General features: G+C 45.4%; 1 protein-coding gene across 1 annotated transcript; it reads left to right on the top strand.

Annotated features, from left to right (window-relative positions):
• The first annotated feature begins 745 nt into the window (after positions 1-745).
• On the top strand, positions 746-51,408 carry LOC117365102 (transforming growth factor beta-2 proprotein-like). The gene is made up of 7 exons (XM_033955060.1): positions 746-2,078; positions 4,142-4,305; positions 20,788-20,920; positions 23,333-23,443; positions 26,304-26,469; positions 38,938-39,091; positions 50,910-51,408. The coding sequence occupies exons 1-7, from the start codon at positions 1,736-1,738 to the stop codon at positions 51,066-51,068; spliced, it is 1,230 nt and encodes a 409-aa protein (XP_033810951.1). The 5' UTR covers positions 746-1,735; the 3' UTR covers positions 51,069-51,408.
• The last annotated feature ends 9,540 nt before the right edge of the window (positions 51,409-60,948 follow it).

Genomic DNA, 60,948 nt, shown 5'->3' with positions numbered 1-60,948 from the left:
GCACCCCACCAATCCTCCCACCATGAAATCTGACATACCTCCGAGGCCTCCAAAAGCAGCAGTAGCAGCACTGAACGGGCTGCTTCGCGACTTGCCCCACTAGGGGTTCCCTCTACTACATCACCAATGATGTCATCAGTGATGCGGCAGAGGGAAGCCCCCGACAGGGACGGCCACGAAGCAGCCCATTCAGAGCACTGCCACAACTGCTGTTTTAGTAGGCCTCGGAGGTATGTCAGGTCTCACCAGGGTGGGGGTCGCTGAATCGGTGAGTCCAATTTTCTCGGACAACGAATCAATTCACCAAAGTGAATCGGTGAGTCAATTTCAATCGGCGAATCTGGCAGCACTAGTAGAGACTGGTTCTAATTGAACTGGAAGCCCAAAGGAGCAGGAAGAAATCAGACCCGTGGCTGTGCAGATAAACCCAAGTGCATATATAGTATAAATAAGTGTGTACCTAAGATGATCAGTATAGTGCATGTGTGTGTTTGTAGGCATCTATCATGATCTATAGAGTGTATGTGTGTGAGAGTGAGGACCTGTAGAGTATGTATATAATTTGTGTGTGTGTGTGCCTATGATGACCTGTAAAATATACTGTGTGTGTGTTTTGGCTTGGTAGGAGTTAGAGCTGAATGCTTGCTCTGTAAGTGAATGAGTTTCAGGAAGGGGAGGAGAGAGGTGGAGGAGGGAAGAGATTTTCACAACTTCTCCCACAGCACAACCCCTGCTGCTGATAATCTGAAATCCAGAAAAAGTTATAAACTAATCTGAACTCCCCCCTCATCTGCATCGACCAAAGCACCCAGACTCCAAGCTACTCTCTGCAGCACCAAGAGAACCAGATGCCATCCTGCTCCCTGCAGCATCAAAAAAACTTGACTCCATCCTGCTCCCTTGTAGCACAAGAGAACCAGACTCCCTCCTGTTCCCTCCAGCACCAAGAAATCTTTGACTCCATCCTGCCCTCTGCACTGCAGCACAAGAGACTGTTTCCACCCTGCTCCCCCGCAGCACCAAGAAACCTTGAATCCATCCTGCTCCCTTGGCTGCAGCACAAGAGAACCAGACTTTCTCCTGTACCCTGCAGCACCAAGAAGCATTGATTCCATCTTGCTCCCCTGCAGCTGAGTTTCAGTCTCACTCAAACACTTTTGAAGGGGCCCTGAAGCTGGGTTTTGTTACATTCTGAAACAATGCAATCTGCAGTTTAAGGCTCTTGTGAAACCTGTCCAAGACTCCTTTTCCCATAAGGGAGCGAAAACAAATGAATGTTTGTGTGATTTTCCCGAGCTGCAATTCTAGGAAGGGAGAGTCCATTGCCAGTCAAATATTCTGAGTTTGGGGTCTAGGTGTGGAAAGATGGAAGGTCTGGGTGGGCAGCCCTGAAGCCCTTAGGCTTGGATGTAACCCCTGTTGCTGTCACTAGAGGATCGGAGGTGGGGGTGGGGGGTGGAGGGTTGCTGATCACACAGCCTGGAGCTCTGGCGTCTGCAGGGAGAAGGAGGAATACAGGTATGTCTCTGTCTGTTGCCACACGTCTCCTGCAGCAACCCAGGCTTCTGTCTCCACTCTCTGCTCCTACTCATTGACCAGCCTCTGAGAAAACGCTGCCTCCCTCCCAAAAAAAGAGATCTGGCTTTTCCCCCTGGAGAAAAAGCTCCATCCTACTCAGGGACTTTCTGATGAGTTTTGGAGTGCTTCTTCTTGCTGTGGAAATCCTCTCTCTGCCATGCACGTCCTTCTCTTGTGTATCTCCTTCCTGGAGCTGGCCAGGGAGCTGCTGGCGTTGTCTACTTGCCAGCCTTTTAACCTGGAGGACTTCAAGGCTAAGCGCATCGAGGCGGTGAGGGGCCAGATCCTCAGCAAGCTGCGGTTCATGGACCCTCCCGAGGAGACAGTGGCGCCCGCCGAGGTGCCCCCTGAAGTCATGCTCTTGTACAACAGCACCAAGGAGCTGCTGAAGGAGCGGGCGAAAGAGCTGGCGTCGCTGTGCGAGCCCGGGAGCAGTGAGGAGGATTACTATGCCAAAGAGGTGCAGAAGATTGACATGCTGCAATACAGCGAAAGAGAGAGTAAGAAGCCGTGTGTGTGTGTGACAGAGTCTGAAACAATAACGCGTGACAGCAAGGAGAAGTGTGTGTATGACAGTAACGGTGCGTGAGAACAAGAAGAGTATTTGACAAGAAGAAGGAGCATTGTGTGTGTGTGAGAGAGGAAAGAACAGTGTGAATCTCGGTGCAGCATGCAGATGTTACGGTAAGGGGAAGTGTGTTGCAGATGTTACAGTATATGTGTGTGTGTGATGTTACAGTGTGTGTGTGTGTGATGTGATAGTGGATAAGACAATGAAGCCGTCGGCACAGTGCGCAGCGGCCACTAAGAAAGCGAATAGAATGCTAGGTATAATCAAGAAGGGTATTATAACCAGAACGAAAGAAGTTATCCTGCCGTTGTATCGAGCGATGGTGCGCCATCATCAGGAGTAGTGCGTCCAATATTGGTCACCGTACCTAAAGAAGGATATGGCGATACTCGAGAGGGTTCAGAAAAGAGCGACACGTTTGATAAAAGGTATGGAAAGCATTTCATACACTGAAAGACTGGAGAAACTGGGGCTCTTTTCTCTGGAGAAGCAGAGACTCAGAGGGGATATGATAGAGACTTACAAGATCACGAAGGGCATAGAAAAAGTGGAGAGGGACAGATTCTTCACACTTTCGAAAACTATAAGAACTAGAGGGCATTCGGAAAAATTAAAAGGGGACAGATTCAGAACCAATGCTAGGAAGTTCTTCTTCACCCAACGGGTGGTGGACACCTGGAATGCGCTTCCAGAGGGCGTGATAGGACAGGGTACGGTATTGAAATTCAAGAAGGGATTGAACAATTTTCTGAAGGAAAAGGGTATAGAAGGGTATAGATAGAGGGTTACATACAGGTTCTGGACCTGATGGGCTGCTGCGTGAGTGGACTGCTGGGCATGATGGACCTCTGGTCTGACCCAGCAGAGGCACTGCTTATGTTCTTATATGTGTGACGTATGTGTGAGTGTGTGTGTCTGTGTGTCAGAAGCAGCATGAAGGTGTTATGGTAAGGAGAAGAGAGAGAGAGAATGTGTGACAATAAAATTATCAGTAAAAATAAATGTTTGTGGGACCGTAATAAATGCGCTATGTGACTGACACACACGTGTTTGTGTGTGTGTTTTGTGACAGTAAGGAGTAGTATATGTGAGCATGTATGTGACAGTACCAGTTAGGGCTTCTAGCTGGCCCAAATTTGCAAGAGGGACTGATCCAGTCCTGGTTTTACTCCACTGTATACTTGTAATCCTGCTTTTCTTAGGAATGTCAAGTCGAGTGTGTGTCTTTGTGGATGTGAATGTAACAAGCAGTGTGCGCATGTGTATGTGAGAGACATTAAGGAGCAGCATATGTGTGTGACAGTAGCAAGAGGAATGGCTGACAGTGCGAAGCAACGTGTGTGTATGACAGTACTAAACAGATCGTGTAACATAAGCAGAAGCGGTATATGCATATATGATGGCAGCAAGCGCAAGAAGACCCAAGTTTCCACAGGAAATGAAGAGCGGATCCAAACGAAGCTGTGGAAGCTCAATGTTCTCGGACTTGGAGATGATTTTATTTGAAATTTTCTTGATAAAAACACACAAAGCAAGAGAAACTGCTGTATAACTTAATCCATATGTCTTTTAGAAGGACCCAACATGGGCCGTGTTTCGGCTAAACACGCCTTCCTCAGGGATCCAAGCTGGAGCCAACCAGTTCTTAAGACGTGGAAAACAAGTAATAAAAATCCCAGTCCATAAAATTGCTGAGCGCAAAGTGCAGTTGGGTCCTTCTAAAAGACTTATGGATTGCACTTGCACAGCAGTTTCTATTGCTTTGTGTGTTTTTATCAAGAAAATTTCGAATAAAATCATCTCCAAGTTCCGAGAACATTGAGTTTCCACAGCTTCCTTTGTTTGGATCTGCATATGTGATGGCAACAAGCAGAATGTGTGACAGTAAGCATTGTGTGTGTGACCGTCACAAGTACGAGGTTTATGTGTGCCTGTATTGTACATGGTCTGTGTGACTTCCTCACCTCTGCCCTGCTCTCCCTTACATCCTAGATGTTATTTCTACAAGCTCACATAGTTCCTTCTTCCGCATCCTGCGTTTTGATGTCTCATCTTTGGAGAGGAATTCCAGTAATATGGTGAAGGCTGAACTCCGAATCTTCAAGGTTCCCAACCCAACATCTAGGGTGACAGAGCAAAGAGTAGAGCTTTACCAGGTAATGGACCTCAGGGGGATCAAAGACATGGGCACCCTTTCTCAACTGTTGATCAGAGGCCAACCAGGACTAGAGAATCTCTTCCAGTCCCTGATTTACTTGCTACTGTGCTAGTGGTATAGCCCCCGGGGAGGGGGAGGGGCTTGGGGGCCCAGGCCCCCTCCAGAACTGAAGCATTCCTTTACATTTGCTGGTAAGGATGCTGAAGCCCATTATCCCAATAAATACAGTGCCTGAGCTGCTCCCCTCCTCCTTGCGCTGCTTCCTTAATGTAGACGTCAGTGGTGTGCCTTCAGCAACTGACTTCTGCATTAAGGAAGCAGCATTGAGAAGCAAGACAGTGACTTAGACGCTTTGTTTATTTGGCCTGCCTCCCAGTAAAGGTATGTATAATGCATGGGCGGGGGTTGAAGAGGAGGATGATAAAGGAAGGCATTGCCCCCCTGAGCACCCCTAAAATTAGAGGGCTGGCTATGCCTCAGCTACTAACACTCTCAAAAACACACATAATACCCCTACACCCACAGCACCCTCCAAGATCTGCCATTACAGACACACTGGCCAAGATCAAGTTCAGTTTGTGTACCTGACCACAGGTACCCTACAGCACCCTCCATTGCTATAACTCTGGGATAACATAACCAGTGAGCTTCCCCCATCTCTGTCAGCACTTCTATATCATCCCTAGAGCCTCTCCTCAGTGACGTAGTAAGGGGGGGGGGGCAGTCCACCCCGAACGCCATGTTGGTGGGGGCGCCGGAACCCCTCTTCCTCTCTGCTCCACTTTTTCCCACTCCTCCCCCCTCGACACGCGCGTGCCCCTTCCCTTCCCCCTTCACCGCCGCGAGCAACAACTTTAATGTGCTCCTCGCGACTGCATCGTGTCTCCCGCTGATGTCACTTCCCAGTGCTGCGCATAGGTTGAAGTTCTTGTTGCTCATGGTGGTGAACAGCTAGAAGCATGGGGGTAGGGACGAGGGTTGCTTCTGCAGCAGGGGGGATCAGAGAAGGAGTGGGGGTGGGGGGACATGAGGGGGGAGGGTGTTACCATCCCGGGCATCTCTCACCTTCACTAAACCACTGCGTCTCCTGCTGGTAGGACCTAGGACTTCAGACCTGTGAACTACACTACACGCAACAGAAAGGGTGAAATCAATGACAGAGGACTTAAAAAAAGACTTATAAGTATGGTTAAGGGTTTGCAAAATGAGCTTTGATGTTAAAACATGTGCAACAGGGACATGAAAATCCTTTTGCCACAATATAAGTCAGAACAACAAGAATTAGAAATTGTCAAATGAGAGACCAGTGGCGTACCTAGGGTATGTGGCACCCGGGGCCCATCATTTTTTGACACCCCCCCCCCCCCCCTCATGTAAAATTTTTTTTTTATTTTTTTTTTGCAATAACCATGAAATGGAATAAATGGTCAGAATAGAAACAGGCAGTGAAAATTTTCTTTTTTTTTTTTTTTTTTTTTTCCAAAGTATTTTTATTGAGAATGGCAAAAGGTCCAAACAAGCAACCATGGTCTGTACAGAAACTTATACATTATCAAAAAGAACACAGAATGAGAGTAACAGCAACAACAAGCATGAACAAGCCTCTCCCAAGAGAAAATTGCCAATGAGAGGCATAGCAATACACAACAAAAGGCCAAAACTTGGGGCAAGCAAACAAATCCCACCCCAGAACCCACAAGAATAATAAGCCGGACTAGACCCTCAGCCATATTTTATAATGAAAAAAACCCCCACAAGCAACAACACCCAGACCGCTCACCAGACACACCAATCCGCACAACAAGCACCCAAGAAACACCCAGCCACCACCCAGACAAAACTACCAGACACACCTACCCCACCAAGCCCAGACCCAACCCCCCCCTCCCCAGAGAGTGCAAGCGCAAAGTGGACCGTGAAAAGGGCAGCTGCAGAAGTGGAAAGCCCCAGATAAGTAGGTTAGCTAAAGAAAGCCCACAGATAGAAGAAATCAGGATAACAGAAGTTCCAACAAATGCTCCCACAGAAAATTTTCTTTTATTGAACCTCATTTATGTAACCATTATTCCAAACATAACATAACATAAATTATGTCTGAATTGTCATGACATCAGAAGTACATATGGAGTAGTTGCAGGTGATGCTTGGGACAGTTCTGATTATGTTAGTTTGGTTTTATGTGTTTTTTTAATAGAAGGGTTTTTATTTCTTTTTTTAAGGTTTTGTAGTTTGTGGTCGAGGTCAATAGGTTGTAGAGTTGGGGGTCAAGTGTTGCAGCTCGAATGGCTAGGAGGTTGTCGAACAGTTTTTTTCTTTTGACGTTTTTGGTTGGAGGGTGTGTGAATGGTGCGTGAGTTCTCCTATGTCTGTTTGAAGTGGATTGAATTATTTAGCTGAAGAAATTAGTTACCCCCCCCCCATTCCACACACATTAATTCTCTTCCATTTTTGTTCCCATTATAAAAAAACACTGATAAGTTCCCAGGAAAAAAATACATTAAAATAAGAAGTGAAAACAAAGGCCCCTACAGATGAGAACATAACATAAGAATAGCCTAACTGGGTCACACCAATGGTCCATCATGCCCAGTAGCCCATTCTCATGGTAGCCAATAGTGCTGCCCGATTCAGAGAAAAATATTTCATTCGATCCGATTCACCCTGTTGAATCGATTTTTCGATTAGATTCACTGTTAATGACACCGCTTTTTAAGTTTAAACAAAGTATAACAATAAATTTCACAACAACAATAAATTTCACAAAGTACTTAAAAAAAAAAAAATCACATTTTTCCATTAAAGCAGTTCTGGAGACATTTGCTTGAACAGTCTTTTTTCCCAGTCCATAAGCAAGCAATATGAAAAAGATTTCCTTAATTATCTACTCAAACATTTTTGCTATTTACTTTCATTGTACCTATACTATTATTCAGTAGAAAAAATGGACTTAACTGTGCAGGAAATGAATCTCCTCATACACCCACCATATAGTGCAAAAATGTGCAAAGGTCTGTTTTTTTCTTTCGATCACTACATAGCCTAATGCCACACAAGCAGCGCTGTTACAAACATATTCTGAAGGTCAATGCTAAGGTTGACAAAGTTTCCTTCCTTGGACCAGAAGGAGATACTGACAAACCACTGGAAGAGATTCTAAAACAACTACCCAGAAATAACACCCAAAGACCCACTCAGTGTGTGAACCAGTTGAGTGGAGTGGACTAACTGGGGGTGGAAATGGGCCCAGAGTTTGCTCAGCAGAATTTCCCAGACTACCTCTTCCTCTCAACACACTGACATGCTACCACCACCACCAACACTAGGAACACCTCACCGAGTATGCCAGCAATGCTTATAAACTTTATAAAACACATTATTATATTTTCTTATAAAGCATATATTTTAACTGAACTCAGCCTTGCCATTCACAAAAATAGAAAAGTTCCCATTTCAAGCTGTCTCATGTACACTTTTCAAATCTAACATATTGTAATCACAAAACAGAAAATAAAATTATTTTTTCTACCTTTTGTTCTCTGATCAATATTCAAATCTTGTTGGTCCCAGGCTCTTGTTGTCTTGCTTGCCAGGGTCTCCTTTCTCCGTGCTAACCATCCGTCTGCCATCTCTGTTCTCCCCTTCCGTTTCCCTTCCCTCTCCCGGAGATCTGGCATCTTTCCTTTTTTTTGTCTCCATCCACAGATTCACCTTTTCTCAACTCCCCACCACCCCAGGATCCACCATCTCTCCCTTTCTGTTCCCAACTATCCTCCTATCCAGTATCTCTATCCCCCCTCCACACCATCCCCTGTTTCCAAGTTCTCTCCCTTTCTGTTCCTTCCCTCCCTAAATCCCATTATGCACCATCTCTCTCCCACTCCTCTGTTTTTAGACCCATTATTTCTAACCCCCAAAGTCTGGCATATGCATGTATCTTTGAACCCCCCCTTCCCTCTCTCCCTCTGTGTACTTTTACACCAGGACCCCCCTCCCCCGAAGGTCTGTCCCCCCTCCGAAGGGCTACACCCCACCCCTGAAGACCTGCACCCCCCGAAGGACTTTACCTCCCACCCGAAGGTCTGTCCCCCTCTGAAGGCCTGTCCCACCCCCTTGTAGGCCTGTCCCCCCTTTAAGGCCTGCCTGCCTGCCTTTCCCCCCCTTGAAGGCCTGTCTCCCCCTTGAAGGCCTGCACCCCCCTTGAAGGCCTGCACCCCCCTTGAAGGCCTGCACCCCCCCTTGAAGGCCTGTCCCCCCCCTTGTAGGCCTGTCCCCCCCTTGAAGGCCTGTCCCACCCCCTTGTAGGCCTGTCCCCCCTTTAAGGCCTGCCTGCCTGCCTTTCCCCCCCTTGAAGGCCTGTCTCCCCCTTGAAGGCCTGCACCCCCCTTGAAGGCCTGCACCCCCCCTTGAAGGCCTGTCCCCCCCCCTTGTAGGCCTGTCCCCTCCCTTGTAGGCCTGTCCCCCCCCCTTGTAGGCCTGTCCCCCCCTTGAAGGCCTGCACTCCCTTGAAGGTCTGCACCCCCCCGAAGGCCTGTCCCCCCCTTGAAGGCCTGTCCCACCCCCTTGTAGGCCTGTCCCCCCTTTAAGGCCTGCCTGCCTGCCTTTCCCTCCCTTGAAGGCCTGTCTCCCCCTTGAAGGCCTGCACCCCCCTTGAAGGCCTGTCCCCCCCCTTGTAGGCCTGTCCCCCCCCCTTGTAGGCCTGTCCCCCCCCCCTTGTAGGCCTGTCCCCCCCTTGAAGGCCTGCCTGCCTTTCCCCCCTTGAAGGCCTGCACCCCCTTGAAGGTCTGCACCCCCCCAAAGGCCTACACCCCCCCCCGAAGGTCTGCACCCCCCTGAAGGCCTGCCTGCCCCCCTTGAAGGCCTGCACCCCTTGAATGTCTGCACCCCCCCCCCCGAAGGCCTGTCCCCCCTTGAAGGCCTGCCTGCCTGCCTGTCACCCCCTCCCCCTTGAAAGCCTGCTTGCCTGCCCGCCCGCCCCACCCTGAAGGCCTGATGCCCCGACCCACCCCGAAGGACCGCTCGCCCCCCTGGCCTCCCCGCACCACCTATGAACAGCCGCAGCAGGATCGCGAAGTCAGCGTCGGGTACCAGCCCTAAGGGGGTGTTCCCGGCCTTGCCGTTCAGTCCCCCGCCACCCCCGAAGGACCGCTCGCCCCCCTGGCCTCCCCGCACCACCTATGAACAGCCGCAGCAGGATCGCGAAGTCAGCGTCAGCGATCCCTGCTGCTTCCTGCGCCACGGTCCCGCCCCTCCTCTGACGTCAGAGGAGGGGCGGGATCGCGTCGTAGGAAGCAGCGCAGGGATGCTGACGCTGACTTCGCGATCCTGCTGCGGCTGTTCATAGGTGGTGCGGGGAGGCCAGGGGGGCGAGCGATCCTTCGGGGGTGGCGGGGGACTGAACGGCAAGGCCGGGAACACCCCCTTAGGGCTGGTACCCGGGGCGGCCCGCCCCCCCCGCCCCCCCCTAGGTACGCCACTGTGAGAGACAGATGTAAGGGTGATCATCACAGACGATCATCTCAGCCAGTCCATGTGATAAAGCAACAGGTGTAACACTAACAGTATGTGGTTAAATAGAAATACACTTCTCCCTCCTTATTCGCAGTTTCAGCATTCGCAGTTTCGATTATTCACGGTTTTTAGCTTGCTGGCTCCTCCCCCCAAATTACATCAACTTACATAGAGAAATTGCTGATTCCAAGCGTTTACAGAGAAAATCGGTGATTCCCAGCACTTTGTTCACCGTGTTTTCCCTCTCCTTCAGGAACAGGCCAGGTCTCCCACCATGTTATTCGCGGTTTCACCATATTCACAATGGTTTTTTATAGAAAACAGCGAATAACATATGAAAAAGTTATTTGCAGTTTTTCTGTATTTGTGGTTCTGTTAATCCCCTATCACAGCGAATACGGAGGGAGAAGTGTATTGTCAGTGGACACAATACGGCCATGTTGCCTTGTATAAGTCACTAGTGATACTTCATCTTAAGTACTGTGCTCAGTTCTGGACATTCAGAGCAAGGAAGCGGTTCTTAGAGGCTATATTGTCTTATTTACAGTAGGACTCTGGTGGTTCTTCACCTTGTGTATTGTGCTTAGATCTGGATATTCAGAGAACTGGAAGCAGTTCCGAGATGGCCATGTTGACTTCTATACAGTAGGACTCTGGTGTATCTTCACCTCGTGTATTGTGCTTAGATCTGGATATTCAGAGAATTGGAAGCAGGTCCGAGATAGCCATGTGACTTCTATACAGTAGGACTCTGGTGTATCTGCACCTCGTGTAATGTGCTTAGATCTGGATATTCAGAGAACTGGAAGCAGTTCCGAGATGGCCATGTTGACTTCTATACAGTAGGACTCTGGTGTATCTTCACCTCGTGTATTGTGCTTAGATCTGGATATTCAGAGAATTGGAAGCAGGTCCGAGATAGCCATGTGACTTCTATACAGTAGGACTCTGGTGTATCTGCACCTCGTGTAATGTGCTTAGATCTGGATATTCAGAGAACTGGAAGCAGTTCCGAGATGGCCATGTTGACTTCTATACAGTAGGACTCTGGTGTATCTTCACCTCGTGTATTGTGCTTAGATCTGGATATTCAGAGAATTGGAAGCAGGTCCGAGATAGCCATGTGACTTCTATACAGTAGGACTCTGGTGTATCTGCACCTCGTGTAATGTGCTTAGATCTGGATATTCAGAGAACTGGAAGCAGTTCCGAGATGGCCATGTTGACTTCTATACAGTAGGACTCTGGTGTATCTTCACCTCGTGTATTGTGCTTAGATCTGGATATTCAGAGAATTGGAAGCAGGTCCGAGATAGCCATGTGACTTCTATACAGTAGGACTCTGGTGTATCTGCACCTCGTGTAATGTGCTTAGATCTGGATATTCAGAGAACTGGAAGCAGTTCCGAGATGGCCATGTTGACTTCTATACAGTAGGACTCTGGTGTATCTTCACCTCGTGTATTGTGCTTAGATCTGGATATTCAGAGAATTGGAAGCAGGTCCGAGATAGCCATGTGACTTCTATACAGTAGGACTCTGGTGTATCTGCACCTCGTGTAATGTGCTTAGATCTGGATATTCAGAGAACTGGAAGCAGTTCCGAGATGGCCATGTTGACTTCTATACAGTAGGACTCTGGTGGCACTTCACCTCAAGTACTGAGCTCAGTTCTGGACATCAAGAGGATGGAAGTAGTTCAGAGAAGGGCTACTAAAATGATTCAAGACCTGCAACAGAAACCTACATTGAAAAGCTTGAAACACTCACAATTTACAATTTGAAAGGAAGAAACAAAAGAGGAGAGGTCATGGAGATAGGATAGAAACATTCAAATATTTGACAGTCTTCCAAAAATCATAAGAAGAGAACATTTCCTAAAGAAAGGATTTTAAGGAGTTATAATATAAGTTCAAAGAAAGAAGGTTTAAAGAAAGAATTTAAAAAAACACTTCTTTTCTGAGAGGACAGTTAATGTTTGGAATAACTATGAGGGTGGTTTGAAAAGTTTGGTGAAAAAGTAAGTTAAACAACGTAGTCTCCATCAAAGGCTATACACTTAGTCCAGCGAGTTCCTCTATTTTTTTTTTTTTGGTATCATAGGAAATATAGCTTATGAAAAAACAAAACTGTAGTGCAGTTTTTAGCCCCAGCCACAGCAGTAACAACTCCGATGCTCATATAAATTCTATAAGTGTAGGAGCAGTTACCACCTTGGCTGGTGCTAAAAACTGTGCTATGGTTTTGTTAAAGGGTGAGGGGTAAGTGTATAGCCCTCGATGGAGACCATGTTGGTTAACTTGTCTTTTTACCAAACGTTTTAAACATATGAACATAAGAATTGCCACTGCTGGGTCAGACCATTGGTCCATCATGCCCAGCAGTCCGCTCACGCGGTGGCTCTTAGGTCAAAAACCAGTGCCCTAATTGAGTCTAGCCTTACCTGCGTACGTTCTGGTTCAGCAGGAACTTGTCTAACTTTGTCTTGAATCCCTGGAGGGTGTTTTCCCCTACAACAGACTCTGGAAGAGCGTTCCAGTTTTCCACCACTCTCTGGGTGAAGAAGAACTTCCTTACGTTTGTATGGAATCTATCCCCTTTTAACTTTAGAGAGTGCCCTCTCGTTCTCTCTACCTTGGAGAGGGTGAACAACCTGTCTCTATCTATTAAGTCTATTCCCTTCATTATGTTGCGCGTGGGCTCTCCCTCTGGCTCTGACATCACTTCCTAGGCACTGGTCCACAAAGTGACATCAGAAGAAGACCCAATGCAGGCATAGCAGCAGGTTGGGGGTTGCTGCTCACACCAGGAATGTTACAGAAGTACGAGGGAAGGGAAGCAGCGTGCCTGTGCGGCAGGAGTGGGGTGGGGAAGGAACAGGGGAGCAGAGAGGACGGGTGCCATGCCCCTACGAACACCGCACCCAGGGCTGACCGCTCCTCCTTACTACACCACTGGGTACTATTGAATAAGTCAACAGAGATCTTAAAGGTTGTGCATTTAGGAACCACCATTGATAGTTTTGATATCTGTTTTCAGGTCTGGGCTAAGAGTATCTGATGTCAGCCATGCACTGCCCCCTTTCCTTCCCACCCTCAGGTAGCTCTGCCACTCCTTACCGTGTAAACCAGTGGTCTCAAACTCACGGCCCGGAGGCCACATGCGGCCCACCAGGTATTATTTTGAGGCCCTCGGTATGTTTATCATAATCACAAAAGTAAAATAAAACAGTTTTTTGATCATATGTCTCTTTAGCTATAAATGACAATATTATTATTAGGACTTAGCCAAAAGATTTATAAACTATAAAGAGTTTTACCTCATGCAAAATTATCATCTCTTTAATAAGACATTAACTATTTTTTCTGAGGCCCTCCAAGTACCTACAAATCCAAAATGTGGCCCTGCAAAGGGTTTGAGTTTGAGACCACTGCTCTAAATATATAAAATACAGATTTTCTTTTTTTTAACCTTCCCCTCAGCCCCTATCACCACATCCAACAACTCTTCTTCTCTCCCCAATCTCTGACCACCAAAGGGTTTGAATTTGAGACCACTGGTGTAAACCATAAGTAATGTCTAAGTCCAATTTTGGATATTTTGAGGAAAATGTCCATTTCCAATCCCACAAGACGTCTATCTGTTTTTGTTTTTTTTTAAATTTAAATGGCCCAGCTAGATGTTTTATCCAGTTAGACGTCTATCTTTTTTTTTTTTTTTTTCAAAAATAGCATAGCTAGATGTTTTCTTCAGCTAGACATCTCTTTTTTTTTTTTGCCATTATAAAAAAAGTCTAAGCCATTTGCTTGTAGGAGGGGCCAGCATTTTTAATGGAGTGGCCACACAGACATGCCTGCAGAGCAGTGGGGTACTCTAGGGGGCACTGCTGTAAACTTCACATTAAGGGTGCCAGGTAACACATCTCACCATAACCCCTGTACATTATATGGTGAGCTCTCCAAAACTCCTGCAAAACCTACTGTACCCACCTGTATACCACCCCAATAGCCTCACGGGAGTATGTGGTGCAGGAGTTAAAGCTATAGCTTCAGCATCCTGAGGCTGTGGGTTCAAGCCCACGCTGCTCCCCCCCTTGCACCAGATACATTAGATAGAGTGAGAAGAAAAAATGCTTGAGGACCTGAATAAAATTCATGTAAACTGTTCTGAGCTCCTTGGGGAGAATGGTATAGAAAATTGAACAAATAAATATATGCTTGCAGGTGTCAATCTATATGGCATTACAGTGGGTTTTGGAGGGCTCACACTTTCCATCCAAAGTGTACTAGTATATGGGCCTGGCTCCCCTTCTTTGCAGTCCACTAGGCCATAGTATCCGCAGCTGTCATAGAGATAGATATGTACTGGGTTTCATGCAGATATTTAGGGGATGGGATGGGGTCAATGACCACTGGGGGAGTGTGAGGGGGCCATGTTTTCATCCCTCCAGTGGTCATCTGGTCAGTTTGGGTACCCTTATTGGCTCTTATTTGTTTTAAAAACAGGTCTAGCCCAAAACGTCCAAATTGTGCCCTGGACATTTTATAAAATGTTTGATTATCGCTGCACAAATGTCCAAGTGCTAAACCCGCTCTAATCCTGCCTGAAACACACCTCTGACATGCTTCCTTAAGATTTAGATGCACTGGAGACAAAACAACCAGAAGTCTAGAAAGTCAGTTTCAAAATTGCCCACTTGGACGCTTTGACTAGTAAGACGTCCAAGTGCCATCTATCTTTTTTGAAAATGAACCCCAATGTCTCATAGTCCAGTATCTCCCCTTACTCTCCCTACCCCCTACGTCCCTGGATGGTTACCATCTCCCCCCCCCCCCCCGACCTTCAGTGACCATTTTTTATCTTCCCTGCATCCTCCACCCACCAGATGGCTAGAATTTCCCTTTCCTGGACCCTTCTGTGTCTGTTGCTTCTGCCACACTACCAGTCTGCCTCTACCCTGCATAAGTGTGAGTACTGCCAGTGCTCTGCTCAGACTTCACCTGTAAAATACACACCATGTAAGCTATGAGGCTCATAATCAAAATGTAAACATGTCTAAACACCTGCCCAAGTCAGCCCTTGGACGACCTAAAAGACAAGTCATCCAAGAGCCGATAATCAAACCAACTTTCTGGATGTCTCCAGGGACTTTTTTAAGCCTCTGATTGCTGCTGTGCACCCAGAGCTAAAAGGGGCATAACTGGAGGAGTGGTTACAGTGGTATTTGGGCGGGATGTGGGCCGACCTAGATTTAGTTGTCCTGTAGGGATAATTAAAGGTTTCACAAGACTTCCTGGACGAAACTTATATGTTATGAGTTAGATGATGTAAAAGCAGGTATAAGTGCCAAACAAGTATCCAAAGTAACCAGATAACCACTGCAGAGACAACGTGAAGACACACTCCCCCAGTGATCACTGACCTCCTCACACTGCCACAAATATAAGAGTAAAAATGTACATACCTGTCTCCGGAACATCAGGAAAGCCTAATAGAGCTGCATACAGGTGTCTTAAGTAGCCGGGAGGGGGGGAGGGGGGGCTAGTGAACCATAGAAAGGAGGACCCAGGCCCATAAGCCAATCTAACCACTATATTAATGGTGGAAAATGTGAGCCCACCAAAATCCTACTTTATTGCCATATAGGTGCCACCTGCAGCCATAAGTGCTATTAGGGTTGTAGACAGGTGGATATAGTGGGTTTTGGGGGGCTCATCATATCCTATAAGGGAGTTTTGGTGAGATGTTTATGTGGCACCCTTTTTGTGAAGTTCACAGTAGTGTCCTGTAAGGTGCCCTACTGCTCTGTTGCCCTGTTTGGGTGGCCAGTCCATCACAATGCTGGTCCCTCCCACATCCAAATGGTCTTGTTCTAGGCATTTGGGACTTAGATGAATTAGACAAATATTTGGCTGAAAATGTGGTATAAAGATAGACGTACTGGTGGTCTGGACAATCAATGCTCTGGATGTCCATATAGAGGGGTTTAAAATATATATATATATTCTAGATGTATTTTTCAAGAATGGACGTTTTACCACTGCCAACTTTGGGCATCTAGCGTCTGAATTGGACATAGACGTTTCTTTTGATTATGCCCCTCTATGTATATATGTACAGAATATAAGCACATATATGTCAGCATTCTAATTATTTACATGTGTATTCAAAACATACGTGTTAGCACTTAACATAGGACCCAGCTCTGTGGGTTCCAGTGAGTGCTGAGCACCCCCAATATTGAACAGTCTCTTCCATTGTGTCTAGGGAGGGATGACTTGTATGGTGTTTGAGACCCCCAAACTTTACAGAATTGCTCCCAGTATGCCACTGAAAATTCAGACAGAAAGTTTCAATGGTATAGCTAGGACTGAAGGGGCCCCGAGTGGAAAACTAAGATGAGCCCCATAACACCATCTTTCCCAAAGTTGTGGGGAGCTGCCTGAGTAAACAAACCCTAAAAATGCAAACACATTCCAGACATACATACGTATATACAAAACTTGTTACAGTGAAATGCAAGTTATCAGAGATGCACATTTGCCAAAACTGACATATTACAATTAATAAATTCAGAAACAAAAAAATATTATTTTCTACCTTTGAGTGTTGTTTTGATCCCAGTGTCTCTTGCAATTCCTAAGGTTTTTTTTTTTCTTAACTGTTTCCATGGCCTCCTGTCCTTTTGACATTTCTTCTCTATGTCCATTATCCATCTTTCCTCTGCATTCCTATCCATTGTCTTCCCTCTGGGTCCTTGTCTCTATCCTCCTCACTCCCATATTCAGTATATCTATTTTGTGCCCCTATCTTTCCAGAATTACCTTCTGTGTCATTATCTCTCCTCTTGAATTCAGCATCACCCATCTGATCTCTTTCTCTATACTCCCTCCAAGCTTCTCTGTCTTCCTGTCCCTTCCCATGTTCACCTACTCTTCTCTCTCTTCCTTTCCTCCTGCAACCTTCACCCCTCATCTTCCCCTCCATGGTCCAGCATCTCTTCTTTCCTTATCTCCCTCCTTGATCCACGGTGTCTCTTTATTTCTCCAGTCCAGCATCTGTCCCCTCTCTTCTCCCTCTCCTGTGATTTAGGTCACTCTCTTTTTCTCTTCTCTCTGCTTACCCTCATCTCTCAATTTTCTCTCCTCCTCCTCCTGAACCCAGGTCTGGAATCTCTCCAGCTTCCCTTCTTCTCCTTCCCATTTCCAGACCTGGGTCCAGCATCTTTCCAGCTCCTCTCCCACCCATTAGGCCTCCAAATGCTGTGATGGATCACAGCAGAGACAGTGCTGCAAACTACCTCTCACTGGGCTGGCAGAACCTTTTCTCTGTTGCATCTCGCCCACAGGAAATTGCAACAGAGAGGTGAGATGCAGCAGAGAAAAGGCTCTGCCAGCTAGAGAGAGGCAGCTTACATTGTTGTTTCTGCTGTGACACACTGCAGCGTTTGGAGGCAGGGCCGCCATCAGAAATTTCTGGGCCCCTTACTGAGCAATCCTATTGGGCCCCCCACGCACCCCTTCCCCCCCCCCCGACCCCCCCTTCTTCCATGGGCCGAATACACACATACTTTTATCTGTCGCCGCAATCTTTGACCAAAAGATTTGTAAACCTGCAACCACGTCAAGGTGGACTCTTTCAGCAGGGCCCTAACCTAACCTAAACTAAATTAATCTATACCTATCTATTCTAAACTAACATATGTCTAATACTGAACTAATAACAAACTAACAAACATCTGCATAATAAATAACTAATAAATAATAGTGCTAGTAGCTATAATTCACTTTTGAATACAAAATCTCAGTTAAGGATTTCTTTTGACCTTTGTAGGCCAGAAGTAGATCACAATTGCACAATATTTTTTGTAACAAGTATTAAATGTGTTTTTATAAATACTGTAAGCTTAATAAATATATCAGAAAAAACTACACATCAGAGCGTATATCTGAACATACAGATCTGTATGATCCCATCCTCCTCAGCTTGCCTATAGCTGCATCATGCATGTTAAAAATGTACGATATGTTGATATGTGCACCTTCCTTCCTTCCCATCCATCCTCCTCAGCCTGTCCTTACACATCCACAGCTGCATGTTAATGATGATGTATATGTTATGATGATAAATAAGTGCATATGAGCACATCATTAACATGCAGCTATGGATGAATATAAAAAAGAAACAATATTCTGTACAATTGTCAATTTATAAATCAGCGTCTTCTCCCCACTCTCTCTTCCCCATTTCCCTTCAGCGTCCTCAGCCCACTCTCTCTCCACTTTCCTTCAGCGCACGCACATAAAAACAAGCAAGTAATTTATATCATTTTCATTCTATTCATTCATAGAAATTAAAGTCTAAATAATGCCAGTCACATAACAAAACATGATTTTACAAAAATAATTCCCTGCACAGTCAAGCCTGCAAGGATTACTAGATGTCTTTCAGCAGCTCCCCTCCCTCCCCCTTACCTTTGTGGCCAAGTCAAAATGATCTACCAACAATAAAATTTTAAAAACACAAAGCACACTGTACGCAGAAAAAATGTTAATTATCATTTATATTCCACGGGTTTTCACAGAGGTCAAGGCAGATGACTTTATGCAATGTCACCTCAGTAACAACTATACAAAAATAGATAAATTTTCTCCCTCCCTTTTTACTAAACTGCGATAGCGGTTTTTAGCGCAGGGAGCTGCGCTGAATGCCCCACGCTGCTCTCAACGCTCATAGGCTCCCTGTGCTAAAAAACGCTATTGCGGTTTAGTAAAAGGGGGCCATAGTGCAAAATATAGACAGCATATATAAATTCTCAAAGCAGACACATTTTGATCACTAAATTGAAAATAAAATCATTTTTCCTACCTTTGGTAATTTCATCAGTCTCTGGTTGCACTTTATTCTTCTGACTGTGCATCCAATATCTCTTCCCTTCTTTCAGCCTCCTGTATGCTTCCTCTCCTCCAGACCTCATTCCCTCCCCAAACTTTTTCTTTGTTTCACCCTGCCCCTTCTTTCTTTTTCTCTCTCTCCATACCTCCTTTCTTTCTGTATGTCTGTTTTTCTCTCTCTCTCACCCTGCCTCCTTTTTTCTTTCTCTCTCCACACCCTCTTTCGTTCTGTATGTCTGTCTTTCTCTCTCTCTCCGTGCCCCATTTTTCTTTGTTTCACCCTGCCCCCTTTCTTTCTTTCTGGCTTCCTGTCCCCCCTTTCTTTCTTTCTCCCTGCCCTCCCCTATGCCACCACCATTGGGAAAATGCTGCCACCGCCACTGGGGAATAGGCTGCCACTGCCGCCATCAGGAACAGGCCGGCGCCGAGTTCGCCCTGCTTCTCTTCCCCGTGGGGCTGACCAAATCTCGCCACCCGACGTCAATTCTAACGTCGGAGAGGACGTTCTAGGCCAGCCAGGCAGCGATTGGCTGGCCCAGAACGTCCTCTCCGACATCAGAATTGACGCAAGTGGCGAGAGTTGGCCGGCCCCACAGGAAAAAGCAGGGAGAACTCGGCGCCGGCCTGTTCCCGATGGCGGCGGTGGCACTCAAGTGGCTAAAGAGCCGCAGTTTGCCGGCCTAGGGAGAACACTGGAGAGTGGCCAGGTGTGCACCCCCTTGGAATGTAAACCCAGGGTGGGGCGGGGCGGACCCCCCTCCCCCACCTTGGTATGCCACTATCTGTACCTCACTCCCTCCCTATGACCAAAAATTCTCCTTTCTTCTATTCCCCGTGTACACAACCATCTCTTTCCCTCCCTTCCTCTCTCCCAAATCCATGCCTTCTGTGTCCAAAAACCCATTCTCTCCCCACCTCAGCATCTCTTTCCCTCCCTTCCTCTCTCCCAAGTCCATGCCTTCTGTGTCCAAAAACCCATTCCCTCCCCCACCTCAGCTTCTGTTTCCCTCCCTTCCTTTCTCCCAAGTCCATGTCTTCTGTGTCCAAAAACCCATTCCCTCCCCCACCTCAGCATCTCTTTCCCTCCCTTCCTCTCTCCCAAGTCCATGCCTTCTGTGTCCAAAAACCCATTCCCTCCCCCACCTCAGCTTCTGTTTCCCTCCCTTCCTTTCTCCCAAGTCCATGTCTTCTGTGTCCAAAAACCCATTCCCTCCCCCACCTCAGCATCTCTTTCCCTCCCTTCCTCTCTCCCAAGTCCATGCCTTCTGTGTCCAAAAACCCATTCCCTCCCCCACCTCAGCATCTCTTTCCCTCCCTTCCTCTCTCCCAAGTTCATGCCTTGTGTCCAAAACGCACTCCCTCCCCCCTTTTGTGTTCCGTGTTTGCCTCCCAGCCCATCTTTGCAACTTTCTCAGCAAAACGGAGCTCGAGCCGAGAGGCTTGTCTTCTGTTTCCTGCCTGCCCTGCCGCGCACAAATAGCCGACCGGAAGTATTCTCCGACGTCAGCGCTGACATCGGGGAACACTTCCGATCGGCTATATGTGAGGGCTGGGCAGGTAGGAACAGAAGACGAGCCTCGCGGCTCGAGATGTATTGAACTCCGTGGGTTCCCCGTCCAGCTCTCTCCTGTGCACCTGGGGTGTACCACCCCCCCCCTAGACTGTGGCCTAGGACCCTGGGGGAGCCCGGGCCCCCTGTCAGCTCCGGGCCCCTGAATGCAGGACTGGTAGTACTGCCCTGATGGCGGCCCTGTTTGGAGGGCTGGCAGGTGAGTGAAGACCTGATGAGATGCTAGACCCATGTGCAGGGAGAGGAGAGGAAAGGAGGGTTCAATTGCTGGCAACCTCTACCATTGGACAGCCCTAGGAATTATGGCAGGCTTGCTCAATAGTAGCTATGCCCTAGGAGGGTTTATACCTTTAGTAGCCATGCTGCTAAACATAAACTCTTTTGAATATTGGCCCATTAGTGTTGAAAGTTACTTGTGGTGTGCTAAAAATAGATTCCAATAGATTATGACTAAGATCCAGTCCATCTGAGGTCCTTTTCCACTGTTTATCTGTTTCTCTCCTGGCAGATTCTGAAAGCAAGGGACCGCACAGCACCTTCTCAGCGTTACATTCACAGCCGCAACCTGCGGCCAGGCTCTAAGGCTGAGTGGCTTTCCTTCGATGTGACAGACACAGTGAATGAGTGGCTATCTAAGAGAGGTACAGGGCAGAACTGCATTCAGCCTTCCTGCAGTTTCTGTGTCATCTGTAAAAACCCTCTGCTTTCCCCATGGATATTAGTCTTATTGCAGGACCTTCCTCTCCTCCATCTCTTGGGTTTCTTTGTCTTGGCCCTTCCACCGCTCTTTTCTCATTGCATGGCTTGCCCTAATTTCTGCATTTTTCTCCCATCCCTGCCTTATGACTTTCTTTATCTCAGCCCTTCTTATGAGTCTCTGTCTCAGCCCTACCTTATCTCCCTGTCTTATGGGCTTCTGTCTGACCCCTTCCTCTTCTCCCTGCTTTACCCCTTCTTTTTTTCCCTATCTCACCGCTTCCTATTTTCAGTCTCATCCCTTCCTCTTCTCCCTGCCTCACGCATTCACCTTCTCTCTTCCTCACCTCTTCCTCTTCTCCCTGCCTTACCCTTCCTATTTTCCCTGTCTCACCCCTTCTTCTTCTCCCTTCTTTATGGGTTTCTGTCTCACTCCTTCCATCAGCTATCGTACTTTTTTCTTGCCTCCCCGTATAAATGGGAAGTCTATAAATTAGGTGCCCGCAAGTATTTGCTGCATGAGCAGGTAAATGAATAGAATACTAGCACTTATGTAGGTAGGTGGATTCTTTCCCAAGAAAGTGCTGGCAGTGTGCCTAAGTGCTATTCTGTAATAGGGCATGTAAGTGGCATAGTGCATAAATGCAAGGGGGCATATATAGGGGTGAAGCTTAGGCAGGGCTCCAGTGGTGTGCAGGGAGGACTTTCAGGGGATTCAGTAAATCCCCAGTTCTATAGCCCTGCTTTTTTTATTTTTTTGTTTACTTTTTGCTTGATGCAGTTTGATTTGTTGAGTATCCTGCTCAACCAGTCAAACTGCATCAAACAAAAAGTAACTCTCCCCCATAAAAGCAGGAGTCTTAGGATAGGGATTATCCAAACCCCCTGAAGACCCTGACAGTATATCTGAATTTGATTGGTTGAGCAGCATCTGCCTGTTTCCTGCTTGACCAATCACATTCAGAGCAGTGCTCTCAGGGCCTTTAGGAGGTGGGCGAGTCCCCTGAAGGCCATGACCACATGCCACTGCTGGGTTCTCATTTACACATGTAACGTACAGAATACTGTTGGTTGTGTGGGTCTTTGCTACATTAACACAGCCACAGTTGCACCACGTACACGGCTAGTGTAACTGCAGGCAGGGCTGGAATTAGGGGTATATAAACAAGGCAATTGCCCTGGGCCCCTATGTCACTGGAGGCCCCAAACCTGCCTGGAGTTAAGAGGGGAACCTACAAGTGAGTTTTGGGGCCCCCACCCTAGTATATGCCCTTGGCCCCATCATGTATAGCAGCATTCATGACTGCAGGTACGTGTATGTTAGATGCACCAATATCAGGTTACGCTATTTGAAGATTAGGTTTTTATCTTCGATAATCTTCTTTCTGTTAGTTCCTGTAGGATTCCATACACTAGGCATTCAATCCTTTCCCGCAATCCGGAAGTTGCAGAAATCCAAACACTTTTCTGAGCATGTGCTCCTCTTACCTTAGAGAGAGAGTTACACTTCTCCCTCCGTATTCGCTGTGATAGGGGATTAACAGAACCGCAAATACAGAAAAACCGCGAATATTTTTTTTTATATGTTATTCACTGTTTTCTATTAAAAATCATCATGAATATGGTGAAACTGCAAATATGTTAAATAACAAAAAATAATAAAAATGTTAAATAAAGTTGGGGCCAGAATCAAACCCTAAGGAACTCCACATGATAGAATCATGAAAAGAACCCAAAGAAAAAATATATGTAAACCAGTTAAGGCCTCTTTCCCTCAGATACTCCAAAAGAAGCAAATGATCTATCACATCAAGTACTGTTCTTAAGTCAAGTTGTAATATAAGAATACTTTTCACATATCTAAATGGACAGAATATGCCATTCAGTATGGATACCAGGGCACACTCTAAACTGTGACCAGTACAAAATCCAGATTCCTGGGATGAAATTTGTTATTATTATTCCAGAAAGTTATCAGTCATGCTTCTGTCTTCTCTGCAAGCTCCTTTCCTAGGCTCACAGGATACTGTCTAACCCCATCCTCTCCCTTCCTCACTGGCTTTTGTCTCACTTCTTCCTCCGATCTCTGCCTCACTCCTTCTTCCTTTTCCTGCCTCATGGAATACTGTCTCACCCCTTCCTCCTTTCTCTGCCTCACTGACTTCTGTCTTACCATTCCTCCTCTTCCTGTCTCACGGGATTCTCTCTCTCTCCTTCCTCCTCTCCCTGTCTCACTGGCTTCTATCTCACTCCTTCCTCCTCTCCCTGCTTCATGTGATCTTGTCTTACTCCCTTCCTTTTTTAACTTTTTCCCTCTCCATATCTCATTTTATGTGTCTTCTGTTTTATATCGCTAGACAGGAACTTGGGATTCAAGATCAGCGTTCATTGTCCCTGCTGCACTTACATTTCGTCCAGTAACAACATTGTTCCCAACAAAAGTGAAGAACTGGAGGCTCGATTTGTAGGTACGATGGGATGGGACGGGGAGTCGGAGGCTCAATTTGTAGTGATTTTGAATCATAGTTGTATATCCTTATAAATATTACTTTAACTTCAGGGGAGCTTCTCCCAATTGAAACTGTGTCTGGGATACTAGGAATGATTCTTGATTCAATGTTATCTTTCTACAAGGTCTTTCTATAGACAGTTAGTTAATTTAGTTAGATTCTATTAAATCATTGTTTGATATGCAACATTGTAGGGTCTTGGATCAAGCTCTTATTCTACCACATAGTAATTTCTGCTACTTTAAGACAGAATTTTCTATTATAAAAAACTGCTGCTAAATTGATATTTAGATCTGGCAAATTCAATAGGGCTAAAGCTTTGATGATTCAGCTTCATTGACTGCCATTTCAAATGCCTGTTGAATTTAACACTGCTAGTTTCATTTGTAAGATGCTTGGTTTCATATCATCTTACACAAATTATTACGTATCCTGCAGTAAGATGATAATTACATTTTTCAACCTCATTTCTTTTGAGTTACCCTTCAATTAAACATATTCATTTTAACCATATTTTGGATAAATATTTTACACTGCAGGATGTCAAAAACCTGTAATAATGTTCTACAACAGATTAGCATTGTGTCTTGTGCACTTTTCTGAAAATACTTTTTATTTTCTAAATATTATGAATTTTAATTTTATTTTATAGAAATTATTAGTACCTTGACTGTTGTAACTTAACATATTGGGTTGATTTCTTTCTTGTAAATTGCTCAGAATTAGTAAGAAATTGGGTAGGGTATAAATATCCCTAAAGGAATAGAAAGGGGGATTGGAGGTTCAATTTGTGGGCACAGTAGGATGGGAAGGGAGATAAGAAGGAAGGAGAATAGGTCTGATTTATGGGTATGATGGAATGAGAAGCAAAACTGGAAGGGCAATTTGTGGGTACAGGCAGTCCCTGGGCTAAGAACGAGTTACGTTTTTAAAGATATTCTTAAGTCAGCTTTGTATGTAACTCAGAACTTGTAGATTTTAAGATTCTTGTTGCTTACCTCTGCTCTCAGTTGACAAAACGGCCAACTGTCTCTGCCAGTGTTCCCTCTAAGGGACAGCATGCACAACCACACATGGCCATGCATTATTCCTGAATCTGCTGCAGGAGAAGTGTAGCAGTCTTTGCCATTGGAAATACTGCTCGGTGAAATCAAATAAAGCCACAACTGCATTCTTTGACATTTTTTAGGAAAACTTTGAAGACGTATCTTTTCCAGAAATTTTTAACTGATAAATAAGGGACTGTAACTGATGAATTTTTTGTCCAATCATTGTTCTCCTTTGTCTTTTTAATTCATTTTGTGAACTGGATTGAGTCCCTAATGGGAATGACCCGGTATATAAGACTAAGGATTGGATTGGAGTCATACTTAAGCCGGGCATCTGCAACTTAGGTACTGCCTGTATATGAGATTGGGAGAACTAAGGCTCTGTTTGTGTATACAATGGAACGAATCCAATAGAATCATTAAACAGAGGAGAAAAAGTGTGGATCAAAATAATAATCACCCCTGCCCCAAAAGTATAACAGAATGAAAGGGAGTGCTGTGTTGTTTTGAGCTATCTCTCCCTTTCATTCTGTTATACTTTTGGGGCGGGGGAGATTATTATTTTAATGTGTATACAATGGGACAGGAGGGGGAATTTGGAAGTTCAGTTTGTGGTATGAGGGAATAGAAAGGGAAATGGGCCTTGATTTATGGGTACTAAGGGATGGGAGGATCAATTTTTGGTGATGGAATATACAGGAAGAGGAAGAAGGGACTCAATTTGTCAGTATGATGGAAAGGAAAAGGATACGGGAGGTCAATGGGTATGATGGAATGGGAAAGGGAATAGGTGTCTCAATTTGTCATTATGATGGGGATGCAAGAAAACTGGAGGGTCAGTTTAAGAATACAGTGTGTTAAAAAAATAAAAGGAAGTGCATCTTGCTACATAGATTGACAGTAAGATACAAAACATAGATTGCTAGTGATTATCTCCTGCCATGTGTCATGGGGGAAACAATAGATCAAGGATTCTCAACCCAGTCCTTGGGACACAGCCAGCCAGCCAGGTTTTCAGGATACCCAGAATGAATACTCATGAGATAGATTTGCATACAATGGAGGCAGCGCATGCAAATTTATTTCATGAAAGCAGGTGGACTCAGTGTGTTCCATGGACAGGGTTGATAACCCCTGCTTTAGATCAATCAGGAATAGTTTTGTCTGCAAGGAAGTAGCTGTAATTTCATGCCATGGCTATGATGCCTTATGCCAGCCAATGACCTCAACCTTAGGGAAAGGCAGTTCTTATATGAGTTATCTTAAATGCAGACCTCCTAGAGCAGTGTTCTTCAATCACCGGCCCATGGACCAGTGCCGGTCCACAGAAATTTCCTGCCGGTCCACAGGGCTAGCACGTACATCAGGCCCAAAGCAGTGTTCTTCAACCGCCGGTCCACGGTGCGATCGATGTGGTGTTATCTTTGAGCCAGCTCCCTCTTCCTAACTGATTCAGTGTACAAAGCCACGGGCAGTGGCTCCTATGGGCATCCTGCACCTGAACCGGAAGCAAGGTGCAATTAGTACTATTATGGGGTCTGGGTCTGGGGTAGAGATTGGGTAGAGATGGGCGAGGTCTGGCCCACGACTTAGCCCAGTGTTCTTCAACCGCCGGTCCACGAACCGATGCCGGTCCACAGAATAATTCTTTTATTTCTGCCGGTCCATAGGTGTAAAAAGGTTGAAAAACACTGTCCTAGAGCACTACCCGAGGAACTGAGGGTATCCCCTTTTTGAGTTCTGGCCAGTAACCCTTATGTGTCCTCTAGGTCTTGACGATAACCTCATCATGGATTTTCCCAAGGCTAAGTGGAAGCAGGACCTCAGCTCCAAAATGCCACATCTAATCCTGACCCTCTTGCCATCCTACCGCCATGAGACATCACAGAAGAGTCAGCGAAAGCGACGTGCTGCTGAGACACCCACCTGCACCAGGTGAGTGAGGTGGGGCAGGGCTGTATCCTGAATGCGCTATCAGAAATGGAAACAGCAACTTCAAGAGGGTTCTAAGGAAGGCAGGAGGCAGTGTACGTCCAGGACAAAATTCTGATCTGACATCAGTCTGGAATTAGGACATGCAGTCTGATGATGGAGTCTGATGATGGAGAGCCAGGATCCAGCCCCGACATAGTCACTAGCTGGACATGACGTGGCCCTCTCTGGGCCTGATGCTCTAAAAGGCACCTAACTGCGGTTAACATGTCGGCGCTGATCAGCATGATTGTCAATCAATCAATCGCTAGGTGCTGCTTATAGAATCACACTTAGTGGCACCTAGGCTTACTTAGGTATCACTAGGCGTCTTTGTGGTAAGTATTGGTGTATTAGGCCAGGGCTTTCCTTTGCCTAATTTACCAGCATCTAACACAGATGCTTAGTGACATCTAAGTCAATTGTGCCTATTCTCCACCCCTAACCACCCCTACTTTTCAGTTAGGAATCATTAGGCGCCAGTAGGTGCCTCGATGTTGTTATTGCTCCAAGTTACACGTAACACTCTTAATTGATTTGTTTTTAACTTTAAAAAAAAATGAACTTCAGTGGCATGATCAATTATCACACCTCCACCTCACCCCCATGTCCGCCTACTTACTTGGACCTCCCAGACACTACAGTAGCAGAGACAGTTCTAAAGGCTGCCTCTCTGGCCAACGGGGCCTTTCCTCTGCCGCATCCCACCTATAGGAAGTTGCATCACAGCAGTGGAATGCGGCAGAGGAAAGGCCCCACTAGCCAGAGAGGCAGCTTTTAGTACTATCTCTGCTGCTTTCCCTCTGACATAGGATTACCAGATTTTCACTTTAAAAAAGAGGACACATTGCCCCACCCCATTCTGCTCCAGCCTCTCCCTGTTCCGCCCGCCCCCAGCCTGGCCCCCACAAGTGCCTTGTATCTTCTTCCTTGAGCTCCGGGCTTTGTCTAGAGGGCCTCCATGCATGCGGAGATGTCGACATGATGACATCACGCTCATTCGCACATGTGTGATGTCATCATGTCAATATCCACGCATGCGCAGATGTCCTTCAGATGCGGCCCCGAGCTCAGGGCCTTCCAAAACCTGGCCAAACTGCCAACAAATGGGGCCATGACACCAATAATGCTTCATAATATTCATTCCTACCAGTACACCTGGCGTTGATCATATGTGCAAAACACAGATAAACCCTATGCAAATACAGGACCACAAATGAAACCCTAAGATGCCAGACTCTGCATGAAGTACAACACCAGAGAAATAGAAAGAAATATATTTCTTCCTGAACAGTACAAAATATAGACAGGAGATGTAAATTCTGAAAACTAACACATTTCTCAATCACTAAATTGAAAATAAAATCACTTTTCCTACCTTTGTTATTTGGTGATTTTATTTTTCTACTCATCTTTTCCCAGTCTCTGGTTGCACTTCCATTTGTCTGTGCTCTAAAACTCTGTTTCTAGTTCTGCCTTATCCATTTGCTGTTTTTCTCTCCTTCACTTTCTGCCCTACATCCATCTTTGGCATTAACTTTTTCCAACTTTCTTCCATTCTTCTGCTCCCTCCTCAAATCTACCTACTTTTCCATGTCTTCCCTTCCCATTTATCAATGTACACTATCTCCTTCTTCTCTCTGCCCTTTCCCACCATCCATGTGTGCCATCTCCTCCCTTTCTTTTCCCATATTCCCATCTATCCATAAACAGCATTTCTTCCATTTTCTTCCCTTACCCATCTCCCATCCCTATGCAGCATATCCTTCCCCACCCATTCCATCCCTATGCAACATCTCCTTCCCCACCCATTCCATCCCTGTACACCATGTCCTCCCTATTAGAGAATGACACGGGGAAAAAATTTGTCGTCACCTCCCCATCCCCGCGACCACCGTCACTGTCACTGCCCTGTCCCCGTGACCACTGTCCCTGCCACGTCCACGTCTCCACACCCACTGTCCCCGCCCCATCCCTGCAACCACTGTCCCCCGCCCCTTCCCCATCGCTGCAGCATCCATACAAGCCTCAGTACTGCAATATTTAGCTTATTCCTTCCTTATAAATCAAAGTTCTGGCTGCTGAACTAGAGAAAGAGATGTTCAGGACTTTGTTTATAAATTTTTATAAACACAATTAATATACTACTTTATCCTAAAGCAAAATAAATAAATAGAAAAAAAATTTCTACCTTTGTTGTCTGGTTTCTGCTTCCCTCATCTTCTTAATCAATTCCTTACATCCACTGTCTATCTACTCTCTGCGTCTTCCATTTGGTCTGTTATTGTGCCTCTCCCTTCACCCTCCCCCCACCCCCCAATTGGTCTGGCACCCATCTTCTTCCCTCCACTCCCCCATAGTCTGGCATCTCTGTCTTCTTCCCTTCCAGCATCTTCTGCCCACTCTCTCTTCCCCATTCCCTTCAGCATCTTCTCTCCACTCTGTCATCCCCATTTCCCTTCAGCATTTTCTCCCCACTCTCTCTTCCCCATTTCCCTTCAGCGTCTTCTCCCCACTCTGTCTTCCCCATTTCCTTTCAGTGTCTTCTCCCCACTCTGTCTTCCCCATTTCATTTCAGCATCTGCTCCTCTCCACCCCCTTCAGTGTCTGTTCCTTTCCTCCACCACCCTTCCCTCTCACCATCTCACCACCCTTCGTCACCCCTCGCATTGCCCCCTCCCTCCTTCCTACCTACCCAAATCTATCTATCTATCTCCCTCCCTCCCCTTTACCTTCATGGTGCATTTTGAGTAACTTCGTCAAAGCCATCAGAGCCTGTAAACAGTAGCATGTGTGTGTGGGTGGAAGCTTTTCTTCTAATGCAATTGGAAGTTGTGTCAGAGGAGAAGCTTCCACACATGCACGCTACTGCTTGCAGGCTCCGACGGCTTTGTGAAGAAGTTACTCAAAACGCGGCGTGAAGATAAGGGGGAGGGAGGGAGATAGATAGATAGAATTGGGTAGGTAGGAAGGAGGGAGGGGGCTGCGCACAATTGGTGACCACACATGTTCCCTCCCGTAACTGCTCGGACAAGGCCATTCACCGTTCCACGGGGCGGTGGATGGCCATGTCCCCGTACCTGCAGTGAGCATTTTTTTCCCCCTCATCATTTCAGCAGGTTACCCACAGCTACCTGCGACTAGCCGTGGGTAACAGCCACTGTGTTATTCTCTACTCCCTATCTCTCCCCTTCCCCTCCATCCCTGTGTACCATCACCTCCCTTTTTTCCCTCTCCTATAGTCTGACATCTGTCTTTCCCCTTTTCTCCTCCTATGGTCTGGGATCTTTATCCTTTTTCAGCCAAAAAAATTATACCTCTCTTGTTGATAAATAGTTCACAAAATCTTATACAATGTCCAAGTTATGGTGGCAATGCTTTTCTCTATGTCATTATCTGCTCAAGTGGGAGGTTTTTGAGCCTATGAAGTTCTTTCCCTCTTTAGTATGTTTCTTCCAGTCTTGTACTTGTAGCATACGGGGATTTGAGGTTAATGAAATAGAGAAAAGCGGGGGGCGTGGCTTGGCTGCAGAGCAAGATGGATGCATGATCTCACTGCTCTTCCTTCCTTCTGTCAGTGAAGGAGATCAAATTTTCTCTCTAAAATTGAATAATTTACTTAGTAACATCTTCAAGGAGACAGACCAGATTAGATACAGACCAGATTAGATAGAGCTGAGGGGGGCACAGCTAAACGGGCTAAACCGGACCTACCAACTCCATCAAAAGTGCCTCTCCCTTAGGACACATCTGAAATGTTTGAACAAATGATATTGGAGCTGAAATCTATAAAAGAACTGCTTCAAGATAATACGATCAAGCTAAATACTTTAAAAGAGGAAGTTCATATGCTCTCTTAGCAGATGAAGGTATGTGAGACCCGGATTGAGCAGTTAGAACGTCAGGTTTCAGAGGCAGAAGGTAGTTTGAATCAGTTTAAAACTGACCATAAAACACTGACTCGTTTAACCAAAGATTTGGAAGATGCCAATAACCGAAGCAGAAGAAATAACATCAGGTTATTGGGTCTTCCAGAAGGGTTAGAGGGCTCAAATGCAATTAATTTCTTAGAGGAGTTATTGCCAAAGCTGCTCTCCCTCAAACTGAAACATCCGTTAGAGATAGAGAGAGCCCACCATATACCTTCACGTGCAGATCACAGACAAAATGGTCCAAGGCCCATGATCTTTAGAGTACTTCACTTCCAGCAAGCTCTGGATATCTTAACTACTGCCAAACAAATTAAATAATTGAAATGGCAAGATACTAAGATTCTCCTTTTTCCCGATTTTGCTAAAGCAACTGCCAATCTGAGGAAACAGTTTCTGCTTCTCTGACCTCAGCTGCGGCAGTTGGGGGCTAATTATGGACTTTTATATCTGGCTGTCATGAAGATCATTCACCTCAATAAAACTAATCACTATGAGGATCTGAATAAGCTACAATAATATATCATTCAATATCTGGATCCAATGACATAAGGGAATGACTGGATTTATTTAAAATAAATTTTAATCTAACTTTGTTTTTAATGAAAAGTCATATAAATGATCTGGACAAGTTATTAATATTAAATTTCATCAAGCTGAGTTTTATTTTGCAACAAAAGTGCCTTTAGTGGAAGCTGAATTATGTTTTGCTGAGAGCCAGTGAAATATGTGTTTGAAAAGGGGGGCGGAACTTCAGGATCCCGGCTGTAAAAGGAAGAGACAGCAGGAACTTTAATATATTCTTGCCAGGATTGCTCCAGAAAGCAGCCAAGTTTTACAAAGCTTTCCTGTAGTATAATGTATACCTGGCTTTATTTCTAACAACTTGACAGGAAAGATTTATGTCTCACGACTCGATATCTGTAAGGGATTGCAACAGCATTATCCTGCTGACTAGATTGTCCCCTTCCCTTCTATTGATTTTCCCAGGTTGTAATTTCAGTTTTCTACTGGATGGACAGGAGGTTTACTGGGTCTACTTATAGGATCTTTTCATAACTCTTGTGCTCGATGCATAAGAGTTGCTTTCTCTTCAGGACCTAGAATCTCGGCTGCCCAGCTGCAGAGAATGCTGTCCAAACTGATAATTGGGGTGCTTTCTGAAGATGTGTATGTAACAGTCTGACAAAATATGGTTGTCTTTTAGGAGATATGAAGCACTCTGTATGTCAGTACTTTGGCAAGGATTGGTTCAGAATACTTTGCTCACTAACTCAGTATACTTCTTTCATGTTTGTTTTAAACTATTCCTGTATTAGATGGTTCTTTCTTATGGTTGTACTGTCTATTAATTATTAATTATTTAGTTAGTTCCATATTCATTTATTTATTTATTATTTCTCTCATTATTAGGTAATATATCATTAAAAGAAGCTTTTTAGTTTTTACATTTATAATTTATAGTTATCCTAACAGATATTTGTTTTCAATTTATTATATATGCTTGGAAATTTATACCTTAATATTAATATCATTTATATTTATTTATTTTAGTTAATTTTTCTTATTATTGATATTGAATAGGACTGGAGTTTATATGATTTATGTCAATAGTAATTTTTCAGTTTTTCAGAGTTATAATTTATTGATATCCTAAGCAAATATATATATTTTTCATTTTTATCATTTTTATCTAGCAAATTAAATTGATAACATATTTCTTAAGTTAACAGTTGGTATTAACTTATGGCAATGTTTCCCATTTATTAAGTAGCTATGATTTCTATTAATTAATTTTTTCAATACTTAATATATTGAAATGGAATGTTAATTAATAGAGACATTGCCATATTACTTGATATGGATTACTTTTTTAATTGCCTGTATGAATTGAAATGCCTTTATGAATTGAAATGTTTCCATTGAATAGATTTTACTAGTTTAACTAGATGTATTTAAGGTTTTGGGTCTAAAGCTCTAATTATTTAATTCCATTTTCATATTATTTATAATTGGAATAGTTTTATATATGAATTGCGATATTGTAAGATATTAGATCTTGGTTATTATAGGGAGGATTTTTTAGTGCTTGGGGAAGATTTAGATTGCGGGTCTTTATGCGTGCACTCAAGCTTACGTGTTATTTTAAAGGGATGGGTAAGGGAGGGTTGCGGGAGTTTAAATGTTTGTGGTCCTCGTTGAGCGTGCAATTATTATTGAATCTGAAGGGAATTAATTGGACTATTGACAGGTTAATTTTTTTGATTCTAGTAAAATGGCTTTGAAATTTTATTCATTGAATGTTAATGGCCTCAATCATCCCATCAAAAAGAAAAATATACTTACCTTTTTGAAAAAACAACAAGCTGACATATATTTTATACAAGAAACCCATTTGTCAGCATTAGAATCAGCTAAGCTAGAAGGAGGCTTGCTAAAACATTGTTTTTTTGCTCCAGCAATTGGGAAAAAAGCAGATGTGGCAATCCTGGTTAATAAGATGATATCTGCTAATTTTGATTACTTTCATGCTGATCCAATGGGTAGATGGCTATATATTAAAATGACTTCAAGAAATGATACCCTGATGCTTTTCAATATTTATGCACCTAATATGAATCAGATGGAATTCTTTAGGCACTCCAACAGGTAGTTCTTTTATTCGCTAGGCCAAATTTGATTGTAGCTGGGGACTTCAATGCTATAGTGGATCCACTTATAGATAAACAACCCAGTAGACATTTGAAATCTTTAGGTCTAGATAATCTTATAAATAATTATCGTTTAAAAGATATATGGTGGATATTTAATTCTAATGCTTGGAAATTCACATTTTACTCCCAGGTTCATAAATCATTTTTCAGAATTGATTATTTTTTAATATCAAATCATTTAATTCATCAGGTTTTAAAAGCCAGGATAGATCCTATTATTATCACAGATCACACTGGTATTTGGATTGAGTATCAATTTGATAATGAAGATTCAGTTTCTTGAGGAAATTCAGATAAACATAAGAACATAAGAACATAAGCAGTGCCTCCGCCGGGTCAGACCACAGGTCCATCCCGCCCAGCAGTCCGCTCCCGCGGCGGCCCAAACAGGTCACGACCTGTCTGAATAACCAGAAGGGGCCCCCTTGCCACCTTGGTTTCCCATTTAAGTCCTATCTTCCCATCGAAGTCCTAACCCTCCGGTCTTGCACATTCACGACTTGGTTGGGTTTCCATACTTATTACCTGGTTAGCTTTCTATACTTGTATTACATCCCAGCACCTCTCTCAGTATCCCACAATCCCTTTATCCCTCAGGAATCCGTCCAATCCCTGTTTGAATCCCTGTACCGTACTCTGCCTGATCACTTCCTCCGGTAGCGCATTCCAAGTGTCCACGACCCTTTGGGTGAAAAAAAACTTCCTTGCATTTGTTTTGAACCTATCTCCCTTCAGTTTCTCCGAATGCCCCCTCGTACCTGTTGTCCCCTTCAATCTGAAGAATCTGTCCCTATCCACCCTCTCTATGCCCCTCATGATCTTGAAGGCCTCTATCATATCTCCCCTGAGCCTCCTCTTTTCCAGAGAGAAGAGCCCCAGCCTATCCAACCTCTCGGCGTATGGGCAGTGTTCCAGCCCTTTTACCAGTTTCGTTGCTCTCCTTTGGACTCTCTCAAGTACCGCCATGTCCTTCTTGAGGTGTGGCGACCAATACTGAACGCAGTATTCCAGATGTGGACGCACCATCGCTCGATACAATGGCATGATGACTTCCCGCGTCCTGGTTGTTATGCCCCTCTTTATGATGCCCAGCATCCTGTTGGCTTTTTTCAAGGCTGCTGCGCACTGCGCAGATGGCTTCAGTGATGCATCCACAAGCACACCCAAGTCTCTCTCTAGACTGCTGTCTCCCAGCAATGCCCCCCCCAATTTGTAGTTGAACAACGGGTTCTTTTTCCCTATATGCATGACCTTGCATTTTTCCACGTTAAAGCGCATTTGCCATTTGTTTGCCCAGTCTTCCAGCTTGTCCAGGTCCCTTTGCAGGTCCTCACACTCCTCCCTGGATCTAACTCTGCCGCACAGTTTGGTATCGTCTGCAAATTTTATAACCTCGCACTTTGCCTCCTTTTCCAGGTCATTGATAAATATGTTGAAGAGTAACGGCCCCAGCACCGATCCCTGTGGTACACCGCTCGTGACTCCCCGCCAGTCAGAATATTGTCCCTTTACTCCGACCCTCTGCAGTCTACCCGACAACCAGTGCTTAATCCATCTGTGCACATCCCCTCCCACCCCGTGGTTCCACAGCTTTCTAAGCAGCCTTTCATGTGGCACCTTGTCGAAAGCCTTTTGAAAATCGAGGTAAATGATGTCTATGGGTTCCCCATTGTCCACCCGACTGCTTATTCCCTCAAAGAAGTACAAAAGGTTCGTTAAGCATGACCTTCCCTTACAGAATCCGTGCTGGCTTGTTCTCAGTAGGCCATTTCTCTCGATGTGCTCGCAAATACCATCCTTGATCATAGTTTCCACCATCTTCCCTACAATTGAAGTCAGGCTCACCGGCCTGTAGTTGCCGGGGTCACCCCTCGATCCCTTCTTGAAGATAGGTGTGACATTCGCCAGTTTCCAGTCCTCTGGTACCTCTCCAGTTTTCAAGGATAGGTTGCAAACATGCTGGATTGTGCCCGCTATTTCTTGTTTTAGTTCTTTCAGAACCCTTGGGTGGATCCCGTCTGGGCCCGGCGATTTGCCGCATTTTAACCTGTCTATCTGTTTGAGGACATCCTCCTTACTTACCTCTATGTGTTCCAATTTTTCAGCCTGTTCCCCACTTATGAGTTCCTCTGAATCCGGTATGTTAGATGTGTCTTCTCTCGTGAAAACCGACGAGAAGAACGTGTTCAACCTCTCAGCTACCTCTTTATCCTCCTTAATCACTCCCTTCTTATCCCCATCGTCCAACGGCCCCACCTCCTCTCTCGCTGGTCGCTTACCCTTTACGTAACTGAAGAATGCCTTGAAGTTCTTCGCCTCCCTGGCCAGCCCCTCTTCGTAGTTCCCTTTTGCTTTTCTAACCTCCCGGTGGCATTCCTTTTGGCATTTCCTGTGCGCCTGGTGATTTTCCTCCGTTGGGTCCTTTTTCCATCTCCGGAAGGATACTTTTTTGTCATTTATTGCCCTCTTTGCTTCTGTTGAGATCCAAACCGGGTCCTTTGATCGCTTGTTCTTGCCGCCTTTCTTGAAACTGGGGACATACATTCTTTGTGCTTCCTGCAGGGTGTCCCTGAATAGGGTCCAGGCGCTTCCTACAGTCTCCATCCTAAGGATGTTTTTGAGCTTCCTCCCCACCATTTCCCTCATAGCAGCATAGTTCCCTTTCCTGAAGTTGAGCGCAGTTGTTGCGGTCCTCCTTACTGTGGGTGTCCCCCTTTCTAATGTGAATCTGATCGCATTGTGGTCACTGTTGCCTAGTGATCCTCCCACTTCTACCCCTCTCGCAGGCCCCCCTAGTCCGTTTAGGATGAGGTCAAGAGTAGCACTCCCTCGCGTCGGTTCCCTGACTAGTTGCTCCATGAAGCAGTCCCTCACAGCTTCTACAAATCCCGTTTCCCTAGCGCAGTTGGAGTGACCCGTACTCCAGTCAATCCCCGGGTAGTTGAAGTCCCCCATCACTGTTACACTTCCAGTCCTGCATTCTTGTCTCAGTTCAGCTTCCAAGTCGTGTCCGACTCCTTCCGGGGTACCAGGTGGGCGATAGTACAGCCCCAGTTTTATGCCTGCTCCCTTGTTTCCCGGCAATTTGACCCATAGTGATTCCAGCCCCTCTGCCTTCGTTGCCATATCCATCCCGACTGAGTAGATAGAGTCCTTTATATATAGTGCTATGCCTCCCCCCTTCTTGTGGGTCCTGTCCCTCCTGTAGAGCTTGTACCCCGTCAGCGCCACATCCCATTGATTCTCCTCTGTCCACCATGTTTCTGTAATTCCAATTATATCCAGGTCCTCCCCCTTGGCCATGACCTCTAGTTCACCCATTTTAGCCATGAGGCTTCTTGCATTTGCGTATAAGCACCGTAGGTCCCGTCGTTTTTCCTCCACCTCTGTATTTACCTGGGCCGCCTCCCCTTGAATTTCGGGCAGTTCTCCTGTTCCCTGTGCTTCTGCTTTGCTCTCAGCCTTTACCCTCGTAGCTTTTGCTTTCCCCAGCGCAAGCAGCAGGCCTAAGAAGTTGCGCGCGCTAGTGAAGATTTAAAGAGGTGTGGGGGGAAGGGAGGGCACGAGCATAGCATCGGGGGACAGAGAGGTGCCAGTGCACCCACCAAGATGGCATCCGGGGCTGTTTGCCCCCCTACCCCCTTACTATGATACTGCCCTATTCTATTATAGTAGATCAGGAGATTCAAAAACATCTAAATACTTCACACATACCCTATAAAGTACAAACTGATAAAGAAGAAAAACTGGTAGTGTTTTCTCATTCCACACTTTCAAATTGAGTCAAATCACCCCAGCGTTTATATAAAAAGCACTTTCTCATTGCACTAAAGTGATTTTTAAGAGTAATTACTCATAATATTTCTTTTATATCCCATGCACTCTAGGGAGTTTTTCTAAAACTTGAAAAACTGAAATTAACTAACCAGGAGAGGAACCTCAGAAATTTAATCCAGGAAAATGGATTATGGGATCTCTTAAAGCACAAAGCTATTTCAGAGCCCTCTTCACCAGTCATGATCTTTTTTTGTCATTTGTTTCTCCCCCAACCTCCATAACTATCAAAATCCTTTGTAATTAACTTTATAGTCCTGACTTTTGAGTTAAAGAATTATAAAATGTTCCATAAAGAATCACGGCAAAGTATCCCAACGTGTAATGTCAAGCCCAATGTCTGAAACTGCTCTTATCTGTTGCATACAACTCCAGTGCTGTCAGAATTTCACTCCCTAATGGCGTTTCAGTTCTCAAAGTGTAGAATGAGAAACACTACTTGTTGTTTTTCTTCTTTATCAAGCTGCCCTATTCTATAACATGCATGCCTAAATTTCAAAATGTACAATCCAAAAGGGGGTGTGGTTATAGGAAGAGCATGGGTGAGTCAGGAGCATTTCCAGAAATTAGGTGCCATGTTATAGAATTTCTATATTTGTGCACCTAAGTGCCATCAGTTGGGAATTAGCATTTACACCACTCCTGCCCACTTCAATCATGGCCAGTGGGCTTGCCACTAATATTCAGCGACCTTTAACTACGCAATGCTTCTGAATATCTGCTCTAACCACATTCACTACAGCCAAGCAGTGAAAGGACATTTCGGGGGTAGAAGCAGGGAGAAGCAGGGAGATATGCAAGTGCCGGCGATATTCAGTGCTGAAGCCCACACAGCTAAGTGAACAGACAGGACTCCATAAATGACTGTGCATTCTTTGGTCACTTAGCTATGTGGGTGCTGATGCTAAACATTTACCAGCATCTGCATAACTTCCAGGTAGCAGCTTGAAGCTGTAACTGGTCTCCTTTCTCTCCAAACTCCCTGAATGTGAGTTGTCTCCTTTCCTGGATTCCCTCTCTCAATTAAACATCCCCATCTGGATCCCAGCATAAAAAAGTGCTTCCTCCTGATCCCCCCAACCAACAACAGGGCCCCTTCCTGAAATCCTCCTCCTGCAGGCCCCCTGGGTCTAGAGGTCATGGCAACTATTTTTAGGCCAGAACTGCCAGGGGCATGAGTGAGTGGGGGGTTTCTCCTAACTTGACTACCCCACTGGACCACCAGGGATAGTAAGGTAGGCCAGGGGGCCTACAGGTGGGTGGGTGAGAGAACTTCAGGAGGGGAATCTGCTGTTGGCTGTGAGAGGGCAGGAAGAGGTACTGTTGTTGATCTGGGAGGGCCAGGGGAGGGCATTGTTGGATGGGGGGGGGGGGCAGGAGGAGACTTTGTTGTTGGTTGGAGGGCCAGAAGGGAGCACATTTATTGATTGAGGAGGGGAAGGGGAACTTCCTTTGATATTCCCAGGCCTGATGGAGTGTGTGGTGCAGTGGTTAGAGCTGCAGCCTTGGCACCCTGAGTTTGTGGGTTCAAATCTTGCACTGCTCCTTGTGATCCTGAGCAAGTCACTTAATCCCCAGTGCCCCAGGTACATTAGATAGAGTAGGAGCCCACTGGGACAGTTAGGGAAAAATGCTTGAGTACCTGAATAATTTGTAATCTGCATAGAATTGTAGAATATACAGAATAAAAAAGTATATATATTGACTGGGACCTACATAATTCCTGGTGCTAGCACTTGTCAAGTGAGACTCGAATATTCAATGCTAGTGTTTTGGCATGGCTCAGTATTGAATATCCATGTTTAGTCTGGCCAGCAATTATCAACGCTTAGGGATCATGTGTCTGTTTAATTAATGAGCACATGGTTAGTGCTATGTTAATAGTTATTACCCATTAGGGCTCTATGCATTTCTGTATTGCTCCTGCTAATCCTCCCATACCCTTCTCTTGGCAGGAGCACTGACCAGGGTTGCTGCCTTCGTTCCCTCTTCATCGATTTTCGAAAGGATCTAAATTGGAAATGGATCCATGAGCCTAAGGGTTACAAGGCCAACTTCTGTGCCGGGAACTGTCCATACCTGTGGAGTGCTGACACACAATACAACATGGTGAGAAAGAGACCAAAGCCCCCAGTCATCCTACATTCAACTCACAAATGCAGAACACACTTTTGAAAGATTGAGATATCTGTGATATAGAGGCAGAGAGAGACTAGTGCATTGGCCCTATGTGGAGTTACCATACGGCTCCAGAAAAAAGGAGAAGGGTGGATGGAAGTAAAACCCAGATGTCTCAATCCATCCTCCTTTTTCTGGAGCCCTATGGTTACCCTAGCCCTAAACAGTGGCATAGCTGTGGGGGGCCTGGGTTTCTCCAATTTGAATTTGAGCTTCGCCCGCAAATTGAGGTGCTGTCTGCTGCTTTGGCTGTTGGGGTCCCGAAGCCCCACCAGACGTCGGGATTTCCCCGGACATGTTCTCGTTTTGAGGACATGTCCGGGGATTCAGACGGCTTTTCAAAACCCGGCACTTTGTCCAGATTTTGAAAAGCTTCTGACGTCGGGACGGCATCCACAAATGCGCGAATGCAATGCGGTGATGTTACGCGCACACACGTGACATCATTGTGTCATATTTGCGCATGCATGCAATGTCATCACGTCACATCCATGCATGTATGGATGCCATCCCAACACACAAACAAGTTAAGGTGGCGGGGCTGGGGACGTGACGCGGGTGGATCAGGTTGGACTAGGGGCGCGGCCATGGGTCCGGATTTTCCTTCGGGAAAATCTGGTAACCTACACCAGTGGAAGTCCTTCACCACCCAAAGCCTGGGAGTTGGCAGTGCCTTTTCTGGGTTGTTGCTACATACCCCTTCCCCCGCATATACATGGTTTGTGTGAAACTGAGCATGCATGAGAGAGGTAGGGTTACCAGATTTCATAATTTAAAAAAGAGGACATATGACCCCACCCCATTCTGCCCCCATCCCCGCCTTGTTCTGTCCCTGCCCCATTCTTCTCCAGCCCCACCCCCATACAAACCTCATCTCTTATTCCTTGAGTATGCATGGATACGACATGATAAAATCATCGCGTTGCATCAGTACATTCTCAGAGGCCCTCCAAACACGGCCCAGAGCTTGGGGCATTCCAAAACCCAGGCAAACTGCTGGTAACCCTAGGCCTGCCCTCCCCTGTGCATGTATGAAAACTGAGCATGTGCGGGAAGGGCATGCCTCTCCCATGTATGCTCAGTTCCAGTGCAAAAAAGCATGAGTTCAGAACCTGTCGGTAGTGCATCTTCACCCATGAGAGATACAGAAAGTATTATCTCCACCTCCCTGCATCACCAGGCATTGCCCTTTCTCCCCAGTTTTTTCCTTCTGCAAGTGAGAAGTTGTCTTTTTCATCTGCTTTGCTTAATATTTATTATTTTCAGGTATTAAGCAATGTTTTTTCAAGGCTATGGGTACTTTAGTGATCCCCAGTAGTCCTGGGTCAAATCTGCCTGGGAAAAGCTGCAGACAAAGGGTTCTGAGTCTAGCTGGGTGGGCCATGCTTGCTGCAGGGCACCTGTCTGGCCAACCTGCCGTAACACTTAGATTGGCTCAGGGTTCAGCCCCTGGGAGTCTGCTCACCTGGTTTCATTCGAAGGACACGCACACAGGCTATTTTTGGGGCCCGCACTGGTCGGGAAACCTTGCGGGTGCAGGCAGCATCCTCCCCTTGAAGAAGTATGTGGAGACTAGAGGGACAGAGGTTTTCAGGTTGGTTCAGCCTGTATAAAAAACAGCCAAAAGAGACAAGCCCTGGATATCCTGCTTGCTTGTCTAAAGAAGAAAAACATTTTTTCCTCTATCCAGCTACAGTGTAAGCTGATGCAGGCACAGCACATGGCAGCACAGTGACATCGGGGTGGAGTTGAATTGGGGATTATAAGGAGTTTCTGTGGCTTCCTTGAGGGTTTTCCTCCCCTTAAATCCTGTTTATGACATTTTTGGCTGATTTTATAGCTCTCCCAGGCCGTTTTTGGTGCCAAAATCACTGCCACAGTGGCTATCTTGGATTTCCTGATTTTATTCTAAAAGTCTCTCCCTGCTTCAAAACACCTCGTTTGGGTCTAGAATCAGTCAGGATGGACTGACTACACAGGTGGTTTATCCACTGTATCATGTCAATTTTGCTCTGAATGGGTGCCCAAGGAGAGACAATGTGCAGAGTGCTGAGCATGCAAGGGGTGGCAGGAGCATTGGGCTTAGACCCCTGGGACCCTCCAGAGGCTCAGAGGCACAGAAAGCTCAAAAAATGGGACATAAATCCCTCCTAGAGCCCTCTACTGGTGATTAAGCACGTTAGTAAAGTAAAAGTTCATGGACACTACTTTCACAGGGAGGTCCCCTGAGGGAGTCCTAAAAAAGTCCTTCGGGGACTCGGGTCAGGTTTTTGACTCTGATTTTGTGGCCCTCATGTATGAGGCCTGTAATACATGAAAACAGACTCCACACAGGAGAGTTTATCCCTGCAGAATCTCACTCCTTTTAAGGAACAGGCTTGACGGAAGTCTGAGGTCCAGTCAGAGAAGGACTGGAACAATTGGGGATCCAAGTCTATGCCTCTTCTCTACAGAAGTGCCTCCTTGTAGGAGACAAGTTCTTGTGGGGGCGAGGACAGCCAGGAGGATGTAGCAGCCCTGGACCAGGGAGAGGATCCGACATTGTGCAGGGTCTTTAAGCCATCCAACTTAAATGAAATCATTGCAGTCTCTCTATGGGAACTGGATTCAGAGGTTCCACACAGCGCTTACTGCTGAGCAGCTCCAAGACCCAGTCCACATTTTTTCCTTTGCATCCTGAGATCACTATGATGCTGACTAAGCATTGGGAAATGCCAGACAGGCCCTTGCAAGGGGCTAGGGCGATGTCTAAGCTGTATCCATGGCTCCTAATTTCCAGCAACTGTTTATGTCACCTAAGGATTCCTTGGTGGCACAGGTTATAAAAGCGTACTTCACTTCCCAACAAAGGGGGTGTGGTTCTGAAGGATGCTCAGGACCACAAACTGGATCTGATTCTCAAAAGGCAATTTGAGGCTTTGGCTTTGGATCTTAAGGCAGTGGCAGTGGCTTCCTTCGTGGTACACGCCTGCCATAAAATGCTATGCCAGTCTCTGGCTTTGGAGGCGAGCGCCTTCCTCCAGATGGTTCTGTTGGGGGTGGATAATGTTGAAGATGCTACGAGTATGTATAACATGTTTAGAGTCATGAGTAAAGTGTTTTCTTACTCTCTTTCCACCCAGAGGATGCTTTGGATCAGACAATGGGCAGGAGATTCGGCTTTTAAAGCCAAATTGAACAAGTTGCCCTTTAAGGGACAGATGCTTTTTGGCAAAGGGCTAGTCGACCTAATAACCAGTGTAATGGACAGATGTTCTAAGTCTCTCCTGGATAGCAAGCCACGTGCAACTCAAGGATCAAGTTGTGGCTCCAATAGAGGCTACAGGCAGCCTTGGATGTCTTCGGCAAACTCTTCATGCAGGGACTAGGCAGAGGTTTGGTGCCTCTGGATGAAACCCCGCATCCAATTCCAAGAAGTCCCAATGATGCCAAATCTCTCTCTGATCTTCCCCGGATAGGTAGGAGACTTGCAGAGTATTGGGAGGCCTGGGAATTGATTTGCACAGACCAGTGGGTGCTGGACATCATTTGAGAGGGGTACAAGCTCAAATTTTTCAGCCACCTCAAGATTATTTCATAGAATCCCTGGCAGGGAGGCTGCAGAAAGCATCCAGGATATGAGCAACGGTGCAATGGCTGCTGCAGATCCAGACAGTAGAAGAAATCCCAGGAGTCGAATTGGGCTCAGGCAGATACTCTATATACGTCATCATTCCAAAGAAAGATTCAAATGACTGTAGACCGATTCTGTATCTCAAGTCGGTCAATGCAGTCTTAAAAGTGCCCGAGTTCCAGAGACAGTAAGATCAGTTATTGCCTTGGTTGCTCCTTGAGAATATCAAGCCTCTTTGGATCCGACATTGCCCACATGTGGGAATATGCTGCCTGCTTGTCCTAGGATAATCACAGTTACTGGATGCTAGGGTCCACCTTGGGAGTTATCGCCCAAGAAAAGGATCTGGGTGTCATTGTAGACAATACGATGAAACCTTCCACCCAATGTGTGGCAGCAGCCAAAAAACAAACAGGTTGCTAGGAATTATTAAAAAAGGGATGGTTAACAAGAATGTTATAATGTCCCTGTATTGCTCCATGGTGCGACCTCACCTGGATTATTGCATTTAATTCTGGTCTCCTTATCTCAAGAAAGATATAGCGGCACTAGAAAAGGTTCAAAGAGTGACCAAGATGATAAAGGGGATGGAACTCCTCTTGTATGAGGAAAGACTAAAAAGATTAGATCTCTTCGGCTTGGAAAAGAGACAACTGAGTGGAGATATGATTGAAGTCTACAAAATCCTGAGTGGAGTAGAACGGGTACAAGTGGATCGATTTTTCACTCTGTTAAAAATTACACAGACTAGGGGACACTCAATGAAGTTACAGGGAAATACTTTTAAAACCAATAGGAGGAAATATTTTTTCACTCAGAGAATAGTTAAGCTCTGAAACGCATTGCCAGAGGTTGTGGTAAGAGTGGATAGCGTAGTTGGTTTTAAGAAAGGTTTGGACAATTTCCTGGAGGAAAAGTCTATAGTCTGTTATTGAGAAAGACATGGGGGAAGCCACTGCTTGCCCTGGATCAGTAGCATGGGTTTTGGCCAGGTACACTAGGGACCTGGATCGGCCACTGTGAGAACGGGCTACTGGATTGATGGACCATTGGTCTGACCCAGTAAGGCTGGTCTTGTGTTCTTATTTGCATATCCCTTTTTTCTAGCTCTGAGAAGGTTTCTAAGATTCCATGTGCTAGAGAGACATTTTCAGTTCTCAGTGCTCCCATTTAGACTAGCAACAATGCCACACACATTTACCAATGTAATGGTGGTGGCAGCAGCACGCTTGTACAGCTCTGGGATTCAGGTTCATTCATACTTGGACGACTGGTGGCTTGGATGACTGGTGGTGTCCCAAGCAGAAGGCCACAAGGCAGTGGTGCAAGTAATCCACCAATTGCAAGAACTGGGCTTGATCATCAATTTTTGAAAAGTCATCTGGATCCCTCGCAAACCCTGGAGTATCTGGGGATTGTATTCAAAATGGCAAAGGGCCGTGTCTTCCTTCTGGAAGCTCGCCAGCATAAGTTGAGATGACATATTTTAGAAATTCTGGCAGTACCAGCCCCCATAGCGTGGCATTATCTTCAGTTATTGGGGTCTTTGGTGGCAACAATAGAAGTGACACCGTGGGCAAAAGCTCATCTCTGATTTTGTCCTGCTGGTTGTTACATACAGACTTCCTTCAGATGCCTTTGGAGTGGACAGTAGCAGCCCGCCAGAGTTTGAGATGGTGGATAAGGCAGAGACATTGTCCAAGTGATTGCCTCTACACATAGTAACATGGGTGATCTTGACTACAGATGCCAGCCTTTATGACTGGGGAAGTCATTACAAAGGTCATCCACCCCAGGGCCATTGGGAACTTTCACAGAAAACATGGTCCATCAACAGATTGGAGCTGAGAGCTATTCGAATGATGTTGAGGGCCTTCCAGGAGAAACTGGAACGGAAAGCGGTCAGAGTCTTCTCGGACAATGCCACATCAGTGGCTTATATCAACAGGCAAGGAGGCACCAAGAGTGCACCATTAGAACTGGAGACCCAGCTGTTATTTTGCTGGGCAGAGAACCATCTGCTAGCCATCTCATTAGTGCATGTAGCGGGAGTGAACATTGTTCAAGTCGACTTTCTCAGTCGATAGATGCTGGACCTGGGAGAGTGGTCCCTGTCCCAAATAGTATTCAACAGGATTGCTCAGCGCTGGATGCATCCGACGTTTGACCTGATGGTGTCAGCCTGCAATTTCAAGACTGCACAATGCTTCAGTCAAAGGTGCAAGCTGGGTAGCGTCATTGTGAATGCTCTAGTACAACCTTGGCCTACCAGGGATCTCTTGTATGTGTTCCCACCATAGCTAATGATATGCTGAGTCATTCGAAGAATAACGACGCTTTGAGTGCTGGTAATCCATGTAGCTTCAGATTGGCTGCATACACCATGGTACTCAGATCTAGTATGGCTGTAAAGAGATCAGAGTATGAGACTCCCTCTCCATCAAATGCTGTTCTGCAGGGCCCAATCACCAGAGAATTCAGAATGCTTTGGGCTTATAACATGGCTTTAAAAAAACAAAAACAAATCTTTATTCATTTTCAAATGTATAATAAGTGTATCAATATGTTAAGACAAATTAATCATAAATATATGACTTAATAAACATCAAGATAATAAATAATATGCTATTACCCACCCTTCCCACCCCTCCCTATTATATAATCACATACATTGTACAATATATAATAATAAAATAATAAAATTATCCCCCTCCCCCCTCATAATTGAACCTGTAATTTAAGGGAAAAAATGTCATCTAATCAGTACAATAATTTGTTAATGGCTCCCACACATCTTGAAATTTCCTAAAACATACTCGCTGTATTGCAAGAAATCTTTCCATTTTATACATGTGACATAGGGAATTCCACCAAAAATTATAATTTAATCTACTCCAGTTCTTCCAGTTATAAGTAATTTATTGAATGGCAACCCCAGTCATTATAAGTAATAATTTGTTATTGTTTGAAGAAATCTGACTTTTTGCTCTCATTGCCATACCAAACAGCACAGTATCATATGATAATGCCACTGGGTTTTCTAATAAACAATTAATTTGGTCCCAAATTGATTTCCAAAAAGTCATAACAAATGGACAGTAGAATAACAAATGATCTAAAGTCCCTGCTTCAAGATGACAGTGCCAACATCTATTAGACTTAGAGCTATCCAATTTTTGTAACCGAACCGGGGTCCATAATGCTCTATGTAACAGGAAAAAACATATTTGTCTCATAGATGCTGACACTGTACATCTCATCCTCCAAGTCCAAATTTGTGTCCATTTAGACACAGAAATTTGATGCTTGATCTCTATGCTCCAAATGTCTCTCAGACCAGTGTTTGGTTTCTTTTTAATAAGTCCAGTTAATAATTTATACCACTGGGCAGCCTGGTGACCCAGGAAGTCCGCCTGAAAGCATAAGAACTCCATACTATATTGATCACTAAGATTTTTCCATTCAGGGATTCCGACCTGAATGGCCTGCTTCAATTGCAACCATCTAAAACTTTCTGATTTATTAAGGCCATATTTATATTGCAACTGTGAAAACTCAAGCAGTTTACCGTTAGAGATAACATCATTCAATAAACATATACCTGCTATCATCCAATGCTTCCAGACGATCTTTTCTCCGCCAATTTGAATCTTGGAGTTTAGCCATATAGATTGATTTGTAAATTGGAATAATTGTTAAATTACTTACATAGCACAATGTTTTCCATGTATCAGCTAATATTCTGTTATCTTTATATAACTAGGCATTTTGATACTGAGCACATGGCAAAGGCATAATGGAGACATGAGTTGCCATTCTAACCACAACCAATCTGGGGGGTTTTCCATGAGCTCCGGGAGGACCAATTACATACCCTGGCGCAAAATATAGGCTTTTGAGCACGCAGCCCTAGTAGAAAAGGATACTTGGAGGTGGTGATAGCTACACTTCTTTGCTCCAAGAAACCAGCGACAGTAGCGGCTTATGCGAAAGCCTGGAATTAATTTCAACTCTGTTGTTTGGAGCAACAGATAGAGCCAGTTTCCTTTAAGAAGGCCTAGAATTGGGCCTGGCGGTCAGTTTCTTAAAGGTTCAGGTGGCCAGTGTTTCCTGTTTTTGAGCTCGTTTAGAGAGAGTCTCACTGACCTCTCACCTTGACATTTCCAGGTTCTTGAAGGGAGCAGTGCGGTTGCATCCACCAGTGTGTCCAGCTTGTCCTTTATAGAACCTTAATCTCATGTTGAGTGCCCTGAGTAAGACCCCATACAAGCCTTTGCAGTAGGCCATGCTGACGGACCTCATGGTAAAGACGGTCCTCCTATTAGCCATTGTTTCAGCTAGAAGAATTTCAGAGCTCCCAGCCCTGTCATACAGGGAACCAGGGAGTGTCTCTGCATACAGTTCCCTCTTTTCTATCAAAAGTGGTTTTGATGTTCCATGTGAATCAGGAAGTCCAATTGCAAGCATTCCATGCCACAGGCATAAAGAAGCAGGACAAAATACTAGCAGGGCTAGATGTCAGAATGGTCCTTCTTCGTTACCTGGAGGTGACCAATGATTTTTGGTTGTCAGATCATCTCTTCATCTTAACGGTCTTTGGATGCAGAGGAAGGCCAGCCTCAAAGGCCTTGATTGCCAGATGCTTACAGGCAGCTATTTCCTCTGCTTACATATGATGTGGTAAACGTCCACCAATTTCTGTGAAAGCACATTCCACTAGAGGTGTGGCTTCTTCATGGGCGGAGTCCAGGATGGTTTCGCCCAAGGAGATTTGTACGGCAACTACATGTTCCACGCTACACACATTTATCTGGATTTTCCAGCAGCACAAAAGGACTTCACTCTTGGATCCATGGTTCTAGCAGTAGAAAAGCGCATGAGTCCTGAAGCCTCACCCTATCAGTTTTCAGTGTAGCCTGCTGTTAGCCTCAGATAGGTATGTCTCTGCAGAGGCTTGTCTAATGGCACTCGAGCAATATGAAGCTATGACTTCAGAAAGACAGGAGTGTCTGTACAGGTTTGCTCTTGACAAAGTCAGAGCCAAACATGTGTTTTCATTCTGCTTTGTTAATGCTATGTTGCATTTGATAATGAGTTGTGTTTTTTTGCAGAGCAGATCAAAAGTATATCATCAGGGAGTTTCCCCTGTGCCTCTCCTTGTTGTGTCTCCTTTTTCAAGGGTTATCACTGTTTTGGTATTAACTGAGGAGAGAGGGCAGTGCCCAGTGATACAGGGAGGTGGAGTTGAAAATGTAAGAGGTTACTTTTTACATCCTTTGCGAGTGAAGATGCACTACTCAGAGGTTCATGACTTGTGCTTTTCTACTGGAAAGAAGATTATCAAAGTAAAAACCTAATCTTTCATTTTGTGAAAACTGACTATGCATGGGGATAGAGCCTGTGCAAAAGCTCAGGAAAAGCAGCGCCAACTGCATGGTTTTGGATAACAGATCGCTTCTGCTGGTGAGGCTTTGGGTTGCAGGGAGGCGGGGCAAATTTTTGTGCCCCTCTCTCACTTTGGGCTCAGGCCTCCCCAAAATCTGAGTACTGACTGCACCTGGTCCCAAGACTGATATGGGTGAGGGAGTACTGAAACTAGATTGGCTGGATTGCTGGAAGAGCTAAGGCAGATTGAAGTAGGCAGGTGTAATTGCTATTGTATGGAAGCAAATGACATTTTCCTTTTCTAACAAGCATATTCATAAGTACTAATCTAAAGGAGTGGTTTATTTAACCCTTTAATTGGCAGATGGTGAAACTTAACTTAATGTTGAATGAGAGCAACAGTGCCAAGTAACAGGCATTTAAAGATGCAGATTTCCCATAAGAGCCATAGAAGAGACATTTGCTTCTGAGCAACAATGCCAAATAAAGGGTTAATATTTTATGATGGTATGCTTTATTGCTATGGTGTCTTAAAAGTTTGTGTACCGTATATACTTGAATATAAACCAAGATTTATGGACCAAAAAATGGCTCAAAAATGGGGGTCTCAGTTTATATTCGGGTCAGCACCTACCTGTCCCCCTCCCAGACCTATTGTAGGCCTCCACCAGGCCTGCTTTAAGCCCTGGTGGTCCAGCAGTGGACCGGGACAGGAGGGATCCCTCCCGTCTTCTGTCCCGGCCAACTCTAACAACTCTCACCTCCCTCTTGCCTCCCCGATTAGTAAAAAGAACATAAGAACATAAGAATTGCCGCTGCTGGGTCAGACCAGTGGTCCATCGTACTCAGCAGTCCACTCACATGGTGGCCCTTTGGCCAAAGACCAGTGTCCTAACTGAGACTAGCTTTACCTGCGTACATTCTGGTTTAGCAGGAACTTGTCTAACTTTATCTTGAATCCCTGGAGGGTGTTTTCCCCTATAACAGCCTCCGGAAGAGTGTTCTAGTTACTCTCTGGGTGAAGAAGAACTTCCTTACGTTTGTATGGAATCGATCCTCTTTTAACTTTAGAGAGTGCCCTCTCATTCTCTCTGCCATGAAGAGGGTGAACAACCTGTCTCTATCTACTAAGTCTATTCCCTTCATTATCTTGAAACTATCATGTCTCCTCTCTGTCTCTTCTTTTCAAGGGAGAAGAGGCCCAGTTTATCTAATCTCTCACTGTACGGCAACTCCTCCAGCCCCTTAACCATTTTAGTCGCTCTTCTCTGGACCCTTTCAAGTAGTACCATGTCCTTCTTCATGTATGGTGACCAGTGCCTGGTGAGGGCGTACCATGGCCTGGTACAGCTTCATGATAACCTTCTCCAATCTGTTCGTGATCCCTTTCTTAATCATTCCCAGCATTCTGTTCGCTCTTTTCGCCGCCACCGCCACAGTACATTGTGCGGCCGGCTTCATTGACTTGTCGACCAGTACTCCCAAGTCTCTTTCCCGGGGGGGTCTCTCCAAGTACCACACCGGACATCCTGTAATCAAGATTTTTGTTACCAACATGCATCACCTTACACTTATCCTCGTTAAACCTCATTTGCCATGTTGCGGCCCATTTCTCGAGCATGTTTATGTCACGTTGCAGGTCTTTCCATTCCTCCTGCATCTTCACTACTCTGAATAACTTCGTATCATCTACAAATTTAATCACCTCACTCGTCGTACCAATTTCCAGGTTATTTATAAGCATACCTTTAAAATCCCTGGTAGTCCAGCAGTGAATTGGGGCAGGAGTGATCTTCCTACACTCCTACCTCATACAGAGCAGCTTTCTGAATGGTTGTCGCAAGTTCTCGTGGCAACCTCACAGTTCCCGTGGTCCATTTATATTTGAGTATATACGGTATATTGTTTATAAGGTGCCAAGAATAGTAGATGGTGTGCTATAGAAGATTTATTAAATGCATAGGTAAGACAGCTCTAAGTCAGATGCTAAGATGAACTTTTTAACGTTGAGGTCAGTCAGTTACTGGAATGAATTACCCATGAAGGTGGCAGGGGTAGGAGATGGACTAGATGTCCCTTTGGTAGCTCTTCCATCCCTTTCTTTCTCAATTCCCCATGACTTCTTCAGATCTGTACCACTTCTATCTTTCTCTGGTTTTGTATGACTTCTTGAGATCCCTTCCTCTGATTCTCTGATCTCTCAGATTCCTTTCACTTCTCTCTTTCTCTGATTTTCTTTGACCTCCTGAGGTCCCTTCCAGCTTTCTCTTCCTCTGATTCTTAATCTCTGGATGCCCCTTCCAGCCCTTTCATTCTCTGATTCTCCATGACCTCTTGAGACTGCTTCCTGCCCTTTCATTGACTTTCTACAACCTCTTGATGTCCCTTCTATCCTTCTCTTTCTTCCAGCCCTATCATTTTCTGATTTTCTATAATCTCTTGAGGTCCTTTCCAGCCTCTTCTTCATATGATTCTTGATTATGCCTTGAGATCTCTTCCAGCCCTCTTGCTCCTTTCACTCTTCTCTTTCTCTGATTTTCTGTGACTTCATGAGATCCCTTTCACTCCTCTAATTTGAGGTTCCTTCCAGCCTTCTCTTTCTTCAGTTTTTGATTATATTTTGAGGTATTTTTCTTGACAACTTCTTGAAGTCACTTCCACCCTTCCCTGTCCCTGATTCTCAGTGATCTCTTAAGTTCTCTTCTGGCCTGGTTTTCAATGGTAGCATGTATTCTCTGCCTTTATTTACAGGTCCTCCCTCTCTACAACAAAATGAACCCTGATGCATCAGTCACCCCCTGCTGTGTTCCCCAGGACCTGGAGCCTCTCACTATCATTTACTACGTGGGTCGGACCCCAAAGGTGGAGCAGCTCTCCAACATGGTGGTGAAATCATGCAAGTGTCGGTAGTGAGGAATAGCTGAGCTTTCTGGACAGAAGGTAGAGAGAGGGCTGAGAAGACGAGGGCAATCATTCCTATAACCAGGAAACCAAAAATACATGGAGGGAAGAAACTGGAAAAGTGACTGAAGTAGCTTATCCCTCCATGAAAAGCCAGCTTCTTGGAGAATCCAAGCAGAACTGACACAGTCTGACCCATGCAGCGTTATTTAATTTCCTGTGCTCTATTGCTTTTGGTATTTGTTGATTTATGATAGAGTCTCTGTAGACATTAAAGGCAGTGGTGGAGTTCTCAGGGGATGAGGGTGGATACAAATGGACTGTTTTGCTGAATAAATTGTTTCCTTCACCTCTCTTTGGATCCTTCTTTTTCTGCTGCATACCACATGTTGTGGCATTTGCAGAAGCCTGACTGAGCTCTGAACTGGAGCTCTGTCTTTTAGACATGCAGACATGCAGTGTGTCTCTCTCCCCTCCATTTTTTCCTGCTTTCGTCTCCAAGGATCTCTTTGCCCTTTTCCCCCTTCTCCCTCTCCTGCTGGATCCTCTCACCCTTCTCCTTCTGAACTCTCCCTCCTTTTCTCTTTCTCTCTCATTCCCCTTTTGCTGGACCCTTTAAACCTCTCTTGACTTTCCTTCTCACCCCTTTTCTGCTAATCCTTTCCTGGCATCTCCCTCTTACCCCTTTCCTGCTGAACTTATCCTGACATCTTCCATCATCTCAATCTCTCTCCTCTCTTCTGCTGTACCCCCCCCAACCCCCCCACCTCCAAGCATCTACAGGCATCATCCACCTCTTGCTGTTCCCCTACTCCAAGCATATCATCTCACTTCTGCTGAACCCCCTCTCTAGTTCTCCCAAGATCTCCTAGCATTTCCTTCCCACCTCTCTCCTGCTGTATGCCCTCCTGACTTTCGATCGCTCCATCAACTCTCTCTTGCTGTACCCTCCCATTATCTCCCAGCCTATCTCTTGCACTCCTTCTCTTGCTGAAACCACTCCCTGGCTCTCCCCATTTCCCTCTCACCTCTTCTACTCTCTCCTAAGGTGCCCCACAGTGTCTCCCTCTCACACCTCTCTTGTTGACCCTCCCAGCATCTCTCAGGGTCTCCTTCTCACCTTTCTTCTGTTGAACCCCCCAAGAATCTCCCTCTGACCCCCCTATACGCTCTATTGCTGTGCTCTTTAACATTTCACTCTCATTCATTTCCTGCAGTCTCACTATCACCCCTCTCTTGTTGACTCTGCATCTCCCTATCACCCCTCTCTTGTTGACTCCGCATCTCCCTATCACCCCCTCTATTCTTTCTGGCTGTACCCCTAGCATCTCCTTCTAAGCCCTCTTCTGCTATACAGCTCCAGTGTCTCCCCTTACCTGTCTCCTGCTGAATCCTCCTAGTGTGTCCCTGATCTCCTTCTGTTCCCCTCAACATCTCCCAACCGCTCCCTCTCACTGCTCACCTGCTGTACCCCTTTGCCAATTCCATGCACCTCCCTCTCATCCCTTTTCTGCTGCACCCTCTCCTGCAGCATCCCCCCACCCTTCAGCATCTCGTTTCACCCCCTCCCCTGTTATTGTTAGCTTTACACTGGCCCCTGCAGTAATGAGAGTGTTTGGAGTTCAGTAATGAGTGTTTTCTCTTTCTGATGCTGGGATTCTGCCTTGCAGTCTGTGGTGCTAGGAGATCCAATTAAGTGACAGGGACAGATCACCCCTCTGAACAGCTGGAAGAGCAAGATTTTGCAAGGCTGAAATTAACTGGTAATTACTCCTGGTTCAGAAAAGGTACACCAGACGAATGACAGAGAGACGTGTGTCTCTTTTTTATCCTCTGGAATCTTCCAGATTTTAAGGCCATAATTCAGACCAACTTGTAGCAAAATCTACGATTATTCCTGATATTATAGTACCAGGATTCAAACACAGCTATTACAGGGTCTCACATGTAGGGCTATCTTGTGAAGGGATATGCACAAAGGATACCACAGCTGCCAAGTTTCCAGTTCTAAGAAGAAGACCTATTAGCCAATTCTGGTTTTAGACTTGCATCCCAAAGTAGTGTGGGATTTGTAGACCCTGATTCTACTCATTAAAATCAGAGCTGCAAGTCTCATAATGTGATTGTCAGAAATTCAGGACTGTCCTAAAATCTCCCTCTTTGAACTGGATAAGTTGACAGGCCTTATTCATGATTAGCTCAACCACATCTTTGAGCTGAAATCAAAAGACATCCTCTCAGAGAGAAGCTGTGAAGGGGAATCTTTTGGGGACATGGCGAGGGGGAGCAACCTCTTAGGGTTACCATATGGCTCCAGAAAAAAAGAGGATAGATTATGACATCCGGGTTTTACTTCCATCGCTTTCAATGGAAGTAAAACTTAGATGTCTCAATCTGTTCTATTTACTTCCATTGCTTTCAGTGGAAGTAAAACCCAGATGTCTCAATCCGTTTTCTTAAAGCCCTTGCAAAGCTGCCAAATTACTCATTTCCATGAAAGTAACACTTTGGCCAGTCCTTATTTTAGCTTGCATCCCAAAGCAGATATGAAGTCCCTGACTCTACCCATTGAAAGCTGAACTGCAGGTTCCATAATGCAACTTATAAGGTTGTGAGAAATCCAAGTCTAGTCTAAAATCTCCCTCTTAGAACTGGGTAACTTGGGAGCTTTGTTCTTCACAAAGCCAAGCAGAATCAGGAACTACAAATCCCACACTCCTTTGGGATGTTAACTTCAAAACCAAAACTGACCAAAAAGTTTCCTTCCTAGACCTGGGTAACTTGGTATCTCTACTCAGAAAACCACACACAGATGAAAGGTGCCAGGATGCAGTGTACCTAAGGGGGGGGGGGGGGGGGAGTGCCTGCCCTGATTACCTGGATCAAAGATGCCAAGTTACCTATTTCCAGAAGGGAAACTTTGGTCTAATTTTGGTTTTGAATTTACACCCCAAAGAAATATGAGGTCAGTCTTAGCAATTGCAGGACCCTAAGGCTAAGCAGACAAATTTAGTGGGCTCTCCCGACTTATGATTTCAAATAAATCACTACCACCACAATTTAAGCATCTACTCTTCTCATTCCCACTCCACATTCCGGCAACTTCCCCTCTCTTTCTAATAGCCTCCCTCCTTTGTTGTACCTAAACAGTATCTCTCTCTGAGTCTACAGCTTACCAACGGGAGCAGCGATTCATCTGCACTGCCAGGGACCAATTCCGGTGTCTCGACCCTTCTGACATAATTTTCCGTTTCCAGAGCTAGGACTGCCACAGACTGGCCTCTGGCATACCATAAGGCTCCAGAAAAAAGAGGATGGATTGAGATATCCGGGTTTTACTTGCATTGAATGCATACCATATGGCTTCAGAAGAAAGAGGACAAATTTGGTTTTACTTGCTCCTTTTTCTAGAGCCATATGGTACATAACCCTACCCTGGCAGTGCAGGTCAATCACTACTGCTGTTGAGTTGTAGACTCAGAGAGAGATACCATTTAAGGTACGACATAAGGGGGGGGGAGGAGGCATGCTGGAACACAGTGGTGGGGGGTCAGAGAGAAGGGAAGTCACAGGTTCCGTAATGCATCAGATAAGGTTGCCAGAAAGCCAGGACTGGTCTAAAATCTTCCTCTTGGAACTGGATAATTTGGCAAGTCTGTAACAACACAAATAATACTGTATAAGAACCTAAGAATTGTCATACTGGATCAGACTACAATTTCATCAGGCCCAGTATCCTATTTCCAACAGTGGTCAATCCATGTCACCAGTACCGGGTAGGATCCTAAAAAGTAGGTTTTGTGCTGCCCTGTCTTTCTCTTCCTCATTTCCTTTTCTCTTGCGTATTTTGTCTTATTTACCTTTTCTCTCTTGTTGCCTCTTTCACTCTATCCGTCTCCCAACCCATCTCTCCTTTTCTCTCTGGTTATCCACAGAGCTGCCAAGTTACCCAGTTCTAAGAGGGAAATTTTAGACCAGTTCTAGCTTTCTGACAATTCCATCCTGATGCATTAGGGGAGTAGAAGCACTGATTTTAGTGGACAGTCTCAGGGACTTCTTCTACTACTACTACTACTACTACTACTACTTATCACTTATATAGCGCTGAAAGGCATATACAGTGCTGTACATTTTGACATTTATACATGGTCCCTGCTCGGAAGAGCTTACAGTCTAACTTAGGCAGACAAGACATGACATAGAAGGTAGGGGATGCAGAATCCAAGGACATGGCGATACTTGAGAGGGTCCAGAGAAGAGCCACACAAATGATAAAGGGTATGGAAAATCTTTCATACGCTGAGAGGTTAGAGAAACTTGGGCTCTTCTCCCTGGAGAAGCGGAGACTCAGAGGAGACATGATAGAGACATACAAGATTATGAAAGGCATAGAGAGGGTGGAGAGGGACAGGTTCTTTAGGGTACTGGGAACTACAAGAACAAGAGGACATCTGGAGAAATTGAAAGGGGAAATTCTTCTTCACACAGAGGGTGGTGGATACCTGGAATGCGCTTCCGGAGGGTGTAATAGGTCAGACTACATTATGGGGTTTCAAAGAGGGACTAGATAAATTCCTGAAGGATAAGGGGATTGAAGGTTACAGATAAAGGAGAAAGAAAGGATATAGATAAAAAAGAAAAGAGGTTTGAAGGATATAAAGGATTAGGGAAGAACAGGTTCTAGACAAAAGATCACTTTACAGGTCATGGACCTGATGGGCCGCCGTGGGAGCGGGCCGCTGGGTGCGATGGACCTCTGGTCTGACCCAGTGGAGGCAAGTTCTTATGTGAGAGGAGTTAGGAGTCGAAAGCACTCTAAGAGGTGGGCTTTTAAACAGGCCTTGGACTAGGGTTGCCAGATTTTCCTTTCAGAAAATCCGGATACCCCTAGCTCCGCCCCCAGGCCCGCCTACTGGAATTAGGCAATATGACAGCTCTGCTCTGGTGTCCATTCAGCTACCCCAGAAAAACTAACCATACAGAACAAGGAAGGGCAGTGTTTGATAGGGCTGCAGGAACTGAGGCCAAAGTCCTTCACCCTTCCAGGTCTTGACACAGCCCTGTGGAAACCACATTAAAAAAACAACAAGGGATAGAAGGGCACAAATGAAGGTGAAAGAGAAAAAAAGCAGTGTTAAGGATAGAAGGAGACTTGTGTTGGGGAGAAAGCAAGCCCAAAATAGAATCTGAGAAATTACAACCCTTATCTGTCTTGGATTTGTGAAAGACTCAGAAAACCCATGGAATGGGAGCAGTACAGAGCAGTGGGACTGGGTGACAACCCAGACAGACAGACAGAAAGGCAAGTAAACAGAAAGCCCCCAAGCAGGAGGGCTGGGATCCTGTGTTCCTATAAGCTCTCCAGCTCTGGGTCTGGAGTAAACACATCACAGACGCAAGGATTTACAAAGAGTTCTTGTGTGCTGAGTTTCACTGAACCACCCCCTCCTTGCCAGCTCATGCTTCCCTGGAGCCAAGGCCATCCAACTGCAGTAAGAAAGGAGATAAAGCCGTTGTCTGTTAGAATGCAATAAATCACAAAGATCTCTTTTTTCCCCCTGTCCGATTTTCATTTAATTCCTGAGGCAAAACTGATGTGAAAAACTTTGGAAAGCTCCATCTGCTGAATTACTCCTATTGTAAAGGATCTAAGTAAACCAGAGGGTGCTCAGAGTTGGGTAATTTACTTGGTAAAAGTAATATATTAAATTTGCTAGTTACTGTAAGGAAAAATACATATATTACAGTTACTACAGTAGACTCTGTTAACCGGAATTCAAGTAACCAGCAAAAAAAAAAAAAACAAAATCAAAGAAATACTGTAATATTTTAAATAAAAATAAAATCAATCTTTGGTGGAAATTTAAGTGTAAACTTGGCACGCCACATTTGAGTATGCTCATGCTTTGCCTACCACATGTCCGGTAGTTTGTCTGGAACAGTTTATGGTATGGCATAGTATGGGATATAGTATTAGTTAGGCCTATTTTTAATAGTAACTCTCAAGCAACCAGAAACTAAATTTATCCGGCATCTATCAATGCCCATGGGTGCTGGTTAATTGAGAGTCTACACTTCTCCCTCCGTATTCGCTGTGATAGAGGATTAACAGAATCTCAAATACAGAAAAAATGCAAATAACTTTTTCATGTTATTCGCTATTTTCTATTAAAAACCATCGTGAATATGGTGAAACCACGAATAACATGGTGGGAGACCTGGCCTGTTCCTGAAGGAGAAGCAAAACACGGTGAGGAAAGTGCTGGGAACAGTGGCGTACCAAGGGGGGGATGGGCGGTCTGCCCCGGGTGCAAGCCCTGAGGAGGTGCTCCCGGCCTTGAAGCCATTGGTGTTCGGTTCCCTCCCCCCCCCCCGACGTCCAGATTCTCCCCCCGGCCCCCCCCCCCCGCACCGTTTGCGGTGGAGAAGCAGCCTGCAGCGGGATCGCGATATCAGAGGAGGGGGCGGGACCGCGGCGGAGGAAGCAGCGCCGAAGCAGCACAGGGATCGCTGGCATCGTGATCTTGCTGCGGGCTGCTTCTCTACCGTAGGTGGTGCGGGGAGGCCAGGGGGATCAGCAGTCCTTCAGGGTTGGGGGGGCAAGCGGTCCTTCGGGGTGGGGTGGGGCATCAGGCCTTCAGGGTGGGGCAGGGCAGGCAGGCCTTCAAGGGGGGTAGGCCTTCAAGGGGGGGGGGGGGACAGGCAGGCAGGCCTTCAAGGGGGGGACAGGCAAGCAGGCCTTCAAGGGGGGGATAGGCCTTCAAGTGGGGGGATAGGCAGGCAGGCCTTCAAGGGGGAAAGGTAGGCAGGCCTTCAAGGGGAGGACAGGCTTTCAAGGGGGGGACAGGACTTCAAGGGGGACAGACAGGCAGACCTTCAAGGGGGGGACAGACCTTCAAGGGGGGATGACAGGCCTTCAAGGGGGACAGGCAGGCAGGCCTTCAAGGGAGGAACAGGCCTTCAAGGGGGACAGGCAGGCAGGCCTTCAAGGGGGGGGACAGGCCTTCAAGGGGAACAGGCAGGCAGGCCTTCAAGGGGGGACAGGCCTTCAAGGGGGGGGATAGGCCTTCGGGTGGGGTGCAGGCCTTCAGGGGTGGGATGCAGACCTTTGGAGGGGACAGGCCTTCATGTGGAGGGGGCCCTGATGTAGAAGTACACAGAGGGAAGGGGGGGTTCAAAGAGACGCGCATATGCCAGACTTTGGGTGGGAAGAAATAATGGGTCTGAAAATAGAGGAGAGGGAGAGAGATGATGGACCATGGTTTTTAGGGAGGGAAGGAACAGAAAGGGAGAGAAGTTGGACACAAGGGATGGTGTGGAGGGGGGATGGAGATACTGGATAGGAGGGTAGTTGGGAAAAGAAAGGGAGAGATGGTGGGGAAGGAGGGAGAGATGCTGGATGAAAGGGTAGTTAAGAAAAGATGGATCTGTGGAGGGAGACAAAAAAAGGAAAGATGCCAGACCTCCTGGGGAGGGAAGGGAAACGGGGAGGACAGAGATGGCAGATGGATGGTTAGCATGCAGAAAGAAGAAAGAAGGAGACCCTGGCAAGCAAGTTATCAGAAGACAACCAGAGCCTTGGACCAACAAGATTTGAAAAATAACCAGACAACAAAAGGTAGAAAAACTAATTTTATTTTCTGTTTTGTGATTACAATATGTCAGATTTGAAATGTGTATCCTGCCAGAGCTGGTGTTAGACTGCAAACGTGAGCTAGGATTTAACAGAGAGAGGAAAAGTCCTTTTTGTTTCTTTATTTTATCTACACCACAGCGCCAGTGTGGTTAGGAGAAGCCAAAGGGGGGTGAAAAAGCTATAAAATAAACCCACCAGGATGTTTGAAAAAAACCCCACCCAATTGGGCAGGAAAATCGAATCGAAAAACCAATTCAACAGGCTGAATCAAATCGAAATTTCCTGAATCAGGCAGCACTAGTTTGCGCTACTATCTTAGACTTTAGGACCTGGGATTGGGGAGAGATGGCATCCTCAGTACTTTATAATGCAGGTGAAATGAGGATTTGGTCAGACTTTTGAAGGGTCTGCAGAAGAAAAATATTGTATAGGCCGGGGACATGAAACAGCAAGAAACGGGAACTTTTCTTCCTTCTATTTTTGTGAATGGCAAGGCTGAGGATTTCAGAGAGTTCAGTTAAAATATGTGCTTTATAAGAAAATATAATAATGTGTTTCATAAAGTTTATAAGCATTGCTGGCCTACCCGGTGAGGTGTTCCTAATGGTGGTAGTGGTGGCAGCGTGTCAATGTGTTGAGAGGAAGAGGTGGTCTGGGAAATTCTGCTGAGCAAACTCCGGGCCCGTTTCTACCCCCCCTGTTAGTCCACTCCACTCAACTGGTTCACACACTGAGTGGGTCTTTGGGTGTTGTGCCTGGGTAGTTGTTTTGGGATCTCTTCCAATGGTTTGTAGTCCAAGGAAGGAAACTTTGTTAACCTTAGCATTGACCTTCAGAATATGTATGTAACAGCGCTGCTTGTGTGGCATTAGGCTATGTAGTTATCGAAAGAAAAAAACAGACCTTTGCACATTTTTGCAGTATATGGTGGGTGTATGAGGAGATTCACATTTCCTGCACAGCTAAGTCCTTGTTCTTTCTGTATTTGACATCTAGCAAGGTCTCTGTTTTGAAGGAAAGATCTAAGCTTAAAAATGAAGTGGCCAGAAGTTATGGTAATAGCAGATAGCGTTGCTGGTTTTAAGAAAGGTTTGCACAAATTCCTGGAGGAAAAGTCCATAGTCTGTTATTAAGACATGGGGGAAGTGTCTGCTTACCCTGGATCGGTAGCATGGAATGTTGCTACTCTTTGGGTTTTGACCAGGTACTAGTGACCTAGATTAGCTACCATGAGAATGGGCTACTGGGCATGATGGACCATTGGTCTGACCCAGTTAGGCTATTCTTATGTTATGTTCTCATCTGTAGGGGCCTTTGTTTTCACTTCTTATTTTAATGTATTTTTTTTCTGGGAACTTATCAGTGTTTTTTATAATGGGAACAAAAATGGAAGAGAATTAATGTGTGTGGAATGGGGGGGGGGTAACTAATTTCTTCAGCTAAATAATTCAATTCACCTCAACCAGACATAGGAGAACTCATGCACCCTCCAACCATAAACGTCAAAAGAAAAAAAACTGTTCAACAACCTCCTAGCCATTTGAGCTGCAACACTCGACCCCCAACTCTCCAACCTATTGACCTCGACCACAGACTACAAAACCTTCAAAAAAGAAATAAAATCCCTTCTATTCAAAAAACACATAAAACCGAACTAGCACAATCAGAACTCTCCCAAGCATCACCTGCAACTACTCCATATGTACTTCTGATGTCATGACAATTCAGACATAATTTATGTTATGTTTGTTATGTTATGTTTGGAATAATGGTTACAAAAATGAGGTTCAATAAAAGAAAATTTTCACTGCCTGTTTCTATTCTGACCATTTATTCCATTTCATGGTTATTACAAAAAATATTTTTTTACATGGGGGGGTGTCAAAAAATGATGGGCCCTGGGTGCCATATACCCTAGGTACGCCACTGGCTGGGAATCAGCGATTTTCTTTGTAAACGCTTGGAATCAGCAATTTATCTATGCAAGCTGATATCATTTGGGGGGAGGAGCCAGCAAGCTAAAAACCGTGAATAATCGAAACGGCAATTACTGAAACCGTGAATACGGAGGGAGAAGTGTACTGTATATCTTTTTAATTCTTGGATATAAACAGTTGTTTTGACATTACAGAAAATTAATTCTAGCAATTGGAAATTCATCCATTATCAAAGAAAACATCTATAAATGGGGCCTAGAGGCGTTGCTTCGCACAGCTGTGAATAAACCGCTAGGCATCCTTTATAGTATTTATT

Source organism: Geotrypetes seraphini, chromosome 8 (assembly GCF_902459505.1).
Source record: "Geotrypetes seraphini chromosome 8, aGeoSer1.1, whole genome shotgun sequence".
In the NCBI taxonomy this organism is placed as follows: domain Eukaryota; kingdom Metazoa; phylum Chordata; class Amphibia; order Gymnophiona; family Dermophiidae; genus Geotrypetes; species Geotrypetes seraphini.
Note: the sequence above shows the minus strand (reverse complement) of the source record. Positions and strands in the feature narration are given on the sequence as shown.

Excerpts from the sequence above, each read along its gene's own strand:
- LOC117365102 (XM_033955060.1), top strand. The coding sequence starts at position 1,736 with ATGCACGTCCTTCTCTTGTGTATCTCCTTCCTGGAGCTGGCCAGGGAG. Across the intron at positions 2,079-4,141 it reads GCAATACAGCGAAAGAGAGA|ATGTTATTTCTACAAGCTCA; the intron begins GTAAGAAGCCGT and ends CTTACATCCTAG. Across the intron at positions 26,470-38,937 it reads GAGACACCCACCTGCACCAG|GAGCACTGACCAGGGTTGCT; the intron begins GTGAGTGAGGTG and ends TTCTCTTGGCAG.